The 65710-nt window shown below is 43.4% G+C and overlaps 4 protein-coding genes, 1 long non-coding RNA gene and 1 other non-coding gene across 6 annotated transcripts; 3 read left to right on the forward strand and 3 right to left on the reverse strand.

The window, feature by feature from the left end:
• Window positions 1-6244: 6244 nt before the first annotated feature.
• On the reverse strand, window positions 6245-6830 carry LOC120648576. Its single transcript, XR_005664999.1, has 3 exons — window positions 6683-6830; window positions 6437-6589; window positions 6245-6358 (listed from the first exon to the last, which is right to left on the reverse strand). It is a non-coding gene; the product is annotated as an uncharacterized LOC120648576 (long non-coding RNA).
• Window positions 6831-10651: 3821 nt separating this feature from the next.
• LOC120650690 (putative GEM-like protein 8) lies at window positions 10652-11813 on the forward strand. The gene is made up of 4 exons (XM_039927903.1): window positions 10652-10856; window positions 10947-11027; window positions 11126-11400; window positions 11523-11813. The coding sequence occupies exons 1-4, from the start codon at window positions 10745-10747 to the stop codon at window positions 11697-11699; spliced, it is 645 nt and encodes a 214-aa protein (XP_039783837.1). The 5' UTR covers window positions 10652-10744; the 3' UTR covers window positions 11700-11813.
• Window positions 11814-19673: 7860 nt separating this feature from the next.
• Window positions 19674-21001, forward strand: LOC120648577 (putative GEM-like protein 8). Its single transcript, XM_039925317.1, has 4 exons — window positions 19674-20038; window positions 20138-20218; window positions 20317-20591; window positions 20705-21001. The coding sequence occupies exons 1-4, from the start codon at window positions 19927-19929 to the stop codon at window positions 20879-20881; spliced, it is 645 nt and encodes a 214-aa protein (XP_039781251.1). The 5' UTR covers window positions 19674-19926; the 3' UTR covers window positions 20882-21001.
• A 5878-nt stretch (window positions 21002-26879) lies between these two features.
• On the reverse strand, window positions 26880-29082 carry LOC120650692 (putative pentatricopeptide repeat-containing protein At5g52630). The gene has a single exon (XM_039927904.1). It carries the CDS (start codon window positions 29045-29047, stop codon window positions 26969-26971), a length of 2079 nt encoding a protein of 692 aa, XP_039783838.1. The 5' UTR covers window positions 29048-29082; the 3' UTR covers window positions 26880-26968.
• A 709-nt stretch (window positions 29083-29791) lies between these two features.
• On the reverse strand, window positions 29792-39913 carry LOC120650693 (myosin-1-like). The gene is made up of 23 exons (XM_039927905.1): window positions 39506-39913; window positions 38663-38764; window positions 38440-38583; window positions 38212-38362; window positions 38103-38130; window positions 37843-38008; window positions 37506-37569; window positions 37388-37401; window positions 37214-37298; window positions 36908-37011; window positions 36675-36813; window positions 35369-35487; window positions 35123-35275; window positions 34955-35044; window positions 34603-34680; window positions 32163-32321; window positions 31860-32063; window positions 31559-31764; window positions 31349-31484; window positions 31001-31130; window positions 30749-30895; window positions 30573-30652; window positions 29792-30451 (listed from the first exon to the last, which is right to left on the reverse strand). Exons 1-23 carry the CDS (start codon window positions 39911-39913, stop codon window positions 29792-29794), a joined length of 3567 nt encoding a protein of 1188 aa, XP_039783839.1.
• An 11055-nt stretch (window positions 39914-50968) lies between these two features.
• Window positions 50969-51041, forward strand: TRNAA-AGC. Its single transcript has one exon. It is a non-coding gene; the product is annotated as a tRNA-Ala (tRNA).
• Window positions 51042-65710: the final 14669 nt, after the last annotated feature.

Raw genomic sequence — 65710 nt, forward strand, 5'->3', positions numbered from 1 at the left:
TCGGAGCATCGGGAGTTCCGAGTTGAGCTTCCATCAGTACATCAGCTGTTGCAACTCCTTCGCTGTGAATTTCTGCTGGGACGATGGTTGATTCTTGCTGTTCTTGGACTTCAGTTGTTCCAGTGTCGGCTTCATGAATGGTGGTTCCCTATTGTGCTAGGCTTCCAGTACTGAGGGTGTCTCCAGCTGCGTCCGGAAAATAGAATTACAGTCAACCAGAATATATATGCGTAAGGAAGAAGTTTCGGAGAGATGAATTACCTAGTTGGTGTTGGATTCTGATAGATTCGGGGAAGGTTGTACTATTTTCTTGATGACTCGTCTTGTGATGATCTTCCTTTTCTTAGTCGGGACTCGGGGGCAGCACTTCCAGAGGTTTGTCTCCGCTTAGAAGCTGACTGGGGTGAGTCTGGCTGATCAGTCATTATTACTTTCTTCATTGGCGGTGATTCCTTGCAAAAAAGAACATCAGGGGCGGTTGGAAGGAAGTAGAATGTCTCCCCGTCACTGGTCATGGGTTCTGGATCATCTTGTTGCTGTAAGCAAGGTGAGCAAGGTTAGCCAAGTAAAGTGGTAGAGGACTTAGGAAAAATAGGTGCACGGATTCAGTACCTCTTCCTCGGGGATTGCGTATTCAGGATCAATTTGCTGTTGTAGAGGGCCTAAAGCTCTTCTGAATACATGAGTTTTCCACATTCCCCACCATATGTTAAAGTCGATTGACGAGGGAGTAAAGGACAGATCGGCTGGTATTGGAATGTGGAGGTTGTCAAACATGCTGTAGCATCTTGAGCTGGTAAGACCATCGGGTAAATCGGCTCTACTCTCCACCATGTGGCGAATATGGAAGTGGGGAGGGACTTGTCCTAAGCCAAATTGCCGAGCTGCTACGACTGGTTGATAGGTTTCATAACCTGGTTTGATGATTCTGTTGGAAGTACTTATGCCAATAGGGAGGAAGCCAGGTCGGATCATCAGGGAATATAGATGCCGAGTGTTGTCATCATCGGCAAAGCTATCCAGCCTGAAGGTAGTTGGGTTCTCAAAGGCTTCAGATTCAGTGAATGGAAAGTAAAGGGGATTGTCTAGACCTTTGTAAAAAACTTTAAACCAGTTTGCTGCATCTGTCGAGTTCAGTTTACTGCCAGGGAGGCTGAATAGGGCTTGGCCATAGCTAGTGCATCTAATTGGCTTGTCATTCTCATCGGGGAAGGAATTCTTGGCTAGGCTTTGAAAGTTTGGAATCTGATGCTGGAAGTAGAGTTGTGCCCATAACTGAATAAACCACCAAGGGCCTCCAGTTCTGAGTTTCCTTTGGCTGAGCAAACTAGTTTTCATCAGATGAAGACATCTGTATGTTTCTCCGAGAAAAAGTTTGCCTAGTCTGGCGCGGTTGCCATGGGCCAGATGGTAGGTCAAAGGAAGGTAATTCTTAGTTGGAGCTAAGGAAGGACCATAGAAAATAAAATGTTCTAACCAAAGATTTAAAAAGGCTGTGTGTTCCTTTTTAGTTACTGGACCTTTTGTTTTCATGTGCTGGTTCATGTAAGTATTTCAGTTTGTGCAGTCTGCCTTGGATGAAAGTTTGAAGGCGACTTCTACCATTCTATGGGCTGCAGGATCAGGGGATCTAATGTCTAGGCCAGTAATCATGGTAACATCTAGCAGAGTAGGGGTCATGGGTCCATGACCAAAGAGGAAACAGTTCAGAGCGTCAGACCAGAAATAGCCGATGGTTTTCAGAAGGTTTTCATATTTATCAATGGGGGATAATGATAAACTGAGGGCATCAGCTATGTTCAATTCTTGCCACAAGGGCATATAGGTTCTTGCTACTCTGCTATACCATGCAATCCAGCTCTCGGGTGGATTAGGCCAGGCTCTTAAGCAGTCGGCCCAAGAGTTTAAATTAATGTCTTGACTTATGAAAGAGATTCTATTTGCTTCACAGGAGATTAGATCTATGGGATTTTCATAAGCTCGTGGGCCAAGACAAAGGGATTTGGGATTGGAAGGATGCGGCAAAAGGATGTCTGACACCTGGAGTTCAGAAATTCAGAAATTTATATATGGTGTCATATTTCTGAGTTTAATTCGTTCGGAGGATTAATGAGCTGAAGAAAGTTGAAAGGACATGCTGAATATTACCTTCAGGCCGAGCATTGCCGTATCGATGATTGGAGATCTCATTGTTTGAGCTTCAGAGTCCGCCATGGTTCAGATCTGCTAACTTAGGGTTTGGTTGTTTTGCGGGCTCTGGTTCAAGTTTTGGATACTGTGAGTTTTCGCTCGAACTTATGGAGTGGGATTCTCGAATTGTGCTCGAATTTGGAATATCTATTTCGAGTTGGATTCAGAGTGGAGGTGATGTTCTGTTTTTATGCTGGTTGCTTCCAATTTTTGAATTTCGTCGGCTCTTGGTTATTGGTAAAGCTCGATGCAGTGCCATCGGCTTTTGGAGGGTTGTCCGAGCAAGCAATTAAGTGATAAGAAACTTTATTCATTAAAGATAAAGTTTTTACAAGAGGAAGAGCCGATTTGACAAAGGGGTGAATCCTTCGGCTCAATCTACGCTACAGTGCTACTCCTACAGTACTACCTACATCTACCACCTGTAGGTACCTAGGTGCCTACGGCGCTTGGGGCTTCACGCCGGCACGTTTCCGCCGTCGCTGTCATCGCCGTCGTCGTCACTGCCGTCGCTCTTGTCGGCGCTGCTGCCGTTCCTGGCCTCGTCGTCGCTGCTCCAGCGTCGCCGCCGTTGCTTTCCTCTTTGCTGTCCTCCTTGGAGAAGCCGAGGACTCGGAAGGCACTTCCGGTCATCGGGTCGTCTTCGTCAGAGGAGGAGTCGATTTCCTCTTCCAAGGAGGAATCGACTCCGTCCTAGGAGAAGTGGTCGTCGCTGCTCTCCTCCAGCTCTTCCTGGAGCAGGAGCCGGAGGTCCTCGCCGTTGGTCTTGGGTTCGTCGTCTTCAGAGACGACCCCGAAGTCGAACTCCTCTGCATCCCAATGCAGAGGAGCGAGCGCCTCGTGCGTCGCTGTCGGGTCGTATTCCGGCGTCGGCTCTCGGCTCTCGGAGATGGGGTCGAGGGAGGAGACGGAGGAACTTGAGGAAGAGGGGGAGAAAGGGGAGCTGATGGAGTTGGAGCCAGAGGAGGAGGTCGCCATGGCTACAGGAGGTTTGGGTTCTCTACGCTTTTTGGCTGAGGGAGGAAGATGAGTTTGTGGTGAAAGGAGTCGATTCAGGGTGAGATTAAATAGGAAAAAATAGAAGATGGATCGGCACTTTCACATTCTGCGAGGAGCCGGCTGCGGAGATGTTGCGTCTTCCATGGTGGTTGTAGTGCGTTTTAATGAGCATCAACAGAAAGATGAAGCGACGAAATGGTTTTGGAACTATCATTGCCAAAACCAGAGGGCATGTGTTATCGCCATAAATTAACAGGGTTAATTAATGGGCCGCGAGCAAGTTGGGCTTAAAGCAGGAATTAAAGAAGGCTTGTGAATCGGCTCCTGCGTGAGTGTTTGGGCCATGTGGGCCATGTATCTTTAGATTGGGAAATTTGTCTACAGGACACTCTCAAAACGTGATTTTGTGCGCTGCACACTCCGCTCTTTGAATTAGTCTGCAGCACACCTTGAATTTGTATTTTTGTGTGCTGCACATTGCCGCCCTTAAACAATTCTTTTTCAATCTATGAGTGAGAGAAGGCCAAGTAAAAGGACCAAAATACCCCCCATGACGGAGCGCATCCGCCCCCCCCCCCCCCCCCCGCCTCACGACGGCGGCGCCCTGCGGCGAGCGCGTCCGCCACCCCTCCGTCCGCACCCGCTTCGGCAGCGCCCGCAGGCCCATTCGTCGACCCAGCGCGCGTCCGCCCCCCTACCCCGGACCCGTGATGGCGGCGCCCCGCCGCGAGCTCATCTGTGCCGCCCCTCCATCCACATCCCCAACAGCAACGCCCCACCGCGGGCGCGTCCGTAGCCCCCCAACGCACGTCCACTGGCCCCCAGCACGGGTCTGCCGTCCCTCGTGCGCATCTGGCCTGCGACCGCGCCGTTCCGCCGCCGCCCGAGCATGCGCCCATCGCGCGCGCGCCGTCCGCCGACCCAGCGTGTTCGTGTCGTGGCACGCACTGATGGGCGCCGGTGCAGTGGCGGGGTGGGAGCACGAAGCCGCGCTGGGCTCGATCGTGCTGTTGCGGCCGTCGTCGCTCGCGGCCACCGTCAGAGGTGGAGCTGCTTTTGAGGCCGCCCTGATGGAGCAGCTGGCGAGCAGGCTCGGCGTCCACGTCCTGCTACAGCACGCCCGTGGGCTCCCCGTCCAAGCCAGCGGCACCGCCGTTCGGGGCTCCTCTGCTCGGCGCGGACTCGGAGCGTGCAGCGCGGCTCTCGTGCCTCGCGGCCTCCGGCGGGCAGAGGGGCCACGGCCTCGCAGGTGAACGGTCGGAGGCTCTGAACGATGGTGGCGTGGTCGCGGACCGGCCGGAGGCTCCGCGCGACAGCGGCGATGTCATGGCCTCCTTGCGGGCGAATAAGCGGAGGCTCTGCGCGGCGGGTCGGCACGGCAGTGGGCGCGGACGCGCGTAGTGTCGCGGACGGGCGGCGGAGTCGCGGACGCGCGTGGCGGGCGCATCAAGGGCGGCAGCCTCGCAGACATGAACGGGGCACACAGGCTCCGTGCGAAGGCCAGCGCCGTCGCGGACATGCGCGGGAGTGCGCGCGAGCTCGGCGTGATGGCCTGCGGCATCCCGGATGCGCGCGCAGCCGAGCAGGTGAAGGGCGGCGGCGGCCGTCGCAGCTCACAGGCTCCTCCACCCCATGCGAATGGATAAGGTCGCAGCAGAACCAAATGAGGCAATGAAGCAAGGGGCATTTTAGTCTTTTTAGGTCATGTCCTCTCAACTTTCAGATTGTAAAAGAGTTGTTTAATGAAGCCAATGTGCCACGCACAAAATTTACCACTCACAGTGTTCTGCAGACTAAATCAAGGAGTGGAGTGTGCAGCACACAAATTAACATTTTGAGAGTGTCTTGTAGACAAAAAAACCCCTTTAGATTTAGTTCAGTTTGGGTTAGAGATAGAGTCCGATTTGGACACGTTGGTTTAGATTGTTTTCCAAGTCTCCACACTATAAATATGTACCCTATGATATTCGTAAAGAGAGAGAACGACATCACGTCTCGCAACAACAATTCTCGGCACACCACCACCCCTAATCCTAGGGTTTCATCCAAGTAAGCGCCACGCTGCCCTGATCACTTCTTGTGATCAGGGCAGCATTGTTCTTGCTTTTACCTTGGTATTACTCGTACTGAAGCATTTTTGATGGCGAGTAGTGCTAGTTATCCTGATGTTCGTAGCATGACCTTTAGTAGATCTATCATGTTCTTGTTGTCTATCATCTACGAATATCATGTTATCTCTGCGTGACCATGTATTAATCTTACGCTAATTCTCATTGCATAGGAATTAGTCGCGTAGAGACAACACCCTGCTTCTTTTTTATCTAGTAGATCTAATCTGTTATGGTCTGTTCTTATACTTAAGAATCGGCTTAATAGCTGCTAGGTTAGGCCTTGCAAACGGGTTGGATGATCCGGCGACGTATTAGATGTTTTGCTTTGATCTTAATAGGGATTGGTCCGGGAATCGGCTTTCGCTTATTCTTAGGCCTCTTTTCTGGTTAAGGTTTGGTTATCTATTACGCTCGTTAGGCCTAATTACGTGTAGGATGTTCCGATCTAGCAGTGAAGCTTTTACCGTCGTGGATTGGATTAACTAGATCTAATTGAAACAGTTTTTGCAGTTATTTGCTTTATCTATTAACATCCAGATATGCAGATCCGATCTGACACCGGGACTCGATCGGCTCTTTAAAGCCGATGCAAGAGTCGTCCCGGGGAGCCGACCACGGCTCGGACTAAAGTTTACACGTGTTTGTGCATGCAGGCAAATCGTCGAAAGCACGTTCGCACCTTCCTGATCGGGTATAGGTCAGGTGGCACTTCCTGCATCTCCGGAAGCGTCGGCGTATGCCAGAATCTAGGCCGTTGACCGAGGGACCGGTGCTAGACAGCGCCCCGGCAGGCTTCCGGCTCTTCGTGTTGCCTGTTGCTACTCGCCGGTGGGTTTTGACCGACAACAAATTTAAACCAAAAAAGAAAAAAGAAGGAAACAAAGCTATTTTGAGAATCGAAAACTTGATAACAGAATTGTGACTTGACATCATAGACTTTGCAAGCTAAAACATAAAAAGCAACTCACCTCTTGTTCAAGCTTAAACAAATGACGATTGAAATGTTGTTGTAGCCTCTCATTGGCATAATTGATGCAGAACTGTTCAAAACTGTTCTTCTGCAAACGTGGTCATGTCATGAGTAACCATTTACAAGTTAATATATGATGATTTTAGGTCAAAAGGAAGTACATTACATCAAATGATTCAAAGCCGTAGATATCAAGAATACTGATTGATCGCCCAGTTCGACGCTTGCCAACTGAGAGAGATTTATTAATTTGTTCTACAAGCCACTCAAACAAACTGGCATAGACTGATTTGGCCAGTGCGTCTCTTGCATCAGTAGCCTGAATAAAAGGGGTGGATGCATCAGATATGCAAATTCATTAGTACTTTCAATAACTTGGTTGTTACCTTGCCATTAGTTGAGAAAAACCAACCTGGGCAAGCGTAAGTTTCTGGACAATGTTTTCATTATTGACTTTCATGTGGCGCTTTGACAAAGCCAAATTAAGATCTTCAATACTGCAGCCAAGAAGCTCTGCAACTGTTTTGGAAGCTGCAATTGAAGGACACCTTTTTAATAAAATACAGTACCAACGTGTAGTGATACAAATTACTAGTTTGTGTTCGAAATTTTAAAACAGCATCAAGCAGATTCCTTGAAACCAAGAGGTAAGTTTTTATGCACATGCCTTCTGTCAGAATGTCACGGGAAAGCTTATACTGTCAAAGATAAGACAATCCTGATCATTTGTCAACAGTTCCATGTTGAGGCTAGACCAGGCAAAACATATGGACTCTAACAGTCTATCGTCACCAAACCTATGGCTACCATTTTTTCCCTAGTAAATAATCTCTGTCTTCTTCATAACAGACTAATAAATAATACTCCGACCATGGGAGAACGCATGGCCCTGGAGGCTTTGCCTTAAAAAAGGCGGTACCAAACCCTTTTTTTTCTCGAACCACGCGGTATCAAAAGATATTCATATTTGATTAATTTTATAGAACACTGGTTTAAACGGATTTTAAAATGAATTTACCATTTAGGAGAAAAACACATTTTAAGTTCAAAATCCAATAGCCGCCTACCCCAACCAGAGTGTGACACGTGTCTAGCTGATTTTCTCCACCACACCCTCTCTCCGGCCTGTAAGCTGCTGCGCTTCCGCATAGCTTAGGCTTTTGAATTCAACATTGGTAAATACTTTCATGAATCTCAAATATTAGAATATGTGTAAGCGTTTTTTTTTCCTGAAGATGAATAGAATTTCTGAGTTCAAACCCATATGCGTACCTTTTTCTTGGGGCATTCATTTTAATTTTTCTAGTTACAATGTTCACTCTGATGGCCCCCAACACGTTGCAAGTTGTATGTTGGGCTTGTCTACACTCAGCACGTTGGCCCATGACTCGCTGCAAGTTGAGCAGCCCGGTTTCATCTTCTGGTGATGTGTGTGAAATTTATCACCTTAAGGCATTATTAGGTTGTATGGAATTTATTTGGGGCCAAGAATAATAGGTATAAATAGGTGATTCCCCACGCGTTGCTGCGGGATTTGAGCAAATTTTTTGATAAACTAATACTAAAACATATAAAAAATTAGATAAAATACAATGGATAGCATGTAGTATTATATTGATCAAGATTTAAAATTATTATATATCTTCCAGAATAAAATTACTTATGCACCTTCCAATGTGTAAGATCCGTGCAAATTTTTTCCACAGTACAATTTAAGCACATGTTCCCACCTGAGCGATAGAGAGAGCGCAGCATCTGGTCCCCACGTGAGCGACAGAGAGAGCGCAGAGTTGGTGTGTCGAAGAAGCTAGCTCCGTTTAAACTACAGTGTTGTTAAAAATTAATCCAACATAATGATATCCGATATAAATAAATTTTTATTATGCTTTAAAAATTAACATTTGAGATCAACAAGTTCAACATGTTAATATGTTGCTTTCAACATTTTATATGAAAATGTTGAACTAGGTTATATGAAATGTTGAATTAGATTATAAAAAATGTTCATTAATCATTTCAAATTGTTGAAAGGCGCTCATATATACACTTGATGAATTAATGGAAGTTTCGAAGAAAGGCGTCAGAAAGAAGGACGAACCAGAAAGGGAGAACAAGAATGGCTACTCTAGCTTCTCTGTCCACTTGATTGTTTCTCGCCGACGGTGTTGCTTCCGTGGTAAATTCTGCTTAATGCACGGAACAAATTGTGGACTATGGGCCGGTTGTGGGCTGCTATTGAATTAAAGATAAGAAGCTTAACTACCTACCGGAAGGCAGATAGGACATAGGAGCCCCCACCGCGGGTGGGGTGGGGGTGATAGAAAATGAATTTTTTTCTTGATAAATAGAATCTCAGGACAGTGGAGCCTAATTCTATTTTCTACTCCATCCTTCCTTAAATGTAAAACATTTTATTTTGTCACAAGTCAAAGTAGTTTAAGTTTGATCAAATTTATAAAGAAAAATATTAACATCTAACACATCACATAAGTAAATTATGAAAATATATTTTATAACAAATCTAATTATTCTCATCTGACATTTAAAATATTATTACTCTTTTCTATAAACTTGGTCAAATTTAGAACAGTTTGACTTAAAAAATCCAAAATGTCTTATATTTTAGGACCGAGTGAGTATATGGCATCGGTTGCTGACAATTTAATACACATATTCTCACCCTATAACAATTTTTTTGCGAGACTATAACAAATTATTTGACACATGAGCGAACAGAATGCAAATCAATATTAATGTACAATGGACTTGCCACTCGTCATTAGGACAAGAGTGGCGAATAAAGTGGAGATACACTATCTCTACCATAATCTCATTATTCACCAATCAACAGTATTAACTCAATCATATAATCTCATTATTCAACAATCATGAGAATATTAAATCAAACATGCAATCTCATTATTCACCAATAGGGACAATATTTAAATCAAACATGGGATCTCGCAAGCTAAGACTGCTAACACCGATGGCCTTTTCTGAGCAAGATGGCTTTTTCCTGACGGGGTTCTGCATAGGTTCCACGTATGTCAGGTCAACACCTGGCATGGAAAACGGGCTGGAGACCAAGATTACGATATCATTAAACTAGGTCAGGATTAGCGGAAAGCGAGCGGTTTTACACATCAGATTAGTCCCACCCCGCACCCATTCACGAGTCCGAGCCCATCACCTGGTGGGTCACCATGTTCCTGAACCATGCATGAATCTGGCAGGGAAACAGGTTTCTGAAGTTTTGTTTTAAGATTCTGAATTCTGAATTATTCTAGTTCTGGCTCACAGGTACAACTGAAACGCACAGAGCCGATTGGGAGCCCCAACTAAGCCGAAAGGCTCAGCAATCAGCATAATGAGGATTCTTTTGTTCTGCTCTGATCAGCAGTGCAGTATTAAGGTATGCTAGTTAAACTACTGGAAACAACTCCAAGATTTAAATAGAGAAACCGACTAGCTAATCAAGGAGGCAAGGCGCAAGCATGGCGTTGTTGCCGTTATGAAGCAGCCAAAAATGCCAGGTAGTCAACTTCTCATGCCATGGACGAACAAGGATACACAGAGATGAAAAAAAAAGGATGATTAGCGTATTAGTAGGACTGAAGATCTGAAAGCATTTGCATTTCATTCTGAACCTAATTGCACGAACACGTAATGGCGAGAACAAAGCAGAGAGCACTTTTTATTTCTGTTACTCGTCTATTCCAAATTTAGCATCAGATTCATCGCAACCACATCTTCTCCAGACAGGTGCCAAAAATCTTGTCATGTGTGCACATTTTCTAGATTGCTCTGTGATTCCTGGCAACATTATCCACAAAAACGTGACTCAAATATGCGTGGAAGGCAGACATCACTCATGTGCCTGAAGCAAATGCATACCGGTAGTTTGGTCTGAAGTTTGAACAAACCACCACGTGTCTGTTTTACTTTCCTCTCCACCCTCCACGAAACCGTTCCCCACAATGGGAAGAGTAAAAGAATCAGTTCTGCACTACGTGTCATAAACTATTTAGGGATCATCATTATAAATAACAAACCCTACATGCTCTCCCATCAGCACCTTTTAAAGCTAGCCATAAGCATGTCATCAAGACATCAACTACCTCAACAACAACTTGTACAAATTAAATTAAAGCGACATAGGAAGTGCAGTAGGAAGGCAAAGCATCGGTAGCTCCTCATTAGCTGGGTGAAAGCTCCAAGTGTTCTGCTCGTGCCCATTCCTTTAGTCAAGAAAGCAGGCCTTGCCTTTGTTCCTGATGAGGCGATGGTGAGTATGCAGCACAATGTGCTGATTCGGTTACACCACATTGTTCCCTGGAATAAAGTTGACTTTTTGGTAGCTTCGCCTTATAAAAGCCCCATACGTGGTTCAGACTCCGAACACTAGCAGGCATCGAGTTCTCACAGGCAGGCAAAGAGAAACACCCAGCACCCAAGCAGAACTGCACTCCAAACAATGGAGAGTTTTGCCCAGGAGCATGTCATCGGAATTCCATTGGCTTCGTTTGCATATGCCCAAGAGGAAGCGCAAGGAAAACCTTCCTGTTCTGCCTTGATTCATAAGAAGAGTAAGAATCTCACAGCCTGCTTCCTCAGTTCTCCCTTTGCAACTTTACTTTGTAAATCAAAACTGATTTTTCATCCCTTCTATGATACAGATAAGAAGAGTTCCTTCATTTATCGGATGAGCAAATTGAGCCAGAAAACAGATAGCTACATGCAAGGGTTCAAAGAACACTGTAAGAATCCAACCATTCTCCTTTTTAAAAAAGATGAAAGTTGTGTTATGTTAAATATTTAAAAGTTCTCATCACTGATAAATCTTTTTTCTTTGCAGTAACCCTGGGACCAAAATTTTCAGAAACTATCAAAGGGAAAGTAAGCTTTGGAGCAAAGGTTCTACAAGCTGGCAGCATTGATAAAGTCTTCAGGGAATACTTTGTAGTCGAGAAAGATGAGAAATTATTGAAGGCTTTCCAGTGTTATCTTTCAACCACAGCTGGTCCAATAGCTGGAATGCTTTTCATCTCAACTGAGAAGATAACATTCCATAGTGATAGGCCTCTGAGTTTAGCGTGTTCCAAAGGAGGCAAGACAAGGGTACCCTACAAGGTAATTAAAGCAAATTCTTCATCGCAATAGAGTAGCTGGAATTTATCAGGCATAAAATGAAGTTCAAAGATATTTGCTTGTACACGTGAAGTTAAAGCTAATGAAATTTCTATTTTCTGCAGGTGTTGATCCCCACAAAAAGGATAAAGAGTGCTTCAGTCAGAGAAAATATGTACAATCCTGACGAGAAGTATATTGATGTAGTTACTGTTGATGGCTTTGATTTTTGGTTTATGGGTTTTATTAGCTACGAGAAGTCCTTCAGATATCTTCAGAATGTAATTTCGGAGTTGAGATGATACACGTAGTTCTAGTCTGAAACATACTGCATACCATGCTGATATGGTATATGTATATGTACATTAAACACATACAATTGATAAATCAAATTTAATTGGAAACAAATTTTTCCAGTGATGTTCTTGAAGGATATTTCATTTTCAAATACATATTTTTTATGAGAAAACCAGGGGAGGACCATACTAAACATATTTATTCATATAAACTCTAAAATAAGGTTGTTTACATACAGAAGTTTACAGGACCAAACAACCGATTCAAATACATTGATTGTTCCCCAAGCTGGAGTACAGTAGGGGGCAGAGGGAATTTTCGGTGGAGCGGTGAAATGCATTGAGATCGGAAAGAACACCAACGGCGAAAGCACTCTGCTGGGCCGACACTGACACCGAGAGACGAAAGCTAGAAGAGCAAATGTGATTAGAGACCCCAGTAGTCCTAGCCATAAACCATGGATACTAGGTGTTGTGCGATTCGATCCGTGTAGTGTTGTAGCTAACACGCTAAGTATCTGGCCCTGGGAGTATGTTCGCAAGAATGAAACTCAAAAGGAATTGACGGGGGTCCGCACAAGCGTTGTGTGTGTGGGGGGGGGGGGGCATTGTGCCCTTTTCTCATGCAGGATGAGATTTGAGGCAACCACAGTGGACTCCTATTCTATACCGTCATCAGTAGTAGACAAATGATTATTGATCGCCTATATATATTGCCCAACGCATCACAATTCGTTTATTTGATATGGATTAATAGAATGCACAGATGACTTAGCTTGACTCTGATGAGCACATGACCAATACGCATATGACCAAGGCCCAAGCGAAGATAGAGTTCAAAGCCCAATCCACATTGAAGTCTGATTTATTCGCGAGTCCGGTTCGGACTACAGGAGCAGGCCTCACGAAAACGGACGCCCAGGCCACATACGGGCTCCGTTTTGGGCGTTCTATATATCGTTGGAAAGCTAAGGAGATAAGATTTCCAACCCAACTGATACCATATCAAAATACTCTCGGAATCGATGGGAATCGTTGAAACAACATGACGACCAGAATCTGCCTGGATGCAGTGACGCCAGTTTTTGGGCCCGAAGGCCTTGTACTCTCTAGGGTTGCCCGGCCACCCCCTTGGCCGCCCCCCTAGCCTCTCTCTTCTATATACACAGCAGCCGCCATTAGGTTACTTGGGTTTTGCTTAGATTATTTTGTCGAGAACAGTTTCGCCGCCGTATCGGTTTGTGAGACCCCAACTTTGAGATTAATCTTTCATCTGCAGAGTCACTTCAATTGAGCTGCGTTCTTTCAAGTTCTTGCTTGTGTTTTTCGTTGCGCTTGCAGGGATTAGCCTTCTTGGCGAGGTCAACCGGGTTGTGACACGGTTGATAACCAGAGGAGTTGTGGTGCTAAGATTGCTGGATTCAGGTCTTAGGATCTGAAGTCGGATCGGTGTGTCTCGCTCCGCCTATAACGAGAGTTACCCAGAACCTGACGGAAGATCGGGAACCCATGTCCCCATTATTTGGTATTCAGAGACTCAGGTTTACCGTCAGGTTTCACATCTATCTTTAGTTTCATCAATTTCGCCATTGTCCCACAGTCCACCAAAAAGCCCTAGAAAATTTTGTGTTCGTGCTGTTTTCCCATCCCATTAGCCCTTTTAAGCCATTGCATATTTTGATATTGGAGTCCGCATTATTGAGTTTGTGTCCATAGTCATGGTCTTGTTGCTGGTTTAGACCGAGTTCTTAGATTGGTTTGAGTTTTGCATCGTGTCACCGTGTCCTTTTCCATCCCGTCATCACGTCCGGTTCGGACTTGTCTCTGTCCAGTTCGGTATTTTGTTGATATCTCTCGCATACGAACTCGGACTTCCTTTATCCAAAAGAGACTTTCCATATATTGCAAAGAAAGAGAAAAGGAGGATCTACAACTTTCGTGTTGTAAGTTTTCGTGTTTGAGGTCTCTAAATTTGTCAAACAGCCTGTATAAGTTTGTGTAGCAAATCTGTAATTTACAGACAACAATTTTGTCATAGTGTGGAGTTGTCTCTTGCTCTTGTGGCACTTTTGAATAGAAAAAGAAAGAAAGAAAAAGACAAGTGCATAAAAAAAGCCGCACAAAAAAAGAAAAAAAATCAGAAGTGCTTACATCCTTTTGTGTCCTTTGTGCTTGGTATATGTCGCTTGCTTGCTTGAACTAGTTCTAGGAACACGTTTAGGCCAGCAATATTGATAAGTACTTTGGATATTTATTCAATTTTTGCTATCTGATTTTCAATTGTGCTAATCCTTTCTACTAAATAAAGCCCCCCGAAGCTCCACATATTACTTCAGATTAGTACACCCAGAGGATCTTGCAATCTTGGTACCACTTCCTCACAGGTATCACGAACCAGCCACCGGTTGTACCATCCTCTACTTTGCATTGGTAAGAACACTTGTAAGATCTTGGTAAGACGTGCGAGATTGTGTTTCCACCATCCACATCCACATATAGTAGTTGATAGGGATAACCTTTTGTGTTTTCTCTTGTCTACTTACTAACAATGTCAGGAAATACTAAGATTGCTCAACGAGTGTTGAGTTCTCAAATGGAGAAAGTGGAGCAAAATCAATTCAACAATTTGTTCCAGACTTTCTTTGCCGTGATGGAACGACGTTGCAGAGTCATCATTGATGGTGAGACTTGCAACAACCTTGCAAGTTTAAAGCTGGTCGAGAAGCTTGGTCTGACCACAAAGCCGCATCCACATCCATACTACATGCAATGGATAAATTCTTACGATAAGATTAAGGTAACTGAATTTGCACATATTGAATTTAGCATTGGTTTTTACAAGAGTAGTGCTGATTTTGATATAGTACCCATGCAAGCATGTCATTTATTGCTAGGAACGCCATGGATTAATATAAATGATGTGGTACATAAAAAAGGTTGCAAATAGATATTCTTTCAACTACAATGGAAGAAAAATCACACTTAAATCTATGACCGCAACTGAAATTTTAGAAGCCGATCTTGAAAGAGCAGAGCGAAGAAAGAATGAGCCTTTTAGAAAAGAATGGATTATTTCAGATGTTACAGTGCCTTCCTCTAAATCTGATTTTGTACAAATTAAAGATATCGCTTTGTCTTCTGTTGGACCTAATATTTTGCAGCATATATCTAAAACAGAAGACAAGGTGATAGAGAATGAACAGGTAATTGTCTCAGGTAAGAGCTCTCTTGATGTGCTGAAATTGTCAACCACTCATGCTATAATAGAGCAACATTTAGTGGACACCAAATCTGAATTGACTTTGTCAAATGATAAATATTCTACTGAATTTTTTGATAAAGAAGAGTTGTGTGATAGTTCTATGTTTATCCCTGTGCCACAACTTGTGAAGGAAACTGATCCTTTTGTTTTGGAACCAAAGACTTATGCTAAAAATAAACATTTGATTCCAATTGCTACAGAAAAGGATGAAAGGACATTGTTGTCTTCTTTAAATACTTTGGGTTATATAGAGTTTGATACTTTGTGTGCACTTAGTAGTTTGGAGGAGAAATTTAAATGTGTTGGATTGCCATGGTTATCTCGATGTACATATCACTTTATTGGCAATTATAATTGTAAAGGAGAGTACATGGTGCATCGTGTTTATATATGTTCAAATCTGAAATCTCCTTTTGCGGTGCAACAATTTGATGAAAAAGAGGGCTATTTTAAGACTCATCCTATCACGCAGTGTTCCTCTTATTCTTTTTTGTTTGTTTTGTCACAACAGGTTCAATTTCAAGAAGGGGAGCAACGCAGAATCATGTCAAGAATGGGAACAACTACTTCCGCAAGCATCAGCGACTTTGAGTCGAGGACGACTCAAAACCAAGAAGGGGAGAATGATGAGGACATGACCAATATGCATATGACCAAGGCCCAAGCGAAGATAGAGTTCAAAGCCCAATCCACATTGAAGTCCGATTTATTCGCGAGTCCGGTTCGGACTGCAGGAGCAGGCCTCACGAAAATGGACGCCCAGGCCACATATGGGCTCCGTTTTGGGCGTTCTATATATTGTTGGAAAGCTAAGGAGATAATATTTCCAACCCAACTGATCCCATATCAAAATACGCTCGAAGTCGATGGGAATCGTCGAAACAACATGACGACCAGAATCTGTCTGGATGCAGCGACGCCAGTTTTTGGGCCCGAAGGCCTTGTACTCTCTAGGGTTGCCCGGCCACCCCCTCGGCCGCCCCCCTAGCCTCTCTCTTCTATATACACAGCAGCCGCCATTAGGTTACTTGGGTTTTGCTTAGATTATTCTGTCGAGAACAGTTTCGCCGCCGTATCAGTTTGTGAGACCCCAACTTTGAGATTAATCTTTCATCTGCAGAGTCACTTCAATTGAGCTGCGTTCTTTCAAGTTCTTGCTTGTGTTCTTCGTTGCGCTTGCAGGGATTAGCCTTCTTGGCGAGGTCAACCGGGTTGTGACACGGTTGATAACCAGAGGAGTTGTGGTGCTAAGATTGCTAAATTCGGGTCTTAGGATCTGAAGCCGGATCGGTGTGTCTCGCTCCGCCTACAACGAGAGTTACCCAGAACCTGACGGAAGATCGGGAACCCATGTCCCCATTAGACTCGACACATGTTTTCCAAAAATGACAAATGTACATACAATACTCTAAGATAATTATAACGTCCCGCCTCCCCGAGGCCGGGCCCGTTTACATCTAGCAGCTCTCTAGGACATAGACTACCCTCACAGACCAACACATGTCTTTTCTGCATACTTTGTCCTCACTCGTGCGCACCCGAAAATCACTTCCCGGTCGGTCACCCATCCCCAAATTGCTCCGGGCCAAGCACGCTTAACCTCTGAGTTCTTTGGAGACCGGCTTCCGGAAAAAAAGTTGCAACTTGTTGGTATGAGTATCCTATTAATCCTATTAAACCCTGGGCCGGGGTGTCACATATTACATAACGTCCCGCCTCCCCGAGGCCGGGCCCGCTTACATCTGACAGCTCTCTAGGACATAGACTGCCCTCACAGACCAACACATGTCTTTTCTGCACACTTTGTCCTCACTCGTGCGCACCCGGGAATCACTTCCCGGTCGGTCACCCATCCCCAAATTGCTCCGGGCCAAGACCGACTTCCGGAAAAAAGTTGGAACTTGTTGGTATGAGTATCCTATTAATCCTATTGAGCCCTGTGCCGGGGTGTCACATACTCACCCCCTTAAGAGACCGACATCCCCGTCGGTCAATCACAAGCCAAGAACGTCCTCTCTTGGCCACGTCCCGTACGTCCAGTGCCAACGGTCCATGTGCCACGTCCGTGCGTCCAGTGCCAACGGTCTCTGTGCCACGTCCGTGCATCCAGTGCCAACGGCACATCCCAGATGCCCGCGCACTGATCCGCCACGCGCCCGTCCACATGCTGGTGGCATATGCGCCCCCACGCGACCGTGCTCATGCCCGCGCACTTGCGCCCGTACGTGCCCGTGAAACCGCGAGAGTCGGCTCTGATACCATTCTGTAACGTCCCGCCTCCCCGAGGCCGGGCCCGCTTACATCTAGCAGCTCTCTAGGATATAGACTGTCCTCACAGAACAACACATGTCTTTTCTGCACATTTTGTCCTCACTCATGCGCACCCGGGAATCACTTCCCGGTCGGTCACCCATCCCCAAATTTCTGCACACTTTGTCCTCACTCATGCGCACCCGGGAATCACTTCCCGGTCGGTCACCCATCCCCAAATTGCTCCGGGCCAAGCACGCTTAAACTCGGAGTTCTTTGGAGACCGACTTTCGAAAAAGAAGTTGCACCTTATTGGTATAAGTATCATATTAATCCTATTAAGCCCTGAGCCGGGGTGTCACAATAATATTCACTATAAACCACTAATCGATATTACAACTAAAATAGAGATATCGCAAGATATCTGATACCAATGTCTTTATCGAGCAAGATCACCTTTCTGACAGAGTTCTGCATAAGGTCCAAGTATGGCAGGTCAATACCTGGCATGGAAAATGGAGTTGAAATCTGGAGCAAAGCACGATTTATGCTATGCTGGAATCAAGTCAAGATTAGCAGAAAGCAACTAATTTTACACATCAGACTAGTCTCATTCCACATCATTCACAAGTCCGAGCCCATCACCTTGGGCACCATGTTCTTGAACCATGAATCTGGCAACGCAATGTTTTTGTTAGTTTGTTTAAGATCCTGAATGATTCTAAAACACTAAGGCTGTGGCCCACAAGGGAAAAAGCACACCAATGTGGAGCCATAACTGAAAAGAAGATTTTAAGCTGAAAGGCTCAGAATAACAGTATTCTTTTGTCATTTTAATCATCAGTATAGTAGGTGATTCAAAAATTGATATGGCATTTAGCACATTAGCAGAAATGAAAATATTAAAGCATTTCTGTATTTCCTTCCCCTAATGTCAGTAAATACAGTTTGATTCTGATTTATGAACATAATTAAGCAAGCACGTGATGGTGAATACACAACAGAAGCAACTTTCAGTTTATGTTAATCTTTTGTTCCATTATTAGCACTAGATTTATCAAAGCCACATCACACATGTAAGACCAGAGCAGGGTAGATTGAATGGGTCTTAGCCAATATTCGTGCACAAAAGACTTGCCACATGTCAGATCAAGAGTGACAAAGTGCGGATGAAATATCTCTAACATAACACAGTTATAAATATCACCAATTTGAAACTAAACAAAGGATACCACAAGACAGCTAATTTTTTTTGAAAAGATCACAAGACAGCTAATACCAGTGGCTTTATCGAGCAAGATAACTTTTTCGAGGGGCTCTGTATAGGTTCCACGTATGTCAGCTCAACACCTGGCATGGAAAATGGAGCGCAGACCTGGAACAAAGCAAGATTATGATATCTTTAAGTCCATATCTGCAGAAAGTGACTAGTTTACATATCTTTAAGTCCATATCTGCAGAAAGTGACTAGTTTACATATCAGATTAGTCCGTTCCACATCATTCAAGTCCGAGCCCATCACCTGGCCCACCATGTTCTTGAACCATGAATCTGGCAGGGAAATGTTTGTCTAAGATTCTAAATTATTTGTACCTCTTATTTGTAAGGACAATGCTGTGGCCCGCAGGTGCAAGCGAAAAGGCACACTAATGTGGAGCCACAGCTAAAGATCTTAAGCCAAAAGTCTCATTAGAATATTATTTATTTTGTTTTGTGTTAATTGGCAGGTATTAAGGGATACTAATTACTAAATTATTACAAACAGCTTCAAAATTTTAATGAAAGAAAGTCATAAGGTAATGAGGCAGGGATGGCATCATTGATGCCAGATACTAAACTTTTTATATCGTGGGTGAACAAGCTATACTTAACTCGATGAAAACATTAAAGCATTTGTGCAGATCCTTCCTCCTGGTGTCAGTAAGTATGATTTGATTCTAAACTTAACTAGAAACTATGTGACAGTAAGTACACAGAACAAAACATCTTTTAGTTTCTGTTACTCTTCTGTTCCATACTAAGCATCAGATTCATGATAAGCACATCTTCAACACACAGGTGGCATCAATCTTGTCAGCTAAATTTACCATGTGCACACTTTTCTAGATTGTTCGAGATTCCAAACATTCTTCACAACAACGTGGCTCAAGTATGTGTGAAAGGGAGACGTACCTGAACCAAGTATACACCAGTAGTTTGGCTTCAGGTTTGAACCAACCATGTGTATGTTTCACTTTCCTCTCCACTCTCCATCAACCTATTTCCTGAAATGGGAAGAAGAATCAGCTATGCGCTACGTGTCATTGGCTAATTAGAGTTCATTATATCTAAATGGCAAAACCTATATGTGCTCCTGTCAGAACCTAATAAAATCAACTAAAAGCTTGTCATCAACTGACTCATCAACACCATGTGGTAAGCAATAGAAAGAGTAGGAAAGGAAAGCATGGGACCTCTCCATCTGTTCTGCTTGCCCATTTCTTTAGTCAAGAAAGCAGGCCTTGCTTTTGTTCCTGATGAGACGATGGTGAGTATGCAGCATAAAGTGCTGATTCAGTTAGACCACATTGTCCCCTAGAATAAAGCAGCCTTTTCAGTAGCTTCACCATATAAATGCATACATATGGCTCAGACATTGAGCGCTAGTAGGCATCAAATTCTCACAGGCAAAGACCAAATACCAGCATCCAAGCAGAATTGTAGATAGATCTTCTCCAAGCAATGGAAAGTTTCATCCAGGAGCATGTCGTTGGAATTCCGTTGGTTTCGATTGCATATGCCGATGAGGAAACAGAAGGGACACCTTCCTGCTCCGCCTTGATTCGTAAAAAGAGTAAGAATCTTACAACCTTCTTCCCCAGTTCTCCCTGTCCCTTTGCAATAACTTTACGCTGTATGCCCATATTGATTTGATATTCTTTGCATTATACAGATAAGAAGAGTTCCTTCATTTATCGGATGAGCAAATTGAGCCAGAAAAAAGATAACTACATGCAAGGGTTCAAAGAACACTGTAAGAATTCAACCATTGTCCTTTTTTCACAAATGAAAGTTCTGTCATATTGATAAAATAAAATTCTCATCACTGATACAATCTTTTTTTCTTTGCAGTATATCTGGGACCAAAAATTTCAGAAACTATCAAAGGGAAACTAAGCTTTGGTGCAAAGGTTCTCCAAGCTGGTGGTATTGACGAAGTCTTCAGAGAATACTTTGCAGTCGAGAAAGATGAGAAACTAGTGAAAGCATTCCAATGCTATCTTTCAACCACAGCTGGTCCAATAGCTGGAATGCTTTTCATCTCAACTGAGAAAATTTCTTTCCATAGTGATAGGCCTTTGAATTTAGCATCTCCCAAAGGAGGCAGAACAAGGGTGCCTTACAAGGTAATTGAAGCAAAGTCTCCTCGACATACAGTAGTTTATCAAATAGAAAAATGCAACACAAAGATATTTGGACACACTCAAAGTTAAGCTTATAAAATTTGTACCTTCTGCAGGTGTTGATCCCCTCAAAGAGGATAAAGAGTGCTTCAGTGCGGGAAAATTTATACAATCCAGATGAGAAATATATTGATGTTGTTACTGATGATGGTTTTGATTTTTGGTTCATGGGTTTTGTAAACTACGAGAAATCATTCAAATATCTTCAGCACATAATTCAAGAGCTGAGATGATGTGTGTAGTTCTTTAATCTGAATTCTGAAACATACTACATACCATGTTGATATGGTATATGTACATTGAACACATAGCGTTGATCAATCATTTGATTGGAAAGCTAAGTTTTCCAATGATGTCTTTGAAGGATTCAGTATTGTCAAAAACACTGATCAATCATATCGAATGAACTGATTGATCAGATCCTGTCAACACCCTTTTTTTGTAACCAGAAGGTTATATTGGAGAGGCTCAGCTCTCACCAGAAGCTTTCATTTGAAGTATAACCGGAAAGGGATTATGCTGAACTAAAGATTTCACCCAAAGTAAATGTATGCATACAGTTCTTCTAATTCCTCTAACTAAGAGAAGAAGAGCTACTTTCCTCACATTGATTAGCTATATCCTCACGAAGGGGTTAGTTTGCACCTGATATGTTCCCATTGTAATTTGGCATCCTTTTCCTCTTTCATTTCCTTTTCTTGTTCTTTGGCTGTTCTTCCTGTACAGTTTTCTCATCTTTTAATTTGTAGCCAGTAGGGGCACCCCTCCATTTTTCTAAAAAATAAAATTCATTCTTATGTGAAATTCGTAAGTCTATAGCCGTCACAAACTAAATTAGTGTATGCTCCATGTGCATGTGATAGCGGATTATCATGTTCCATGCACCTCTTGCCTATTATGTTATTTATTTATTTTTCTCTGGTACATCAGATGTGTGATGGGTTGTAGTATTTTCTGGGATTCAGTAGATTAAAGGGTACTAGGCATTGAAACACAAAAACAGAACAGAAGGGTAAAAAACTGTTAACGAGTGTAAGAAAATGGCAGTGTAAGGAGTGAGAAGGTAATAGCCAATGCTGTCCACATTGTAGCTAAATGTTGACAGATGCACAGAAAATGTACATTACACTATCTGAGGATAACCTCTTGGTTACACTCAGCCCTAGGGGCTGTTTGGGCATGTGTGTGCATGTGTGCGTTACATGAGTCATGTTGGACTCTCTTCATCTTCTTAATATAATGACACATGCAGTTCTCCTTCACGTTCGACGAAAAAAACTGATAGCCTAACACTGTATTGTCTCTGTAAAAAGCAATCAAGTGCCGCACTAAGTGGTTTCTTGCAGCCGGTGTACAATGTCATAAATTCAGTTTTACGCATGCTAGTTGACACTTGGCATGTAATGTAACATGCAAAACAAAAGGTAATTAGGTAACCATGTGCTGACTAAATCTCAGATTTTTAAGTGAAAAAAAAACCTCATTTGCCCAGCAGATAGGTCCCTTAAATGACTTGCTAGCTATTCTAACAGCTCCCTTTGATGTTTAACTACATTTTTTTCGAAAGCTATGTTTAACTAAATTTATCTCAGGTTTAAATAACATTGACAAAGTTCAAGGTGCAGTAGTATACAATTGAAAACCACTTTTCTACTAAAGTTAATAAAGTATTTCACCATTGCATATTTATGATCCTAATGACCAGATGATTGTTAGAGTATATGAGTCAAGGGTAGTTTAGTCTTTTCCTATTGTCTAGGGTTTGGGTGCTCATGTACTATATATATCCCCATTTGGGGCTGGTTAATCCATCCTATATTTCAGCCTCCATTCTTAATGTAACATGAAATCAGAGCTCCAGGTTGTGTAGATCCGGCGCCGCCACCCTTCGTCATCCCGCTGCGCTGCCCCTGGAGCTTCGTCTTGCTCCTGGGGGCGGCCCCAAACCCATTTCTCTGTTTTTTAGTAGTTGAGTCGCAGTAGCTGCTGTCCGCCTGTCGCGGAGAAGTCGTCGTCCATCCTCAACCTCCGGCTGCCGCCGGACCTCGATTCGTCATCCCCGGGCGCAGATCGAGCGCCGCCGTGCCTTGATTTGGCTTTCCCGGCCGCAGATCGAGGGTGCCCAGTCGTCGCCGGCCCTCCCCCGCGGCATAGCAGCAGCAGCACATCTTCCCGCAGAGCCGTCCGTCCGCTCCTCTGCTCCGCATCGTCGTCAGCCCGTCGCGCGGATCCGGCCGTCTTCATCCTCGCGGTCGGCACAGCCCGTCGCTACCGCCGTCCGCCGTCCACTCGGCCCGTCGCGGCCGTTCTTGCACGGCCCGTAGCGTCGCAGCCGCCCGTCGCGGCTTGTCGTGGCCTCCTCTGCTGCTGCTCGTCGGCCGTCGCGGCCTCCTGCGCCGCCGTCGCGGCCTCCTTCTGCGCCGCCGTCGTGGAGCCGTCCGCGCCGCCCGCGCGCGTCCGTCCAGCCGTCCGCTCCGTCCGTGCCGCCCTTGCTCGTCCGCTCTGTCCGCGAGAGGGGGAGCTGCACGTCGCAGCTCGTCTTCCTCTCCCCGTTGCAGCTCGTCCCGGCGTGGATCCGCGGCGCCGCTGCCGGCCGCCCGCCTGTCGCGAATCAGCTTGTTGCGGCCATCTCCTACCGCCTGTGGCAGCAGCACGTCCTCTGCTGCGTCCGCCCGCCCGTCTCTTGCGTGCTGCATCTTCCTGCTGGCTGTCTCTTGTGTGCTGCTGCTGCCCGCCTGGGTCTTCTTCCTTGCCTCCCGTTGGGGCTTTTGCAGTGCGGACAGGGGGTGTTTGTGCGGCTCTGTGCTGCACGTCTCTGTTTTGCATCACCTTGTATTCTTGTGTTGGCCAATTGCTTCTAGTTCATCTCCATATTTTGGGGAAAATTTGTCAAAGGACACCGTTAGAAGTTGTCCTTTGCTGTAGACCATTAAAATTTTGTGGCTTTGCCAAAAGACATTATAATTCTGTGACCATTTGCTGTAAGACACTAGACCACTTATAATATTCAAGTTTAATATGAGGATACTGGAAATGACTAATCTACCCTTCCCTATCTTCTACCTGGGCATGACTCGATTCTACCCCCAACCGGCCGATTCGGGTACATCGTCGCCCTGCGAACTCATCGTCGCTGATGCCGCCTGGAGGAATCCCCGCCGGGATCGAGCGCCGCGGCCGCCGAGAGCAAGCCCCACTGTCGGAATCGAGCGCTGCGGCCGCCGGGAGCAAGCCATACTGCTGGAATCGAGCACCACGGCCCGCTTGAGCGAGCACCGCATGGAGGGTTGTGGGCAGGCGGATATCCTCAACATCCTGGTCGTCGCCTCCCCGGCGTTGATGGTCGCGCCAAGCTGTGCTTCCCTAGCTAGTCCCCTTGGTCCTCGTAGCGGGCTTGCGGCGTTGTTGCCCGAGCTGCTGGTGGACAAGCAGCTGCTGTAGATCCCGCGATGAGCACCTACAGCTTAAGCGGATCACGACCACGACCCCAGCAACGGCAGCAAGCGCAACGAGTTGATGACTAGCAGCCAAGCCTCCATGGAGCCGGAACAGTGCAGAATGATGTGCTCCAATCCAAATCCACCATCGGCGTTGAGCGCGAGAGAGAGCCGGCCATAGCAGCGGTAGGGATATAATTGTCCTGTATGAGTGTTTTGTGACCCATTTGGATAGAAAATATTATTGTACGAGCTATAGTGTCCCCTGGCAAATTAACATAGAATTGTAATGTCTCTCAGCAAAGTCATATTTTTTTAGTGGCCTACAGCAAAAGACACCTTTTAATGGTGTCCACCAGCCAATTTTGCCCATATTTTGTCATGCTCCTGCCATATCGCTGCTGCTTGCTGCTGCCTGCTAGTATCTGCTATATTAGTCTTTTGTCTCATGACCAGCTAGCATCTCTGTCCTCCCAATTCCAGGTGGACAGTCCTCCCAATTCCAGTGTGTCCACCAATGCTAGTGTCTATCCAAGTCCAATTGCATACATCCAGTTCGTCAATGCCGTGCGAGTCCACAAATTCATTGTCAGATCAGTCAATCTTTTTTTTATGGTTAGCTGAGTCCCGTCGATTTAGCTAATCTCGTCATCATCATTGTGGTTGCGGCAATGCCCTCTTGGTCCCTTTCAGAGCCATTTTGCTCCACGTCATGATCAATGACCGTCTATTTGTCGTCATCACATTCCTGTCTCACCACTTGCTGTCTTGCAGTGGTGCTTTCTATCTTTGGCTGGTTTGACACATCTCACTATTCTTGTCAATTTCAAAGTCTCCAAAGCAAGATTCATGTTTGAAGAGTCGACGTACTGGTTTGTGAAGACTTGTGGTATTTGCTGAAGTACGGTTGTGAAGGCAATACCCTCTTGTGGAAAAGCATTTTCTACATCGACAAGTTCAAGAGTTGCACGCTTTGATGACATCTTTGATTTCGGACTTTGGATGTATCAATTTCATGTTTATGTTTGAGTCTAGTGCTTATGTTTAGTCTAGTGCTTAGTATCAACTCTCCAAATGCAACGACATTGCATTCACGTTGCATTTGAGAGGGGGTGTTAGAGTATATGAGTCAAGGGTAGTTTAGTCTTTTCCTATTGTCTAGGGTTTGGGTGCTCATGTACTATATATATATCCCCATTTGGGGCTAGTTAATCCATCCTATATTTCAGCCTCCATTCTTAATCGTAACAATGCGAACGAGCGCTAGCTCGGCTGGTGGGAGTGCGGAAGCGAAAACCACCAGGTCGGGGGTTCGATCCCCGGCTCGCACAGGAAAAAAACTCCCTCGCTTGTCCCACGTCCAAAGCACTGTGGAGCCCGGCCTAACTCACAAGGCGACGGGCCCCCGTGTACGGGTGGGGCAGGGGTTCAGGGGTTTTCTTGACCTGCTGTGAGAAGGTCATTCTACCTCTCAAACAATGCCGTGGGGGCGGTCTCACCCCCGCAGGTCAAGTTTTTTTAATCGTAACAATGATGACTCTGCAACAAAGTGCTGACTTGCAAGATGATGAGTTGATGACACTGCAGGAGAAAGTGCTGAGTTAGTTATACTACTTTATTCTATCAAACAAAGTCACTTCTGAATTTTTAGGCTGTCTCACCTTATTTTAATGGGCAGGAGTAGGGATCATTTCTTACAAGGAAAGGAACCTTTCACAGAAATATAGCCAGGTATCAACCAGGAAAACAGTACATGCAGTAAAAAGCAGCCGCATCAAGCTTTTTCTTTCTTGTAAAATACCCACGTGTAACTTTCACTAATTGGAGTACTGGACCACTGAAAACATGGCTTGGTGAAAATTGATCCCAAAAATGTAAACTTAGCGAGGATAATGATGATATAAAGCCACAGGCAAATACTATAGCATGAAGCAACTTTTCTGTATGAAATTGTATAAATCATATAATGATACCAACCAAGTTTTCCTTTTCCATTCAAGAGCAAGAAAAGAAGTTTTAAGAAACCAGTTTGAAGCCTTTTACCGCTTAACAAAAAAAAGAGCACCTCTGCAATTAACCTGCTGGTACCAGATTTCCATGTTCTGGCAAAAAGTTTAGCCGATAATTAAGAGGAAAGATACAGAAGGATATACATATACATGAGTGAAACAAAGATAGGGCCCGATATTATCATCTTTACACAACAGTTAAAGGAATTCAAGCTCTCAAATCACAAATATGATTATCACACTGCAGTTGTCTTAACGATTTCTTTTATAGCAAAGCATAGAAAACCAATTAATCTAAGCTGTCATATTCCTTTGAATGTTTTCTTGTTAGGTTCTTCTAAGCACAAGAGCAGTTTTTAGGAGCACTGTTTTCATGTGATTGTGCCTCTCCCTTTAGTTCCCTACTATAATTTTGAATACTCATAAGGAAGGTCATTTAAACTTCATTTCCTATTTTACATCCTTAAGAAAAAAGAAAAGCCTGCATGAAACATAAAATGGCATGAAATAGATGAAGACTGAATACCTGACGTTCTGTGTGCCTCGAATTATTGGCATACCTTAGGAGAATGAAACACTTCAAATGATGACTCTTTTTAATTAACTTGGCATTGAATCTTTCATTTACTAAGAATTGGCAAGCAAGTCACTGTTTATTGCAATAGAATCACACCTTTTCTTTTTCCAAACAATGTTTTAATTAAATTTTGTCTGAAAATTCAAAATTGTTATATCTGTTAACTGTACACTCACATGCAGTGGGCCAGTGGCACTGTGACATCAAGTTTAAGTGGTGAAACGATCAGCTTGCAGCAATGTAACAATGCCACCGGCATCCTTTCTAATGCCAACAGAAGCGATGGATACAAGTTAATCACCAGTAATCTCCACAGGAACACCTCCCTTTCACAAAATGGTGGAACCTGGAATTATCTCTAACGATAATATCCCTGCTTTCTACCTTAGATATGAACTTCAACGCAGAATGGCAGTCTGCACAGATCCGCAAATTCTTCTTCACAATGATTGGTTTTGTAGGTGGCATGCTTATCAAAGCAAAAGCCACAGCAATCCTCTCACTGTGATAGCGCAGAAGCCTCTCCTTTGCACTATCTTCTAGGTTAAGTGGCAAGGAGATTGTGTCCGGAACATAACCTTCCTCCTTTATCCTCTCGGAGAGTGCCTCAAGCTTTTTATATATCTGCTCCTGCTGTGGGTGTGACCAATCCTCAGATCCAAAAACATGTGTTTGCTTGTTAGCATCAACCCAGCTAAAACCAGGCAGCTTCTTAATCCTACTATCCCTCATCAACTTCCTGACCGCCTTCACATCCTCCCATTGGCCCAATGATGCGTATATCCCAGAAAGGGATACATGAATACCAGTGTTATCTGGCTCGAGCTTCATAAGATTTTGCGCAGCAATCTCTCCCAGCTCCTTGTTTCCTCGCATCCTGCAAGCTCCAAGCAAGGAGCACCAACCATGTGCATTGGGTTTGACAGGCATCTCACTTATGAACTTTTCTGCTTCGTATAGTCTCCCAGCTCGACCATACATGTCAATGATACATGAAAAGTGCTCCTCTTTAGGTTCAATACCATGTTCATCCTTCATGGAGTAAAAATATTTTAGTCCTTCATCCACTAATCCAGCATGACTGCATGCTGTCAGCAGGCTGACAAACGTAATGTGATTTGGCCTGATGCCACTCGAGGTCATCCTGTCAAAAGCTTGGGTAGCTTTCCAACCATGGCCGTGCTGTGCATATACATTAATTACTGCATTCCAGGCAACCTCAGTGTGGTATCCAATCTCATTAAATAACTGAATGGACAAACTTATGAGGCCACATTTTCCATACATATCCACAAGGGTGGAAGCAACAAAAGAGTCACTGATCCAACTTGTCTTGATCACTTGAGCATGCAGCTGAGTACCTTGTTCGAGCAGAGCTTGCATGGCACAGCCCTTGATCATGCTCGCGAAAGTGAATTCATTGGGCTCAACACCTTGCCTCCACAACTCAGTATATGTTTCAAGGGCCTCCTCAACACGATTGGTTTCAAGATAACCAACGATCAGTGAGGTGCCGGACACAACATTCCAACCTCCACGATCAATCTTTACCACACGAGAGGCATTCTCCAAATCCCCAGTCTTAGCATACATGTCCAGTAGCGCATTCCTCACAGCAGTCTCTAATCCAAACCCTGCCTTAACTATACAACAATGCAGGCTACGACCAAGCCATCCATCCTTGAGCCCTCCTGCTGCACTCAATGCGCTGCAGAAGACATGCTGGTCAGCTCCAACCAGTCCCTCACATTTCATATCCCAGAAAGCCAGTACAGCTGCCTGGAGGCTCCCGTTCTTGGCATAGCCGTCAATCATGGCAGTCCAGGCGACAGCATCCTTGTGCGGCATTTGGTCGAACACCCTGCACGCCTCACGCAGGAGACCGCACTTGGAGTACATGTCCGCGAGGTTGCTCGCGACGAAGAGCTCGGTGTCGAAGCCGAGCCTGACGCCGACGCAGTGCAGCTGCGCGCCGGGGCGCGGGGCCGCCAGGCCGGCCGCGGCGCGCGCGGCGCTGGAGAGCACGAACTGCGTGGGCGCGACGTCCGCGCGGCGCATGGCGGCGAAGGCCGCGAGCGCGTCGCAGTGCATGGAGTTCTGCGAGAGCCCCGAGACGAGCGTCGTCCAGGAGAATAGGTTGGGGCGGGGCACGGCGCCGAACACGCGGACGGCGGAGGCGGCGTCGGCGCAGCGGGAGTACATGGTGATGAGGTGGTTGGCGAGGAAGGTGGACGCGGCGGCCGCGCCGGAGAGCAAGAGGTGCGCATGGAGCGCGCGGCCGCGGCGGAGGTCACCGCTGCGGCCGCACGACTGGAGGAGCGAGGCGGCGGAGGCGGCGTCCGGCGGGCGCGTATTCTGGCCCCGAAGCTTTCCCATGCGTGGCCGGGCCGGAACTTCGAGTTGACTGAGCAATTTTGCTTTCACTCCCGCTGTCTCCCGTGAGCAAGGTTTTTCTTTTACGAAATTTTCGCCTCCTTGGAAAAAAAATCAATTTTTACGAAATCGCTAAATTTAACTTGCACGTTAACAGGTTTCATATTTCTATTGCGGCTTAGAGCTGGGCCCGCTTGTCAGTCACTCAAACATGACTTGACTTCAACACTTTTAAGCTAATAAGTTGGGATGTTAGGATTGTATATGTTACAGCACTGTTTATCTAGCTCAATGGCTGAGAAGAATAATATATCGAATTCATGGTCAAGAACGATACATTACGTATACTTCTCAAAATAGTGCCAAATCAAACCATACATTGTACGAGTATTTACGCAGGCCACAGATGATAGATTACGCGGTGCCAGAAGCCAGATTCCAAACGGCTAATCTACAACCTGGAGAAAGTAAAGCATGGCCGCATGGGAATAGCGGAGCAGTGAGCAACCTCGCAATCTTCCCTTCCAACAACTATTTCACCAAGTAATTACATCACAACTTAGTGGTCCTTGACCTCTCAAAGGAAGCCCTCGTGGAAAAACTACACAACTCGCCCTCCACGGATCACAAATCCAGCACAACACACTGGACTTTCACAGCACCCGTAGAATAGAAACTGTAGGCCGCTACAAACCGCGCTGGCGTGTAAAATACCGGCGCATCTACACATCGCATTCATACATAAATTCACGAATACTTGGAGGTGTTCAGCCTGCCCCACCATTTCCGCTTCACGGAGTTGGGCGACGACTCATTGCTATTCCCAAGTTTGTTCAGGATCACCTTCGTCTCCCTGATGCGGCTGCCGAAGTCCTTCTTCCATGAGTCGAAGTTCTGCTTCAGCCTACGGAGCTCCATGTCTGGGTTCAGGCTGGCATCCGCTTGCCCGGACTTGACCTCAACTAGGAACGTGGCGTCATCAGCAAAGACCTGGCTCCGCTGCTCGAATTCCTCTGCTAGGCGGTTGATGACGCTAAGGCCTGCATTCATTTCCCGCCCGGCGGTGCGTGGCACGAGCTGAGACCCACTTCCAACATGGGTCCCGTTGATCTCCCAGCTCTGATCCACCGATGAGTCCGACATCCTAGGGGTCTCGTCCAGAGCAAGGCTCTTCTTCGCTACTGAAAGGCTTGATTGCAATGACCGCATTTGCTTCTGCCACATTTCCTCCATAGCTTTCATTTTCTGCTCGTATTCTAACCATCGGTTTTCGTATTGCTGAAGCCGCTGATGAAGCATCTCATTCTCTTCATCCTTCTCTCGAACTGTGGCCTCAGCTTTTAATATCCGCCTCTGTAACTCAGCAAGGACTGATGCCTTGATCAAAATTTGGTCACCCTCTGCCTCCTGAAAATATAATAATAATGTAAACATTCATGCGGTTCTGAATTAAATGAGATGGATCAATAGCAACACTACAGAGCATATGACTGCCAGCAGCATAATGTAAGGCACCCATTTGTCATACCTGTTTTGATTCAAATTCTCTTAACACGTTTATCAGATCAATATTGCCGTTACATCTTCGAACAAGATTACCACGAATACCTGCATCAGGAATATTGGAAGCAACATTAACAGTGTGTCAGATTACCTCTTCCCTTCGATGAACTTGTATAGAATAGGAGGATCAAGCCTACATACCAGACTGTATTACCACTGAGGCCCTCCGGATACTTGAGAAATACCTTCTTGCAAGCCAACATCTCACATTCCTCTGCAGAATAGTCGCTGCCCTATGTTTCCTCAACATAGACGAATAAATGTGACGCGCATTCTCACCGCGAATGACTGCAAGAGTGGATCCGGTCCATACAGTAAACTTAAGAGGAAAAATGCACAAAAATAGCAAAGTCAAATATACAATATGTAAAGAGAGTAATTTGGGAGAATTACATGATTGAAGAGCCAAAACTCCTCTTATTCGTTCTCTCGCATGATGACGTACTTGATGCCCTCTGAAACAACTTTGAACCCTTAAAATACCATGCAGAGTACGATTCCGAGTATCTTCAAGTTTGCCAATCTTCAGTTCACAAAATCAAAACGAAATAGTAGCACAAGATTATTTTTACTAAACGCTTTACGTAAAAGGTAATGCATTCATATATACATTAGACATGTACCAACGGCAACATGCGCTCTGAATCAAGTACAAGACACTGTTTGTAAAACATGTACTGAAAACAACAGCTTTACAATGTAGTTATTATACCAGCAAATTGGATAAATAGAACCACTGACCTGACCAGTTCGGAAAAATAATTTTGTGTAGCCAACTTGATACATCTCAGGCAAAATGTTGAACTGATGAAGAATTGCAACTGAAACACTAAGTGGGTCTTGAGATGCAACATCCTCAAGAAGAAGAAAGCCATACCTGATCAAAATCAAGCATTAACTTTAAAACAAGTTGGCAGAAATTTAATTCATCTGTTAAGAGATTCCACTTACCGCCGAGCAAACTTCTGATGAGTCATTCTAGTTGGATATCCAGATCTTGAAATCCGGACAACCTCAAGAACTCCACAGCATTTTAGTTGTTGAAGCACAAGACCTTGTTCGTAAATTGCAGGAAGTTGTAGATTATTTGGTTTAATGCAGCGAATAAAGTGTGGTGTTGTACTTTCCAGTCTCTGCATAAGTTGGAACAGTTGCCCCTACAAAAATTGCACATGTATGGTCAATTAAGAATTGTTCTGATTCATTCAAGGCCTAGCAAAGAGGATACTCTTGTGAGTACAAAAATCTGCACCTTAAACTTCATAGCAACACTTAGCTTTTGAGAATCGGCAGCACTGGATCTATATGGAACAGATATAGAAATATCCGATTGAGCTAGCATCTTAGATGCAAACATTTGTGGCAGAGAAGATTTGCATTTGGCAAGGAGCTGTATGGAGTCCATGTGCAACAAATCTCTATTTTTCTCCAGAAAACCCGAAGAATCATAAGCCACCTGATTATCAAGAATCAGAACTAATGTTGACAAATGGTAAAAGAGATTGAAGAAAAACATATAATCTAAAGTCTAAACAACATATTTTCAGTAGGATACCTCTCCTGCGTAGTGACGGACAGCGAATGCCTTGCCTCTTTCTCCTCTGAAGCAAGAGTTCGAGTTAAGATGTTGCTTAAGCTTGTTTGCAAAAGTAAGATCTGTGGCATTGGGGAAAGTTGATTCCTCATCCAGCAGAGATAATAACCCCAGTGGTTTCTGTATTAAGAACATTAGACAGAAAGCACATATATGTTACTATATATGGTTTCAGATCAAGTTTGCAAGATATACAATGCAAGGCAGGTTGAGACATTTTTTTTTTGAACGAACATGTTGAAACGTTATCCTTTATCAAGTTTTCAAATGATAACAGAAAATATGTGTATGAAATCATGAAGCGTATAAGAAAAAAATCCACAAACACTATGGATTGTCTAAATTTTATTGAATTATTTAGAATACATGGAATATTAAACCAATCTCTTCCCTGGGTAAGGAACATAGGATCCAGTGGGTCTAAGCACAACCTTGTTTTACTTTTATCAATTATCATCATGGTTTGATAAGCCAAAATATAGGTCAGGTCTAAGAATGTCAATCCAAATTTTTTTTGACAAAGCTCTGTAGAACCAACACCAATTTACATCTAACAATGAAAATATCTGCAAAGTCGCGTATTCTGGAATTCATAGACTTAGCTTTCAGCCCTTTGGACACATTTTACCGAATTTTCAATTTTGACTAGTATTATTTTAGTCAGACAAATCTTTACTTTGTAGAGTACACAATATTGGATGACTAGGTACAATAAAGTTCAAGTATTCTTCTGACATTACCATACTTTTCAGCCAGAAGAAAGCAGAAAAGGCAAAGGGTGTGTTTGGTTGTTGGACTAGAGCTAGCCTGGCTAGCAAACTAAACCTGGCCAGCTCAAGCCTGGGTTAACAGATGCAATAGATCATGTTTGGTTGCATGACTTAGCGTGGCCTGAACTATGTGCGACTGTGTTTGGTTGGCTGGTTATAGTGATACGATAACCGTGGACTAGATATGTGGTGAAGTTACCCGCCACCGGATGCAGCTCTCCTAGAAACTAATTTCTTTTTCTGCAGCTCAAGCTTGCTGAGCTTTGTCCGATCTGCATGTAATCCTCTTATATCAACATAAAGGAAGAAATAATCGCTGCATCTTAAATCAGACTATATCTCACTCACCACCAATCGATGAAAATTGAAAAAAAAAAGAATACAAATAGAAGGATTGATGCGACACCGGGAATCCTCCGCCCCCAATTGCGCTCTCAAGGAGCAACAGCTGGTTCGCATCCCTCAAGAAATGGCATGTCCTCCACCAATCAAAAAATCGATGCAAAAATCCCAGTACATGAGTAAAAAATCTGAGCACATGAGCTGAGGAGAATAAAGACCGGACCGGATTGGGATTGGATGCAAGCTCACCCCTGCGCATAGAAGGGCGGATTGCCGCGATGAGCAAACGATGATGTGAGGGGGGCGATGGCTTGTGGCGAATGGGACACGGTTGCGGCCACAGCCCAGAGGGCGCTAAAGCGTGCAAGCGGGGGAGGCGCGGAGCTGCCCGGCGTGGGAGCGAGAGAGAGGCACGCAGTCGAGCGGAGGGAGGAGGAGCTGCCAAGCGGAGGGACACGGAGGATCCGAGCTCCACCACCATGTGCGGGAAGCCGGGAACGCCAAGCTCCGTTTCGGCGTTCGCGCGGGCGCTCCACTGGCCATGTGCGGGGGACCTGCCGCAGTGTCCTTGCAGGTGCTCTTCTGACCGCGCACGCGGGAGCCGGCGAGCTCTGCCGCCGCATCCGCACTGGTGACTGGTGAGCTCCACCAGGTGAGCTTCTCCGGAGGTGAGAATATACCAAGTACTTGAACCAACGAGGCTTGTGCAAGCCTGGCTTGCTGGAAATGCTCGCGACCCGCGTTTCCAGCAAGCCAGGTTCCAGCCCTCTCTCACATTGCTGGAGCCTGGCTTAGAAGCTAGTACAGGGAACCAAACGTCTAAAACCTGCATACCGCTAGCCTGTCCAGCCTTTAGCCAGGCAACCAAACAGCCCCAAAGAGAATACGTCTCCTTTTTCTACATCAATAATGGACTAGCATCCCAGTAGGCAGTAGCACCCACACCCAGCTTTGCTTATTGTCAAATAAAGTAGGAAAACATTTTTCTCCTAAGGGAGTATTGCAGATTTTTTTCCCCAGAAAGAATTGGTATATGATAACCAAAGCATCCATAGAGCCCCATAGAGGGAATGCCCACCTAGGTTAGAACCCTTCGAATCTGGTTTCAGGTGATCCTGGACGACCAGGTTTCGGTACTCTCATACCTAAACAAATTCAAAGCCTGGGAATATCTCCCCCATGGTCGAGGGGAAATTAAAGAAACTGCTACTTAATGACTTTCCAGAATTTGTCGGCTAATATAATCGTTTGCAAGGGACAATGAGTGAAAAGAATGTAGTGGCTCATACTTTCTCAAAGAGATTCAAACAGTCTTGATTGTCCTCAAAATCAACCTTTGCCCAGTCAATGCCATCCTCAACATATTCCTGCTCACAGAAATATTTTTTTTTCTTAGAGAAATGTTTGACGGTATTTTAAAAAAAAATGGACAGAATGAATAACATTTCAAGTTCACTACTTTCCACATAGATAGCACAATTCTAGAACCATAACTCACTACACAGACTTAATAATAGGAATATAGGATGGACATTACATTACAAGAAAGAAACAAAGCTATTTTGAGAATCGAAAACTTGATAACAGAATTGTGACTTGACATCATAGACTTTGCAAGCTAAAACATAAAAAGCAACTCACCTCTTGTTCAAGCTTAAACAAATGACGATTGAAATGTTGTTGTAGCCTCTCATTGGCATAATTGATGCAGAACTGTTCAAAACTGTTCTTCTGCAAACGTGGTCATGTCATGAGTAACCATTTACAAGTTAATATATGATGATTTTAGGTCAAAAGGAAGTACATTACATCAAATGATTCAAAGCCGTAGATATCAAGAATACTGATTGATCGCCCAGTTCGACGCTTGCCAACTGAGAGAGATTTATTAATTTGTTCTACAAGCCACTCAAACAAACTGGCATAGACTGATTTGGCCAGCGCGTCTCTTGCATCAGTAGCCTGAATAAAAGGGGTGGATGCATCAGATATGCAAATTCATTAGTACTTTCAATAACTTGGTTGTTACCTTGCCATTAGTTGAGAAAAACCAACCTGGGCAAGCGTAAGTTTCTGGACAATGTTTTCATTATTGACTTTCATGTGGCGCTTTGACAAAGCCAAATTAAGATCTTCAATACTGCAGCCAAGAAGCTCTGCAACTGTTTTGGAAGCTGCAATTGAAGGACACCTTTTTAATAAAATACAGTACCAACATGTAGTGATACAAATTACTAGTTTGTGTTCGAAATTTTAAAACAGCATCAAGCAGATTCCTCGAAACCAAGAGGTAAGTTTTTATGCACATGCCTTCTGTCAGAATGTCACGGGAAAGCTTATACTGTCAAAGATAAGACAATCCTGATCATATGTCAACAGTTCCATGTTGAGGCTAGACCAGGCAAAACATATGGACTCTAACAGTCTATCGTCACCAAACCTATGGCTACCATTTTTTCCCTAGTAAATAATCTCTGTCTTCTTCATAACAGACTAATAAATAATACTCCGACCATGGGAGAACGCATGGCCCTGGAGGCTTTGCCTTAAAAAAGGCGGTACCAAACCCTTTTTTTTCTCGAACCACGCAGGAGAACTGCGCGTCATTTCATTAAGGTAGAAAAAAAATACAATGGTCTAGACAGACCACACCTGGCACCAATAAAAGTGCTGCTTACAACTAATTACATTCGTGCCACAGGTTATGACGGGAACGACCCAACGATCCCAGGCTTAGGCCAGGTATTCACAGGACCTGCAAGCTCCTGGCTTCAAGCTCTGGTGGGCGGCCTGTCAACTGGAGGCTCTACCAACCAAGCTATTGCTCAGTTCCTGAACATATCAAATAATCAGTATAGCTTTTAAGCACAGGCTACAAGACCTCATAGCTCTAGACTACAGTACAGAGCTCCGCACACCAGCCATTTGACCTTCTAAGGGAAATCGAACATTAAAAAGATAGTCAGTTCGACAATAATTAAAAACACTATTTTGCAGGGCAGAGCTAAGCTCAGTTGGTAGGAGGTGTGGGTGTACACCACCACCATCTAGGTCCGAATCCTATTTGGGTCGCATTTGGGTACCTATTTCTTCTTATTTACAATGCCACTTAGTTCCTCCTAGGTTGTTGATTTTGCTTTTAAGCATCTGAATAAGGTTTTGTGGAAAGGAGCAACTTCAAACCTCAGGATCCAAACCACTAATAAAAAAAAGGTAGACCAGAATCAACAAAATCCAATAAAAGGTACTATTCAAAATGTTGCTAGTATTGCTATGTACTAAAAACAGAAACTAAAGCAGACAATGAGGGGCAAAATTCAAACACTAAACTATTGAGTGAAGATTAAATGTCTTAGTTTACCTTCATCTACAATGATTTCAACATGATTTTCATTATCAATGACAGTGAACGAGACATCCCCAAGCCAAAGGACCGCAGAGACCATTGCCAAAACATTCTCTTGGTCTTCTTTGCTGATATGGACAATGTTCATAGCTTCCTAAAACAGAAAGAAGTCAGCAAATGCAAAAGGAGGAAACAGCAAACACAATAAAGGGTTTGTTCCATGTAATGAGGTATAGAAAACAACATACTGTCACAGTTCGAAACATTTGGGAATCATCCACACCAGCAATTGAATAGCAACAGCTCTGCTTAAGATACTTGAACTCATCCACCTTTTTCAAATTCAATTTCTCTGTATCAAAAGAATTATAAAAAAAATATATAATTAAATCCTAGTTTGTGCAGAGGAACAGAGAGCAGTATGGAGTTGTCATTGAGAATGTGAAGGCATCAATTCTAGCCCTTTCTGATATAGAACAAGTTGGAATGTATTAAAGGACATAATCAGATGTCATCACCTTAATTATGTCTAGATGAATCGATAGATTATGTACCTCTAAGAGACGCAGGTGCACCAGCACATAGCTGATAAAATATATGGTAGGATCGCTCACCAACAGCACTTTGTACTACTCTGGACTGTCATGGTGAAAATATGGCACATTAGACTATTTATTGTAAAATGCTACAGTTGATTTTTTAAGGACAACCATGAGATTAGAGGTTACCTTTTCGAGTAAAACTGTCCATGCAACGGATATTCAGAAAAAATCAGTAAACCATAGTTAGAAATCTAATATGCAAAAGCTAAAGATATTGAAAAGAGGACTCAGTGAATTTGCATACATGTTTGAATCATGGCACCACATATTCTTCCAGTTGTACTGAAATGAATTTCAATAAGCTTTCCCTGCAATTAAGAATAAGGTTTAGTCTTTGTTCCAAACTGCAGTATAGTCAGTGTTCTAAAAAACGTTTTTAAACGTCGTTTAATCTTGGTTAAACGCTGAACGATGGCCAAGTGTTGTGTTTAATCACAGTGTCATTTAATCACAACACACGTTTAATCATGTTCAATCTACGTTTAATCACAAAAAACTCTAAACCATAGGCAAGCGTTCGCCTAGCGTCTAGCGTTTTTTAGAACCTTGAGTATAGTGATGCCCAAAAGAATAAAACTTACGAAACGACTTGAGTTATCATTTCTCAATGTCTTTGCATTTCCAAAAGCCTCGAGTATTGGATTGGTCTGTAGAATTTCATACTCAATGCCACTTCCACCTCCAAGAGAAGCCAGGTACTGCATAGCAATTTTCGCAGTTTCTGTTTTCCCAGCTCCACTCTCACCACTGTATCAAAAGAAGAAAAATGGCATCATCTATTAACATTATTGATAATGGTGCTATTAGAATACCTCAAGGTGAAAAAAGGAAGCTAACCCACCTTATAATTATAGACTGGTTAACTTCATCTGAAAAATGAATAGAACACTTAGTTAGGCACAATGTAGATGTAGAAACAAGATTTGATGTATCAAAATTTGTGGACTGACCTCGTTTCATTTCACGAAGAGCTGCATCTGCTATTGCATAAACATGTGGGCTGTCCATTGTTTTATTTCTATATGCATCAATGTACTCAGTACCATATAGTGAAACTTTCTTGAAAGGGTTGACAGCCACCAAAACTGGGCCTGCTTTAGTCTACAATATAACGAATATCAATAATAAATCCATTAATTCAACCCCATAAAAAGGCAACGCCTCACAGCAATTCTTACATAAATCATGTCTTGGGAGTATCTGTACTGCAAATTGTAGAGTACTGATGGTTCACTTAGATAACTTAGCTGCATAAGATCATCCACTCCATCGAGAATTTCAGGATTTGCAGGTTGAAGACTCTCTGTTTTTAACCTCAGGACCTTAAAATTGGAAGAACGGGTCAAATGAGCACGCTTCCAAGCAATAATATTGTCTCTTATAAAGAAATCTGAAACTTACTTTTCCTTCAGAAACCTTTAGGACGGACTCATCACCAGAGGTTTTAAGGACAGTGCATAATGCCCAATCACCATTCGGAAGCTGACAAAAAACTCTATGCTTCTGCAACACGGATAGCATAGAATTTGAATTGGTATGGTACTCCAAGTCCAAGTTGTTAAGACTAACTCCTAAGTGCATAAACTAGGTGCTATGTTTCATGTACAATATCAGCAGGTGAATGTTCAAACAGGCATACCTGAATTTTGAAATCATAATGTACAGGCTAGAAATCAACTGGCTGAAATCTAAATAACCAACCCAGATGTTTCTCTTAGTTATGACATGCTACAGTTACCAAGGTTTTTCTCACTAAACTCCACAAGGAAACGAAGGTTTTTAACTCTTTGGCGGATGGAAGGCAAAAGGTTGCTTTGAACTAAATTGTAAAACTACCTGGTCACAAGTATTCAAAGAAGATACATCACTTCCTCATGTCACATTTATGCAATTGAAATTGCTAGGAGAAAGGTTTATGACAGATTGTGTTGCACTAACAACCTAGAAGGATAGCATTAAAGAAATAAAATTCAGATCTAAATCTCAAAAAAGAAAATATCAAAACTCTCGTGTCAACTGTAGCATCTTACTTAGCAAATATCACACCTTTGCATGTGCCCAAAAAAATGGTACTAATTGGCATAGCTCGTCCTAGTTCTTGTTTTTCACATAATACTGGAAAACTATTTGCATGGTTTTACCAAATTAATTTCCCAAATGTCTGGAACTCCCAAGTCCCAACCTGTTGTTCGTCACATACTCACATTCCGAAAGCTTCATGAATGAAAAGGAAAAGCAGCTCACCTTCTTAGCGCCATACGAGCTGGTGTCACCCCACCTGGCGTCGCCTTGGGTGGGGCTCGTAGCTGCCGTGGGCGACAGCCGCCTCGGCGTTGCCGCAGCTGCGGAATCCACCTCCTCGCCGCCTCCACCCCTCTCGCCCACCTCCTCCTCAGCTGTTGCAGCCTTGGAGCTGTACGGCGAGTCCGCGTCGTCTCCCTCCAACCACACCGCCTCCCCTTCCTTATCCTCCTTCTCCGCCTCCGCGGCGGCAGCTCGGCGGCCGCCGCCGTTCGCCGCCGGGGCGCCGCCTGACCCGTTCGCCGCTGCCGAGTACCTGTAGTCGAACGGCATGGACCGCGCCGGCTGCAGCTTGCTGGGCCCGTTGCGCGCCCGCAGCGCCGTGGACTTCCGCACGGACACCGACGCCATCGCCTCGCCGGCCGGCCGGCCGGCAGGCACAGCGACCGGAATCACCTCACGGGCCGCAGCGAAACCGCGGCTCCCCGCGGGATCCCCGCCCCGGCAGCCTCAAATCGCCCCCCAGACACCTCCGCCCGACGCGAATCCACGCTCGCGCCTAGCAAAAGACCTCCCAAAAACCGCCCAAAAAAATCCACAGGAAAAACTGCCGATCTCGCGAACAGCCCCACCCGGCGCGCCACTCCAGAAATGGCGAGCGCGGCGCCGCTAGCCCGACCCCCCCTCCGGCACGCCGCACGCGAATCGCGCCGCCGCGGCTCCCCGCCTCCACCAGCCAGCTCCCGTCGCGAACGCTTCCCCTCTGCCTCGCTCCTCTCCCTGTCTCTGTCGCTGGAAGAGAGAGAGAGAGAGAGAAGGAAGGAAGCAGCGGGCTGGGTCGGGAGAAATAATAATAATTTAATAATGGAATTAAGGTGGCCTGCGAATTTCGTGGGGGGGGTGGGTTTAAAAATGTTTAAATTTAAATGGGGGGCAGCGGTGGGTGGAGGGCTGCCTCGCTATCGCATCGGGAAGGTTTTGAATCCGCCACATGGCGCACGTAATTCGGCCGCCTCGTCTCAGACTCCATATCCAGAAAAAAAGCGAGTGGAAGTCAGGAACGGGTGGCTAACGGCCGCCGGGCTCCGCGTTAACGGCGCTAACGGCTACGCCAGAGTGCACGCCCGCCCGTGCTGCTGCAACGGTGCCGTGAATCAAAATGGCAGGTTTACCCTCGGAGTTTGCCGGATTTGCAAAATGCAGTGATCTGGTGGACTTTGAGAGCTTCTTTTTTTTTTACTTCCTCGGCAAAATGCTCCGGAACTGATTTTGCAAGTTAGTACCCCTTCGATCTAATTATAAGCCACTTAGCATTCCTCTTTCTTCAGGTTTTTCAAAATATTAACGTCAGCACATTAGATATGATGATAGTGTAAGATTGATGTTACTAAATTTATCGAAATAATGTACATTCCGAACATGTAATTCATTTTATCTTAAACATCATATTTTTCATGTTGAAAAGGACTTGGAATTTCTTGTGAGGAGGACCAAACTAACACGTTGATTAGCTGGAACCAACAATACCTTTTGGGGATGAGTCCTCTTGGAAACAGTAGAAACAGCGAGTAGGCCATAATAAGCTCCACTGCTCTAGACATTGAATGATTGTTAGGACGTAGATTTAGCTCTCACATGCGAAGGGTCCTAGGTTGGTCCTGATTAATAAGGTACCAAGTACGAAGCTCAAGCCTTGTTTAGTTCGTGAAAATTTTTGAGTTTTGACACTGTAGCACTTTCGTTATTATTTAACAATTAATATCTAATTATGGACTAATTATGCTTAAAAGATTCGTCTCGTGCTAATCAGTTAAACTGTGTAATTAGTTATTTTTTTCAACTACGTTTAATACTCTATGCATGTGTCCAAAAATTTAATGTAATGGATACTGTAAAAAAAATTGGAACTAAACAGGGTTGCTTAGGATCAAAATGATCTCTAGAAACCAGTCTGTCTGGGTACGGTACGGGCAAACTGATCAGTGATCACCTCCGCAATCACCAGACCAGCCAAAGGGCTTTTTCGTCATTACCTCACGGCACTTTTCGCAGGCCACACCACACCCCCACGGCATCGGGCAGAGGAAAGCGAATTTTACGGTCCGCAACGCACCCCACTAGCACGCACGTGAGTCCGTTAACAGCTCCGGCGAAATGACGAGGAAGTCCCTGCTTTTCGAGCAGTGAGCCACTGACCGCTGTCGCCAGGGGCAAGACCGTCACTTTACGCGCTACGAAACCCACGCGAATTGGACCCGTACCTGTCCAGAATTTCGGAGGGTCTGGTCCCGGAGAGCACGTGACGTGGCCGAATACCCGATACCCAGGCCTCTGACTCGGTAGCGGTCCAACGTCTCGCTCGCGCTTTGAATCGCAGCCGCCGGATGGCCATCCGAGGGACGGGAAGGATGGTTACCCTCTCTTTTCATTTTGCCGTTTGTGCGGTGGAGAGACGGCTACAATACAGTATTATCATAAGGTATCATAAGGCATTGTTTATTTACAGGGACTTAAAGTCTCTATCACATAAAAAATAATCTTATTATTTTAGAGTAAATTTGTTTATAAATTTCTTTTGTCAACTAAGTGCTAATTCGCGAGACGAATCTAATGAGCCTAATTAATCTATAATTTACTACAATGATGTTATAGTAACCATCCACTAATCATGAATTAATATACCTCATTAGATTCGTCTCGTAGTTTAGCTCTAGGGTTCTGCTGTTAGTTTTATAATTAATTTTTATTTAATATTTTTAAATACTAAGATTCTTTTTATGTGACATGGACTAAAGTTTAGCTCCTGAAACCAAATAACTCCTAAAGTGACGTAGGTGGGCTTGAAATGTTACATTATATTGGTACTGAGTTGGAGGGAAGAGAAGAGAAGCATATTGCAAGTTTATAGTCTGCTCTAAGCCGGCTGCAACACAGACTCCAATAAACTTGGTGAGAGAATTAGAGAAGGAAGAGGAATCAAATATTAATGATGCAGCCCATCTATATAGCCAACTAGTATTATACTCCTTCTATATTGTAAAGGAAGCCGCTTTGAATTTATCATAAGTCAAACATTTTAAACTTGATTATAAATAAATTCTTTTGGATTGAGTTTGAAAATATAAAAGTGATATAAGTAGATTCATCTTGAAATGTAGTTTAGTAAAAATATACGTTGATTATATTTTATAAAAAAAATTACACTAAGATTTGTGGTCAAAATTCTTTTTAGAGAAATTGTTGTTGTCTGAAACAACTTTCTTTACAATACAATACGGAGGGAGTACAACCTAGCTAGTATAAGATCACATAGCAACGCATATAGCCAACAACTAACTAAACTACGACTAGATTATTTAGAGCCTGTATTTGTTATCGTGGGCTGAAAGCAAGATGTGTTTAAAGAAGAAGATTGAGGAAGGCTTGTAAATCGGCTCCTGCATGAGCATATGGGCCACATTGGCCGTGTATCCTTAGATTTAGTTTAAAGTTAGAGATAGAGTCCAATCGGGACAAAATTAGTTTAGATTGTTTCCCAAGTCTCCAGACTATAAATATGTATCCTTTGTTATTCATGAAGGAGAGCGTCATCACGTCTCACAAACAACAACTCTCGGCGCATCGCCACCCCTAATCCTAGGGTTTCATCCAAGTAAGTGCCATGCTGCCCTGATCGCTTCCTGCGATCAGGGCAACGTAGTCCTTGCTCTTACCTTGGTATTACTCGTACTGAAGCGTTTTTGATGGCGAGTAATACTAATTATCCTGATGTTCGTAGCATGGCTTTTTGTAGATCTATTGTGCCTCGTTGCTTGTCATCTACGAATATCACGTTGTTTCTGTGCTGTCATGTTTCAATCTCATGCTAGTTCTTGTCGCATAGAATTAGTTGCACAGAAGCAACACTCTGCTTCTTTTATGTCCAGTAGATCTAATCTGTTATGGTTTGCTCTTATCTTAGGAGTTGGCGTAATATCTGCTAGGTTAGGCCTTGCAAACGGATTTGACGATCCGGTGGCGTAGTAGATGCTTTATCTTGGCTTTAATAGGGATTGTTCCGGGAATCGGCTCTTGCTAGTTCTTAGGCCTCTGTTTTGGGTTATGGCCTAGTTGTCTGTTACGTTCATTAGGCCTAGTCACGTGTAGGATGTTCCGATCTAGCAGTGAAGCATTTACCATCGTGGATTAGATTAGCTAGATTTAATTGAAGCAGCTTTACAGTTATTCGTTTTATTCATCGACATCTGGATGGTTATTGATCCGATCTGACACCGGGACTCGATCGGCTCTTTAAAGCCGATGCAAGAGTCGTCTCGGGGAGCCGACCACGGCTCGGACTTACGTTTACACGTGTCTTTGTATGCAGGAAACTGTTCGGAGCACGTCTGCACCCTCCTGATCGGGTATAGGTCAGGTGGCACGCCCGGTTTTTCCACAAAACCTCCGGGCGCGTGACGGAATTGCGGGCCGTCGACGAGGGAGCAGTGCCTGCCAGCGCCCCAGCAACCTCCCAGCTCTTCGTGTTGCCCGTCGCTACTCGCCGGTGGGTTTCGACCGACAACAGTATTATAACAGGCTGTAAGAAGATTAAATACTGAGGTGGAGAGGAGAGAAGAGGAGAGGTTGGCTGCAAGCTTGCAGTCAGCTTGGGCACAAGAACCAAAAAAAACTTTATGAGAGGGACATGTGGGCCTTATATTAATAATAAAGAACTAAACTACTATACTAGATGGTTGAGAGATATGCTATAAAAATACTTACAGTTAACAGTTGGCTGTATTATTAATTTTACTCTTAGCCTTGCGATGTCCGTGGGACTAGTTCCTGTTTGCCACGCGGCAGGGCAGTGGTCAACCTAGTCTGAAACGATTTTCTTTAGAGCATGGTTAATAGATTACGCCGGCTGCGGGTGGTAACGCGGGCGCGTGGGCGGTGGGACCCGCTACAATTTAATGCGTCGCTAGTTGTCCAGCCAATAGCAGAACGCGCTACCTCTCTTCGCTAGCCCGAGCGGGCGTTTCGCGATCCGCCGGCTTGCTTCTCTCTCCTGCGTCCAGCTCGTTCGCCTGCTCCTCGCCAGCCAGTATACTTGCTCTTACAATACAAGGGAGTACATGGCCGTGTCGTCCAAAATGGTCGGTTGTTCTGGTTCGAAGGGTGCTTCCTGTTTGATGGGGATAGCAGAAGAGACACGGAAGATGCTTGCGTTTGTTTAAGCCTTTGTTTTTTCAAGTGTCGGCTTTTCCCTTTCTTATCGGATTGGCGAAAATGCCCACACACCTTTCTACGATAAGATATACTACCCCCGTCATGTGCCAAACTCAGCAGCAAATTATTGCAAGTGCTGACTGAGCCAGCGCCTGGAGTGGGGCTAGCTAGATATTCCCGTTATAGACCTTATTACAGCTTTTAATTTCCATCGCCACAGGAAGAAAAAAAATAGCTTTTAATTTCTAGTAGACGCAAGAAAGAATTAGATGCCCCCAAATCGCAAGTAAATAGCCAGCTTGCATTGCATTTTCATTGATGGGGAGGATCAATAATTGATGAAGCTATGCATGTCCGGCGTTACCATGTTGCATCACACTTGGATTCATACCTGGTTGGTTTGTGGTTAGTTGTGGAGCCAGTTGAGGATCTGGGGTTTGGACATGGTCCACCGTCATAATTGAAAGATATCTTCTCACTTGCGCTTGCTTGCTTGTTCTTCGGTATATTTGTTTATGCTGCCAGGAACTTGACGGTGAGAGAAGTCAAAAGCCAACACGATTTCAGAACAAACCTAACTGGTCTACTGCGGCATCTCGGTCCTGATTACTTGGGAATATAATATTCCTCTGTTCAATTGACTACTCTCTTTTTTTTTGCAGCTGTGTGTTTTATTCCTGTATATCCTGATGACACTCCTTAATCAACAATTCAGTCCATTGAGAAACGTGGAGGAAACGCCATATACAAAAGTGCACTGAACCCACAACCACATGCATGATCCCAACTGACTCCCAAACCCCAACTGGGGCCTATATAGTTCAGGACCACAGTTCAGAAAATCACAGGCAATGCAAAAAGGCAGTACCATTTCAAGCAAAACACTTTTCCTGTTCTGCCTGCTATGAGAGTACGACTACGCTGGTCCCAGTCCCAAAAGCTCCTAACAGTATGGGATAAACAGAGACGTTGCACCAAATTATAACAATAACATTCAGGATTTATTCTGGCATGCATTAAGTTTGTTCTCTACACAAGTACACCACGTACTACATACCCCATCATATATGAAAGCACAAATTCAGATAACAAATTCACAACCGGCCGTATCCTACTGACAATCTTAAAAGATTCTTTTTAAGATTCGTGTATTCCGCTCAAAAGCACATCAATCGGCAGATCGGCTCATAAATATACTTTAGCTTACCGGCACCTGCCAATGGCGAATATTTGTCATTTGACCCCTCAAACCTCTTTTTTCAGTACCGTGCAGTGCGTGCAGAGTTTAATACTACTACTACTGCTGCCTTTCCACTGTTGTGCCCACAGCACGAGTCGCGAGTAATTAATCAGACCACGTGCATTGGCGCCCGATCGATCGATCTGCTCTTCGGCGGTACGAGATCGGCAATGCATGTGAGGTCGTGATGAGCTTTTCTCACGAACTCCCTATGCTGAAGGGCATTTGTTTTAGAAGAGACCTTTATTTCTACCGCTTTGCGATTCAGGGTTTCTGGCCCTACATGCATGTAATAAAACTGTAGGTACAGTGCAGATGTAGTATTGATCACAAATCCACAATTAAGAAGGCTTCCGGAAGCACAGATTATCCTCGGGATAGATCCAGTTGGCAGATAGTATTTGTTCCAGAAAGAGGTCAGCATTCAACAATAATGAAGCTGGTTCCCATCTATCAGGTCATGTATCATCAGCATTCCTGTGAGAGGTACATTAGCAGACTACTACACCCTCCATTCCAAAACATAAGTCGTTTTAATTTTATTGTAAGACAAACTTCTCTAATTTTAATTGTTTACAGAAAATGCACCAATATGAATAACATCGAATTTCAGTTTCATTAAATCGACCATAAAATATGTCTTGTTAGTCCATTTTTGGTGTTTTGAAGTTAACATATTTCTGTATAACATTGATCAAAATTGACAAAGTTTATTTGATTTAGGACAAAACTAAAAGGATGGTGTATTTGTCTACTTTAAAATGAATGGTGTATTTGCTACTCCACATTATCTAAGGGTGTCACCGGTTTCAAATTAAAATGACAAAACAGCCAGCTATAGGAACTCTATGTAATAGCATTTTTGCATGAGAAATTTTACAATAATGATTAAAAAAATAGGAACCGTCCATCTGATAAAATCCTACAGTGGTGAAGGTAGGAAGTACCCTGAAGTACCTAGAATAAAGTACCTGATACTTCCAAAATGTGGGACCAAGTACCAAAAAGTAGGACCAAATACTAATTTAATTTAATTTTTATAAATTCTTTCCATAGATTAACGGCTAGAAAAAAATCAAAGTAAAAATACTTGAAAGTACTCATTGGTATTTTACAATCATTGTAAAAGAGCTCTTTTTGCATGTCACACTACTAGAAAAAGCAGCTGCTAGTACCTGCTGCCGCAGCTGGTACCGGCCGATACTAAATGCGCCACCCAGAAAAAATGAAACTGAGTAAATGTGCATGTTCGAACCCACAATCTGCAGCCTCACGTAGCTTCCTTACCATCCCACCTAGGCATCACATGTGGTCCGACTTGTACTAAATGTCATCAAGTACTGGTCTATGTCATTGGCCGGTACTAAATAGCCGCGACATTTTAGTACTGGACCAAAATATCAATCGGTACTAAAAGGTGACATAATTTAGTACTGGATCGAGGTATGACCCGGCACTAAATGACTTCAGGGAACGTCACAATTTATAACCGGTACTAAATGGCCCCAGGCCATTTAGTACCGGTCCTGAATGTGACTGGTACAAACACTCACGGATGAATAGCTAGTTTTTTGGTAGTGTCATAAAGCAAAGAAAGGGATACGGGCGCGTGCACATACTCCCTTTGTTCAAAATTATAGGTCGTTTGATTTTTTTGACCTTAACTTTGACCACTTGTCATATTCAATTTTTTTTGCAAAATATCACTTCTTTCATTGTGGCTTGCTTTATATTCTTCAACAATGACTTAAATTTGACTATGTATGCATAATTTTTTTAATAAGACAAGTGGTCAAACTTGTGGTTAAAAAAATCAAGTGACCTATAATTTGGAACAGAAGGAGTAGTCAGCTAAATGCCCCCTTCATATACTTGTTAAAGTATTTTTCATAATGAATCTAGTAATATTGTGCAAAACTTGTGTTCTCAATGTGACTCAACTATATAATATTTTAGATATTCATAATCAAAGATAAAAACAGTCTGACTTAGGACAAACCTAGGCAAGTCATGTGAAAGCCATATTAAATTAGGAGAATACTACAAAAGTACATCATTTTAAGCAAGAAAAGTTTATATATGCTGAAAGTATTTTCTAGGGAGAACGATGTGATCAGCTCCTAATAATTCAATTTAACCAAATCAATCGGTTGGTGACGTTGTGCTAACAATTAAGACATGAAAAGGAAAAGGAAAACGATTGACGGTTCATGCAAATTAAGAGTTATAGCAGCATATAAAAGGAATGCACCACCTAAATGCAATGGTAGGGTTTATTATACTGTTATATGCATGCCGAGAAAAGAATATTCGTAGGGCAACTCTTCACGATAAGCTAAGTTTAGCTTCTTGCAACCGGTCTCTGCCAATCCACGTCACGGGAATAATGAAGAGTGAGCCAAAGTTGCCTCTCTCTCTGTTTTTTTTTAAAAAAAATCCGCCAACAGCATTTCTGTCCGGCATATATTGATAGAGGAGAACAGTCAAAACTCTACATATTATAGAGAGGGAAAAAAACAAAAATAGAGTCCACAAGAACTACTGTCCCGGAACAATCGACTTCTCTCAGTTTTTTTTTTGTACCGTCCATGCACCACATTCTGGCTTGATCTTTGATATTCGCAATCAAAGAAGTTGCACTGGAGTATCTTTCTCCTGAAAATTCTCGCATCTCGCTCGTTCCGAATCTCCCAAGCCGCAACAAGCCAGGTTGCCTTGTTGTCAAGAAAAGAAAAGGACAATTTACCTTCTTCCGGTCGGTGGGCATGTTTTCAGTTATCCGATCGGGTGTCTCGGCGATCAATCAATCATAATCATACGATGCAACCGACACACTGTTGGTTTGCTGTCCATGGTCGCAGGTGCTGAAGCTCACTTTCATGTTTAATTCGATCTGCAACTACAAGAATGTAGGAGTATTATTTAACATGCGTGCTCGCTCAACTTAATTAATTCCCGCGCAACTTTCGATCTCTATATGGCGGCACGTATCGCCGCAGCAAGATTTTATTACTTCAAAAAACTTTGTCTTTTTTTACAGGTCTGCAAAGTAGTAGGAAATAAAACTGCTGTGGAAGATGAGATGCGCTCGGGAGAGGGGGGTTGAATGGAGGAATGAATTATTGTTTAGTTAGCATGATGATACGTGTGGCGCGCTTTATGACGCTCATGTGTGACCACAAGATATAATTAAAGGTGGAGTGGAGGGGCCACATCCGACACCGGGGGGGGGGGGGGGGTGGGGGGGGGGGTGCATGATGCGTCCGTGGATGATGGTGCGGCGCGGCCACCGGCGGCATTCACCAGGCATGCCACGCACATGACATGAGTGGCCCCTCCGATCCCTGAGAGATTGCCGGCGAAACGCGAGGCTCAGCGCACGCGTCCGGCCCAGGCCCCGGCGCGGGGCCCGGTCGGTTTTCTTCTTTCGATCCGTGGAGCGGGCTGGGCCCGCGCGACCTGCCTGATCGGAGCAGGGCTCGCTGATGCTGCCCGCTGCCGCCGGACGCTTCGCTAATCGCTGGTCGAGTGAGATGGATGGAGCTATATATATGGACATCAAGCTGCTAATGCCTTCGGGTGAAAACCGGTTGCAGCGGTTTGGATTGTGCATCCATCCTATTTGATGGAACATGGTTGCTCCAGCAATCAATTCGATTTGGTTTGACAGGAGAAATGATTTAACTTGGTTTGGACACTAATAGCGCCGAGCGGTTGATGTGCACGTCCTCCAACTATTTGCTTGACTAGTCATGCTCATCGTCTTAGCCATCAACAACACGTAACAATTAAAAGTACATCCACCACTAGCACGCTCCCGCATTACTTGTGGGTCCTCACCTTCCTCTCTACTTTTAATGGGTGGTGTGGTTTGGTTTTTCATATACATTGGGATGGTCGGGGAGTGTTTTTTTGTCAGCGTGTTCAGTAGAAATAGTTTGGCGTGGATTTAGTCCGGATCTCAAACCACCGGCAGCTTCCTATGGACACAGGATATGGAGCCATGGGCCCGTGGAATGAAGCGAGGAGGTGGGGCAGGGAGGGGAAGGGGATGAACGGTGTGTTAGCCTCTCCTTCGTAGCTAGATCTAGATTCTAGAGCAAGGAAGAAGACGCAAAGCAGGGGAAGAAGCAGAGAAGAACAAGCAGAGACGGGACTGGATTGCCTTGTTTGATCACTGATACCGTGCAACACGCTCGCATTCGTCTTTGTACTAGTCATATACTCAACGCACGCCACTCACCGGACCCCATTCCGGCATGTGATCCGAGACGCTCTAGCTAGCTACATGCATGCATCATGGATGGGGATCGATGGGTCGACATGACGAGGGCGGCCTTTGATCTTCCTGCTGCAGGTTCCTCCCCTCTCACACGGAGTCATGGATCAAGCTGCGGCGGTCCTTCGTTCCAGCTCCTCCTCTCAGGACAGTATTATTGGATGGGTACGTTTCGGCGCATGCGTTGAAGCGTCGGCGTCGATCTCCTCTGGCCCGGGGGCCGTCGTGTACGTGCCCATGTTTTAGTTCGAAAGCGAGATGCTGACGCGGACATGAAGCTTTGATCGAACAGCGTCTCCATCGAGCTGTCCAGTACTTCAGCGCGTGCATGCAAAGGTACGTGGATCGGAGCAGAGTAAGGCCCTCCACAATGTGTCTCCAGAGTGATGCCTAAAGAAGATAGAGACAATTGGAGCACCACTCTCACCATTGCAGCATGCGGTGCCGATTGCAAGTGATGCCAGAAAAAAGAAGAGCGGAGCAAGTACATGCACCGATGCCCCTTTCATTAAAAATTGTTCTTTCACTCAAGAAAAGCGAACGGTAGGGTACTCTCCCCCTGGAGATGCTGGTTATTGTTGTTACCGGCTGGTTATTTTATTTGATATGGGGTCCCAAAATTTTAAATGGCTGTGGTGCCAACGAACCCCTCCTCCCATGTGTTCTGTGCTTATGTGCTGGCGTTCATTACGTTTAATTGTGCAGTTAAAAACAAAACGATGGCGGCAGAAAACAAAATGGGGATGTAGCTCAGATGGTAGAGCGCTCGCTTAGCATGCGAGAGGTACGGGGATCGATACCCCGCATCTCCATATTTGCCTCAACTTTTTTTGACGAGTTATCATTCCGCTAGCTGTTCAATTTTTGTAAGCATCTTTCCCCTTTTCTACTACGCTCTAGAAGAGGAGCAGAGGAGAGATTCGGAATAAGAAAGAACACGCACAAACTGCCTGGGAACTTGGGAAGAGCTGTTGTTGCTTCAGGATAAAGCTTGGGGTTGGCACCTTCTCTCTCTCTCTTTTTTGTTTTTGTTTTGTTTTTGTTCTTTTCGAACCCAACCAGGTGCGCATTATTGGTGCGAGTAATACAGGCACGCACAGTAATCAACAGTTGCGATAGGCTTACGTTCTGAGTCCTGGCGCTTTCATGCGTTACGGTCGAGATCGCCACAGCGTAATCTGACAGACTGCGTGGGGGAAACTGAAAACACCAAACTGAAAAATGGAGGCCAGGGGCAGGGGACGAACGATCTGCAACGGAAGGAATTCTGCACATGTTCATCATGCGGTCCGAACTGAATAAATAAACCTCTACTACAAAAATGGTAGAAAAAGTGTGTCGTGTAGTCTGCAGCATCATGGATGGATGGATAGCTCAACTTGAGAGAGGATTTTGGAGAACACACGACACGAGACCAGGCTTGCTTTGGACTCGGTCCAAATTGAAATGCCGAGGCACCAACCAGGCGCTTTTTTTATTTTTATATTAAAAAAACAAAATTTCAAAAATATATGCCGAATAGGGAAATTTTCAAAAATGGGTGACTATCGCCCCCCTAATGGACGACAGGGTGCCTGCCGCCCATCCAGTTGGCGACAGGACCTAAATATAAAAAAATTACATTTAGGTCCTGACGCCCAGGGCGCATTAAACAGTGAACTTGTAAAATCGATATAAAATCGTATAAAAATTAGAAAAATACAAACTCAACTGTTCTGGATTCTATGAAATAAGATCTACAACTTTTGTTACATAAAGTTTTCATTTGATCAATGTATCTTGCTCTATTTTAAATACCAGTTTAATGCACTTTTATTTAAATCTCAAGATCCATCCTTTGGATGCATGTCATCTTTGGCCAGAGTGTTGCATATGGTGAGCATAGACTTGTACAAAATTGGTAGGCCCAGAAAACATTTCTAGAATAAGTTTGTAAATTAGATCTTGCAATATGTCTAGTTTAAATGGGTCATTTATCCATGCTGCTATACTGAGTATTAGAAGTTATAACTTTACATTACCATTATTTTATTTCCTAAGATCTATAAAAAAAATTTAGTAAATTTTAGATAAGCACAACTAGACCAAATGAATTATTTCAGATCTTTCTAGGTACAAGAACTATTTTTCTTGATTTAGATACATTGATCAAATGAAAAACTTTATATAACAAAAGTTGTAGATCTTATTTCATAGAATCCAGAACAGTTGAGTTTGTATTTTTTCGATTTTTCTATGATTTTATATTGATTTTACAAATTCACTATTTAATGCACCCTGAGCACCATGACTTAAATGTAATTTTTTACATTTATGTCCTGTCGCCAACTGGATGGGCGACAGGCACCCTGTCGCCCATTAGGGGGGTGACAGACACATTTTTGAAAATTTCCCTATTCGGTATATATTTTTTAAATTTTATTTTTTTTAAATATAAAAATGAAAAAAAGGCCACCCACCAGTACCAAGCTACAAAAGATGCTCGACGAACCAAATAGTATCGACTTCCTGATGGAGGCCCATGATGGCAATCTGACCATGCAGAAAGCCCAGCCATGTGACCTCAACAAATGGGCATTTCATAATCACAGAACGCAATGCAAAACGAAAACATTCAGAAACGTCGTTCTTCCTTTCTTCTCCGCAGATACACATTGTGTACAATCAGCGCTTCGCTCTCAATGCCAGCAGCACTTTCATCTAATCCAATAAGTAGTCAAATATTTACGGGTTACGGACTCGCATGTTTTATAAGCTGTCAAACCCTCCAAAGATCAAGAAGCTGGTGGTGGAAAAACTTCCGTGACACGGTGACATGATCGATAACCCTGACAGATATGAGTTGTGCTCCAGCATGCCAAGGTCGAGCAAAGAGCGGCGGAATGACCATAGGGTTACAGGAATTTCGATATTTGACATCGAATACGCATGCCTCACGCGTTTTGACATTAAATTTGAAGCTTTTCGAAATATAACGCTGGACGTGCGAATTCTTTGTAAACGAGGGATTTCGGGTTCTTTTCTTGATTTCGTGATTTTTATTTCTATTTTTCTTTTACTGGGCATCTAATCTTCCCATTTTGCCCATGACCCAAATCCATCCAGTCCGGTCTCTGTTTCTCCCGTGTTCTTCTTTCTCTCCCTCTCTCTCTCTTCTGCCGTGCTCTCTTTTCCTTGAATAGTTCCCGATTGGATTGAGGCCTTGGTTCCAGGACTTTTTTTCATAAGTCCCTATCACATCAAAAAGAATCTTACTATTTTATAATATTAAATAAAATCTGTTTATAAATATTTTTTGACAGTTGAGTGCTAATTCGCGAGACGAATCTAATGAGGCTAATTAATTCATAATTTGCTACAGTGATGCTACAGTAACCATCCGCTAATTATAGATCAATATACCTCATTAAATCCGTCTCACAATTTAGCCCCAGGGTTTTGCAGTTAGTTTTATAATTAACCTTTATTTAATACTTATAAATACTAAAAAATTCCAAGGAATAAAAAAATCCCTGTAACCAAACAGGTCCTGAATCGTTCTTGCTTCTCCTTCTCCCGTGCTCTCTTTTCTCTCACACATCTCTGCCTCGTGAGATCTCGCCTCCCGTGCTCCCCTGCAGGCAGCTCGGCCCCGCCTCCTGCAGGCAGGCTGCAGGCCGCCGCCCGCCCGCTGCACACGCGCTGCAGGAGGCCCCGCTCGACCGATGCTGGAGCCCCCGGCAAGGATTTGAGGATCGATGCCGCTGCTGATTGCGCTACAGGGGGCGGTGGCGGTGTGCAGGGGAGATGTCGAGAGAGCAGAGCACGGGAGAGAAAGAGAAGCCACGAATGATTCGATCTAATCTGAGTTGATTTTCAAAGGATAGGGCAAGAGGTAAAATGGGTACTTCATGTGTCCAGAAAAAGAAAAACATAAACAAAATTTGTGAAATCATAAAAAAAAGCTGAAATCCTTCATTTTGAAAAAAAATCGCACACTCAGTGTCATATTTTGAAAGGTCTGCGAATTTAATGTCAAAACACGTGAGACGTGTGTATTCGATGTCAAATATCGAAATTCCTCCATACGGCCATGGCCATCTTGTCGATCCGTTGGAGCACCTGCAGATGGTTTTCATCTCGCAAAGAGCAAGCAAACGGCGAGCGGATTGAACCATCCTCCATTCCATCTACGACGACAAAGGTTATACGCATCGAAGGACGCAAAAAGATAAAAAACTTTCTTTCCGTTATTAAAAAGCTAGGGCGCTGTTTGTTCAGCTAGAGGTTGGCGTACATTTTTAACTTTTACAACAGCATTAGCCATCAGGGATAAGGATGTGCGTCCTAATTATTTTGGGTCATTAGTTCAGTGGTAGGCGACGTTTTCATATACCACGTTCAGTGGTAGGATGACAAAAAAAAAACTTATACTCAGTTAATTTAGAAGGATCTAATCATCTGGTCCAGAAATAGAGACCTTGCAAGTTATTTACTGATGGAGGCCCACTCTGACAACCTAAAGCTTGCAAAGGCCCATGTATACCAGTACAGAATTAGGGCATGGATGGAGGCCCATTCTGATAACCTAAGCTGGGCATGGATGGAGGCCCATGCTGACAGCCTGCTAAACCTTGCAAAGGCCCATACATACGTTCAGGTCAGAGTTTCTACTCTAAAAATCCTAGTCATCCCTAAACTATCCTCACTCTTCATCGATCAATCACAGCACATCATCAGCTGCCATCCGGGTCCGGGCAGCTAATGAGAAAACAACCCCCCTTCGTCAAGTACAGATGCACGAAAAACGCCATCGCTGTCAAACAAAATCACTCAATAAGCAGATAGCGTCTGAGTCGGCTCTGGTCTACACAAATCGGGCGGCCTAGCTTCCCAGCGTGGCCAAACAGCACCGGCCATCCCTCGTTTTCGTTCGAGCGGCGGGCGCTGAAGATTTCCAGGAAGGGAGGCAGGGGCCTGCCCCATGACTTGTAAACAAATGGTTCAGGTCAATTGGTCGCCGATCCGATCACGCCCTCGAATCTGGCGATGCGATTTGCATCGCCAGGTCACCTGCTAATAACTCCCTGATCAGTTCATTGCTCTTGGTCGAGGAGTTCAAATATCTTCTGGAGTATGATTTGGGATGGTACAGACGTGCGAAACATGCGCGCCGGCTTGCTCATCTGTTTTTTTTATTTTAAATTTTATCCATGTTTGTTGCAGAGCAGAGTAGATGATATTTTGGTAGGGCTATTGTTGGGGGGGGACGTCAGCGACGTCTTGTCGTCACTGTCACTGCTGCGCTGTATTTCGTCTTTGGATACTGAACTTTGTGAAATCCCGGATTGATTTTATTTTTAGAATGAAAACAGAACCGTTCATGACCTGGCGATAGCATTCAAATGCCGAACAAAAAAGAACCGTGTCCTATGTTGTTTCTTGGTAAAACGTCATACGGGTATCGACGCTTGATTCAGTCACTCAGAATGAGCTTTCTTGCTTGACCTGTATATCCAGGCATGAAACGGGATTAACAACCTGGAGCCGTTAATAACGCGCCGAAACTTGGCACTAATTTGATATGTAGTCAAAGACCAAAGACACGGCAGGCAGAATGAATAGTAATATGTGAGAGGAGATAAATCAAGACAAACTGAGAAAGTCGAAATTGAACAAGCCGAACAGCGCCAATGACCAAGCAGTTGCAGGTTTGGAACTTTGAATCATGGCTGCTTGATGGGTGACAAGAAACCAAAGACTACTAGCTACCTGATCGACCAACCAACTCTGGCCGCGGCAGAGCAATAAAAACTGCGTGCACTGCAGATACCTTTTTTCCGCCACGTTGAGCCCTCCCCTGCAGTTTACCAAGGAAAAAGTCTCCTGCAGATCAATTGTACTTGGTTTAGGCTTCCTCCAACGGTGCTCCGTATCCCTCCTCCCACCCTATATCGAGGAGCTATAGGGGGAAATCCGATCCAATAGTTCTCCTTACAGCTCCCTCTATATACAGGGGAGTTGAAACTCCCCCCACATATAGAGTGAGTTCCAACTCTCTCTATATCTCTAATCACATCGTTTCTTCGCGAAATTAATTCCGTTTGAGCCCCGTAACACGATGATAATGCGTATTATGAAAGTACAAATACTGTATGATTTTTTTAAAATTCAAAAACATTAAATAAATAATTAGTTAATGAGTGATAGTATATAGGGGGAATAGATATGGGGGGAATGGTTGGAGAGAAGGAGTTATAGGGGGAGGAATTTTTTAGAGGGATGTAGTAAAATATAGTAAATAGTATGTTTGGGGGGAGTTAGATGTGGAGAATGGTTGGAGATAGCCTTAGTCGCAGCCGTTCAGATTTGAGAGCGATGTGATGTGGACTATTTGAAGGATGCAAATGCATCAGCAGTATGTATGGGCGTATGGCGCCGTGTGTTCAGGTGAAGGACCTAGTTGACTCATCTCGTATGGACTATGGAGTGAGGTAGCAGGCTCCAAAAACCGGGCAGCTAATGAGGAAAATTTCCTCAGCAACAAGTAAACCAGCTTGAAAACGCCATCGGCACCAGGCTTCGGCACTCGCCCTGTTGCTATCGTCTGAAACGTCTTTGATTGTTTTTGGACAAATCAAACAGTCTAGCTTCTTCCCAGCTTGTCCAAACAGCATCGACAGGCAATTCGCTATAAAATATACAGCTCGTTTTCAGGCAGCAGATTTAAGATTTTCGGGAAGGGAGGCAGCCCTGCCCCACGGCTTCCTAAACAAATGTTTCAGGTCAAGCTGCTGTTGATTGATTGCTTAGCTTGTTGCCGGCTCAATCACAGGTTTATCATTACCCATTCAGGAACTTGAGTATCCTACTCCGAATGATTCGAGATGGAACAAGTGTACAACATGCGAAATACACGCCAGCTATTTGCTTCACCATATGTTCAGTATATTCGTGTGTTTGTTGCTGTCTGAACAAACTGCATTATTTGACAGGCACACGGTACCTTGTTTATTTTGGTAGTGGTTATGGCAACATCAGCCAGTTCTTGCTATTGCATCACTGCTATACGTACCGTGCTACACGCTTGCAGTAATTTATTGTCACTCAATACCATCTTCTCACTAGTATGTGTAAACGGGAAGCCATATTACTGTTTGGGGCCTTGGCCTGAGCGCTTGAAGCAAGTGTTGTGTGGAGTCTAGGTGTAATCGTCTCAACTCCCACGTCTTGTCTTCTGCTTCCTTTTTCTGTAACTCAAACTCTTGTATTTCCACTCTGGTTAATGGAACTGGGGTGAGATTGAGTCTCATCTTGAGAAAAATATTAGTGTTTTAATTTCCACTGCGAAGAGTATAGACTATAGAGTCGCCTGAAGTACTAGTGCAGGCAGGATGAAATGACAAGATTATTTCTCAGAAAGAAGAAGAACCGACAAGCCTACAAAAAATCTGTAGTTATTTTTTACTTGACTATGTATTGAACATGATGTTTTCATTGTCTGGGAACAAAATGAAATGCTGTTCAGATTTTTACTAGTGTAATCCTATACGCTAGCATCATTGTTCAAGCGGATTTCCTTCGTTCCTTGCTTGACTTGTATAATAAATACTTGAAATGAATGGAACATACAGTTCAAAGCGGTTAAGGCGCCGCCACGTTGCCCTAATAATACGAGTATCAGGTCAAGTCAAGGGCACCAAAAGGACACGGCACGAAAGTACCAACCAATTTCAGGTTTGACTCCTGCAGTCCTGTGTGCCAACTGCCAACTGCTAGCCCTATCGGCCAAGGCCAACTAACTCTAGTATGTGCTCGCAAAAAACTGCACAGAATTATGATGCAGCTACATAACCATACACCTCCCTTTTTTGTGTGTGGCTTCTTGTCTCTGGAGTTAGTTGTTAGTTTAGTATTTGATCCTGAGCAAAAGGATCAGTAGATATTCATTTTCTGTTGTGCCAACTGTGTTCAGTAGATTCAGTAGAGGTTGACGAGATATCAGAGGTTCAGTTTTTAACTGGTGATTGTTAGTACCTAAATCCACACCCGCTTGTTCAGTTCCAGTGAACAATGAACTACCTCTGCAACCTATTACACCTGCTTTCCTATTTTGTGCAATTTTCAGGCTGTGAATGCAAACCAAACCCCACCTATATGTATAGTAGTGGGTAACATGTTTCGTGACAAACCGCAAGTCAATTCATGTGCAGATGATCGATGTGCAATGAATGACGCCATTCCTGTGACGATCTTTGGATGACTTCACAAATCAAAATGCATTTATTTTGGTGCCCCTCTGCTGACCTTGTGCAGGCGACTGAGCCGTGCTGAACTCTGTACATGTAACATGGCCAATTCATATCCTAGGAAAATCTGACTAGATTGTATATTGATTTCTTGGAGTCCAAGTTGAGCACCCTTTGATCCAAGTTGCGCATATAGTTCTAAAGTGCTGCTAGCTAGTTGCATGTAAAGTACACTTATTATAATATAATGTTGGTGTTGGTTATTGCCTTGGTCTTGATTTCATTATAGCTTCAGTGGCCCATCTTAAGAGAGTATTTGTGCATTATGCGGTGATGTTACCATTTTCCTCCCGAATGCTAATTCAATAATAATGTCCGCCTAGTGATGTGTCTGAAACATACTCCGATCTATGACTTTGCTTAATTCAGTGCTTACTCTGTTTTTCTTGGTCACTCTAGCATGACCTGAAAACTGGTCGTAGGGGCGATTAACCACGATATGAATCCCTAATTTATGCATATCTTTTGCTACGTGTTAGGAAATCAAAACCATCTTACTATTACTAATTGGAGGCTTATTTTAAAGTCTCCAGATGAAGTCACCTAGGATCCTAGGTGGCCAATCTAAAAAAATAGAGAAAATTTTACAAATTCTCATAAAAATCAGAAATATCTAGCCATCAATTCAGCAATTCTAATCATAATAGCCATTGAATCTGTAATCTTTTTCTAATAAATTACCCACCTATGCCATTATGAAAATAAACTAAAGTAACCCCTAAAACATGTATCTAAATTACTCACCTCTGCTATTATAAAAAATAATCTAAAATAACCCCCTAATCTTCATGTAAATTATCCACTTATGCCATTATAAAAAATATCAAATAACTCCTTAACTTTTATATATATATTATCCAATGGTAACATAATAAAAATTTAAAATAAACCCAAATCTGAATTAAAATTATATTATTATAATAAATTCTTAAAGCACATCAATATAAATTTTAAATTACTATTTCTATCATTATTAATATATTATTTATGTTATTATTTATATAAAACTATTAACCATGATGTGTGTCACCGTATATTCATGTATAAGAGAAGATAAGAATGCTAATTTTTATGTTGTTCACATAGCTCAAACAAAGTGCTCAATTAAATACATATCAATATATATGGATGTGCGATGCAAAGTGAGAAAAAATTGTTAGTAAATAAACCTATCACATTTATACACTTATATAATAATAAATATATATCTTTATAGTACTGAATTAGAATATTTAATTGGCTAAATAGAGCGTGAGATAGATAATTATTAGATATCTCTAACTAGCCCGTGTGGGAGCACGGGTTAATAGACTAGTATGACTAATTAACAAGTTTTCTGACCTAGTTTATTGCCTGCTACTGTCTAGTAGAATAATATATATATATAGTCGGATAGTCCTTGTGGAGCTATCGCAGTTCCAAGTTGGAGTTCAGTTTGGTTCTAGTTTGCCTGCCATAGGTACATGTCCCCTTCATAAGATCAGTGCTCAAAATCTATGTGTCTGAATATAAGAATCTGTATATTTCGTTGTCTTTCTTGAGAGAGAAATCTGCCAAACTCTTTTGAGCTAGTATCTCTCTTGTCAGTTACTCTTCGTTTCTATTTCCCGGATGTCTTTTTTCATGGGGGGTCCAAATGTCCAATTCTTCCTACACTTAATCACTTTCCATTTGGTGGAGGACCATCAGTGTGATTTACTGACCGCGTTATAAATTGTGCCGCAATTGGAGGCTAAATCATCGAGCATGTTGGTGCAGGTTCGAGTTGAATCTGAATTTTCAGTCAGTCTAAAAAAATACACTTGTGGCCTCCAAGGGCAAAACAGCACTTGTGGCCTCCAAGGGCAAAACAATATGCTGTACTATCAATTTGACTGCAATTAGCATAGCATGTCTAAAATTTCTCATGTTTAACAAGCGAGGTATCGTTAGTTCATATAGTAATTAATTAAAGAAGTCCTAACTCAATGCTAAGTAAAATATCAGTGCATCAGCTGAAGATATTTCACAGACGTTAATCTTTGGTGGTGATACACGTAGATGGAAGATCAGGCTAGCTAAGTCAATGCTTAAATACAAACAGCGTAAGCTGTCACGAAAACATGCATGTTCATCCAGAGAGATCGATAGCTCAGAAGAGAAAATTTTATCCTTCTGACGTGTGTAGTGATGAGTTAGCGACAACCCTCTATATTTGCCTCGACCTTTGACTAATCAAAAAGGGCAAAAGGTAAGATAATTGCGTTCGTTTCTTCAGCTAATAGTTAAGGAGTTATGCCGATTTCTAATTGTTATTATTTTTTTTATAAGATGGCTGAAAAGAATGAGCAAAACGCTGTAAATGATACCAAATTGATTTGATTCCATGCATGATTGCCTAAGGACCACTAGACTGAATTTTTGTCATCACCACACCAACAGACACCTTGAAAATTGAAGCTTGAATACCAAATAGAAGCACAATATGAGTAGGCACTGGAGCTTAGTAAAAAGCATGGACTAAACCGGTAATTAACTTGAATGGATTAGCACCAAACAAGTGGTAGTAGCTAGTGAAGTGATAGTGGGCTAGTGGCCTGTGGCCCACCCATGGAAGGGGAAAATTTGGCACCAAAGGGTAAGAACAATTATGTTGGATCACCAAAAGCAGGTGTTAGCATCAGAGGAGTCAATAGTCAATTAAAAAAACATGGGCAAGTCAAGAGAAACGATGGTTTTCTAAGAGGAGATAAGGCTAGGTGACAAGAAGCAACCTAACTAATGGTTTTCTTTCCACATCAAACTTCCCTTTTTACCACTGACAACACTCGATAATCCAATCTAGAGATTTAGGCCCCTTTTTGTTAGAGGAAAATGAGAGGAGTAAAAGTATTTTTAACTGGAGAACAAAATTGATCTTTTTGCTGGACTGGGAGAAACACCCACATCAGCTTCTGTCCTTGACTGGATGCAAACGACCAGTTGGGTTAACCTAATGGTAAATCTCATGGTTCAGAATCCAGGGTAATTGGAGTCCATACTCCACTAGTACCCCCAAATTGTAATAATTAATAGCCTGCTTGACTGCTTACTTGGCTGCAAAGCAATTCAGTACTGAGATCCAAACTTAAGTTACCCATCTTGGTTCGACAGTGGTCGCTTGTGATAACGAAGAAAACCGAATTTTCAGTTTTAAGAATAGGGAGTGATAGGAGCCTAGGAGGTGAGAATTTTTTTTAATTTTAACCTTTTTTAATATAATATTTTAATAATAACCTGTGTGTATCTAAATTTTCAAGATCTAGCCCTTTTGGTTACGCCAAAACTCGTGGCGCGACTCACTGAAGAGTCGCGTCACATGCTTTGGCGTGACTCTTCAGCGAGTCGTGCCGTGCGGCGTGGCGCGACTCTTAAAGAAGTCGTGCCGTGCGGCGTGGCGCGACTCAACCTAATAAACGATCACCTTTTCTTCCTCCTCTCTTTCTTCCCCTGCCCCTCCCACCCGACTTGATCTTCATGGCACCTCCTCAAGATGCAAGCGGGCCCATCTGCAGACGCTGCAGGGCTACTCGCCTCACTTGTATGCACTAATTAATGGCTCTGCAAGAGCCCGCCAATTTAGGTTAGGTGTTCTGCAAATCTCTTGTCAAATTTGTGCGGAATAAATCAAGCAGGCTGCAGACACCTGCCAAGATATGCGATCTCAAAACAGCCCTCTAGCCCTGATGGATTAATGTTTAACAACAAAATACTCATACAACAACAAGACATGTGTTATGCTATGATCAAATGAGACAATATTGACAAGCAAAGATATTGTGAATGATCCGTTATATGTTGCATTTTTCTGAATGCTTATGCATAGTCTCAAATTTTGAGGAGCTTGTTATAAGAAATGTATATGATGTATGTTGATCTAACAAGTATGAAAAATAAAAAGGAGTGTGATTTCATACAAATGTGAGGTCTCCAAGTAGAAGGTTTGCTGATGATCAATGAAGAAATGGTTTTCATTCTAATGGCACAAGACAATGTGAGTTCAAGAGGGCTCTTGTGAATAAATGGATGAGATCGAAATGCGAGTTTTAAGTGGCTACGTAAGCGACGGCTTGGCGTGAGAAAGGAAACTGATAATGATCAAGTCCAAAAAATTCTAAGAGATAAGGAGAATTTCATACTGAAAGGTGTCATTCATTCTAAGAGACTTGTAAATAAATATTGGATTTCATTGTTGATTTAAATGTGATACAAGCGTATGTGACTTGGCTGTGTTGCCTGATAACCCAGTTCTATGATCATTGGTCAGTGACGATTCGTCCATCCGTACTAAATGATATTTTGGTGCATGCATCTTCTACCAGTGTAAAATATCAAAGCTATTATTATCACACAGGAATAAATTGCCATACGAGTGAACTTTTCCTCAACTTGCAATCTCACCTTCTTAAGCTGAAGAATTAAAAGACTCTCCCATTTAGGATGAGATGAGTATCCGTTGTACAAACTTCTTATAGCTTTACCTACTTAATCAATATGAACACTACTATGTCTCCAAAAGCCTTGTTTAAGCGAAACTCAACAAATCCAAACTTGAATCGAGGATCAAGTATAACTAGTACGCAATTTGAGTATGAGATTTTCCAATATTTTCCAAACTTCGTCTTCATTTGTATCACCATAAATGCAATAGTTTGATTTTGAATTGATGTTTTCTTGTCCAATACTTTTTCACATCCCACATTTTATGAAAATAAAGATCAGAGGTGGGGTATTTTGAACCGGAAACAACATTGGTCACTTTTTTGAATACCTTTAACAAATTACAAACTACTTTAACTCTTTGTCATTCTTCAAGTGATGGGAGGTATATGTGTTGGTGTTTTACTGTCGGGTTCTCCGAGGGGTATCCCAAGGAGAGTGGTTATGAGTAGGGACTCGCCGAGATCAGAACGCGATGGTGCAAGGAACACAAGAATTTAGACAGGTTCGGACCGTCGGAGCGTAATACTCTACGTCCTTTGTGGGGTTTGTATTCCCTCTGGTATTGTTCCCTGTTTGGGGGGGGGGGGTTCCTGCTCGTCCTTATATGGTCTGGGGGAATAGGGTTACATGGAAAGTCCTAACCGAGTACGTTTAGAGTCCTACTCCGAGTGGGTCAGGTAGTTTCCTTGTACTTAGGCTAGTTCTATTGTTGTACGAGTAATTACAATAGAGGTAGGGTGTACCCATGCAGTACTCCCTATTCTAGAATATACCACGCCCGTGAACAGTCCCGTGGGCCCGGTCTGACAATATATAGTTGTGGTCCTGCCTTTCTAACTCTTTGAGTTGCAGATTGCCTATTCACCCCCCTCTAGGCATCTTAAGGTCATTTCAGGAATTAGTGTTTAACTTCAGCTATTAAACCAGAGAAAATGCAAAGCGCGATCGCCATAATAACCTCAACCAATTCAAATCCTAAAAAAACTCACGAAATGAAGGAAAACCAATCAGTTAGAATGTAGGAGTTACCTACAAAGATTGATTTCTCTTTGTTTCCTCTTCGAATCGGGTGGAGGATAGAGTGGATTTGGAGGGGAGAGGGACGGCGCCATGGAGATCAAGTTGGGTGGGAGGGGCGGGAGGAAGAAACGGAGGAGAAAAAAGAGGTGACCGTTTATTAAGTTGAGTCGCGCCACACCGCACGGCGTGACTCCCTGAAGGGTCGCGCCACGCCGGACGGCACGACTCCTTTAAGAGTCGCGCCACGCCGCACAGCACGACTCGCTGAAGAGTCACGCCAAAGCATGTGGCACGACAGCCTTGCCAAGTTGGTCAGCGTGGCAAGTTGGTCGCGACAAAGCATATGGCGCGACTCTTCAGTGAGTCGCGCCACGAGTTTTGGTGTGATCAAAAGGGCTAGTTTTTGAAAATTTAGATCCAAACAGATTATTATTAAAATTTTAAATTAAAAAGGGTTAAAATTTAAAAAAAATCAGGAGGTGAAAACTCACCTCTCAATATAATCACCATATATTATCATTCATTAGTCATTTAGATGGGAATAATTTAGATAAATAATGGAACAGCCAGCTACATGATCGTTCCTAATTAATCCAAATAAAACATGTAATTCCTTGTAAGAAGGAATAGTTTGACATCCAAACCAATGCAAATTGCACGGCCTGCACTCCAGTAATCAGTATGGTTAAGGAGGTTGCATCATGCGCACTCTGACTTTCGTTTGTTTGTGGTAATTGTGTTTAGATCCGTAAAATAGTGGTAAAAAAGGTCACATCAGATACTGTAGAACACTATAGTACTTTTTGTTTGTTTGTGGTAATTGTTGTTCTACCATGACCTAATTAAGTTCAAAAAATTCGTTTCGTCGTGTACATAAAAACTATGCAATTAGTTTTTTTATTTACCTATATTTAATGCTCCATACATGAGATAAAAGATTTAATGTGATAGGTAAATAGTGAAGTTTGAAAAGAGAAAATTTGGAACTAAACACAGCAGGTGTCACGGCAACCTACAATATCAATCAGAACACGTGTGATGTGAATAAGACTTTACGTATCCTCGCCTTTAATTTAGGCCATGTTTAGTTTTAAAAAATTTCTACAGTTCTATCATATTAAATATTTGGACACATACGTAGAGCATTAAATGTAGTTGAAAAAATAATTAATTATATAATTTAACTGATTAGCATAAGATGAATTTTTTAAGTCTAATTAGTCTATAATTAGACATTATTTGTCAAGTAACAACGAAATAGACTACAATACCAAAATCAACAATTTTTCACCAACTAAACAGGATCTTAACAGTATGTGTGTCTATCTATCTGTAGCGTCCTGTGGGTAGTAGTAAGTTATGGAGCTGCGATAGGCATTTCGATCTGTAAATCCATTTCAGGTGGTAGCTCGGGGGGGATGTTGACTGTTTTTTTTTCAGAACTCAAAATCTTTTATTTTTGCACCTGGAAAATATGTTTAAAGAGGCATAACTATGAACAAAATATGTTTAAAGAGGCATAACTATGAACAACGTTCAATATTACTGTATATATGAGTGAAAAAAAACAAGGCAAATCCCTATTCAGTTGCCCTGATTTCTACATGTTTCCTGTGTGGCGAACATACTTTGATACTGTTTAAAGGAACCCATTATGAGCTTCAAAAAGATCCAGGAGCTAGTTTTTGTCGCCTGCCGACGAGAGAATTGGT

The sequence above is a fragment of the Panicum virgatum genome, chromosome 9K (assembly GCF_016808335.1).
Source record: "Panicum virgatum strain AP13 chromosome 9K, P.virgatum_v5, whole genome shotgun sequence".
Lineage (NCBI taxonomy): Eukaryota > Viridiplantae > Streptophyta > Magnoliopsida > Poales > Poaceae > Panicum > Panicum virgatum.

Bases quoted from the DNA above. Each gene is read 5' to 3' on its own strand.
- LOC120650692 (XM_039927904.1), bottom strand. From the start codon at position 29,047: ATGGGAAAGCTTCGGGGCCAGAATACGCGCCCGCCGGACGCCGCCTCC.
- LOC120650693 (XM_039927905.1), bottom strand. From the start codon at position 39,913: ATGGCGTCGGTGTCCGTGCGGAAGTCCACGGCGCTGCGGGCGCGCAAC. The intron at 35,488-36,674 runs GTAAACTAAGAC...CTTCAATTGCAG, and splicing joins TGAAATCATTGTAGATGAAG to CTTCCAAAACAGTTGCAGAG. The intron at 30,452-30,572 runs GTATGACAAATG...TTATATTTTCAG, and splicing joins GAGAATTTGAATCAAAACAG to GAGGCAGAGGGTGACCAAAT.
- LOC120648577 (XM_039925317.1), top strand. From the start codon at position 19,927: ATGGAAAGTTTCATCCAGGAGCATGTCGTTGGAATTCCGTTGGTTTCG. The intron at 20,039-20,137 runs GTAAGAATCTTA...TGCATTATACAG, and splicing joins CGCCTTGATTCGTAAAAAGA to ATAAGAAGAGTTCCTTCATT. The intron at 20,219-20,316 runs GTAAGAATTCAA...TTTTCTTTGCAG, and splicing joins GCAAGGGTTCAAAGAACACT to TATATCTGGGACCAAAAATT.
- LOC120650690 (XM_039927903.1), top strand. From the start codon at position 10,745: ATGGAGAGTTTTGCCCAGGAGCATGTCATCGGAATTCCATTGGCTTCG. The intron at 10,857-10,946 runs GTAAGAATCTCA...TCTATGATACAG, and splicing joins TGCCTTGATTCATAAGAAGA to ATAAGAAGAGTTCCTTCATT. The intron at 11,028-11,125 runs GTAAGAATCCAA...TTTTCTTTGCAG, and splicing joins GCAAGGGTTCAAAGAACACT to TAACCCTGGGACCAAAATTT.